The following is a 72089-nucleotide window of genomic DNA, read 5'->3' on the forward strand; positions in this document are numbered from 1 at the left end:
GACTGGAAATATGAATAATCATTTTCAATAAGAATGGCTGACACATAAAGATGTATAGGTCCTGGCAGAGGGACAAAGGAGAAAAGAAAGCAAGTAGGTGTGAAAGCAGGAAGGTGCTTGTCTCTGGACAAATCTCTGTTCCTTTTCAAGGATTAATGGAGAATAAATATAGCACATAATGATTGAAAAACATGAATATTCCAATGAAGATTAAACCAGATATATATATTGTGTGCCAGGACATGTGTCACACTTGTCTCAGTATAACCCTACTTATTATAAAGGAAGAAGCCATTGAGAGGTGAAGAACATTTGGGAGCTGTAATATTTAGTGGAAATGGTGAAGTTATAAGAACAATGAATTACTGAAATCATTGGAGGTTGGTTACACAATGATTTAACTTATTTCTCCTCACTCTCCCCCTTCAAAGAATAGTTGTTCTGGATCCAGAGGAAATCTTGGCTACTAAAAGCTGAAAGTGGATAGCTGCATGAAAGAAAGGGGGGAAAAAAGGCTCTGTGTGACAAGAAAAGTTTAATTTGTCTGGGGGGCATGCTGAAGGAGATAGGTGCACAGGTGGTTTTCTCTTCTGTCCTACCAGTGAATGGATGTGGAAGATGGCATGCGACATGCATTGCAGAGACCAACTGGTGGCTTTGGGAAAGGTGACTCGAGGCGGGCTTTGGTTTCCTTGATAATGACCTGCACATCATGACAAGACACATGCTCGGATGGAATGGACTCCACCTTTCTCCTAAAGGTAAGTGTGTGTTTTCTTCTAGGTTGGTGGATCTCCTCTGGTGGGGTTTAAACTAGACTCACTGGGGGAAGGGGAAGATGATGGAAGAGGAAGCTTTGGACTGACAAACCAAACAATACCCACAGCCTCTGGAGTACTGCGTCCAGTTTTGGGCTCCACAATTCAAAAAGGATGTGGAGAAGCTTGAGAGAGTCCAGAGGAGAGCCATGCGCATGATCAGAGGTCAGGAAAACAGATCTTACGATGACAGGCTGAGAGCCATGGGACTCTTTAGCCTGGAAAAGCATAGGCTCAGGGGTGATCTGGTGGCCACCTATAAATTTATCAAGGGTGACCACCAGGATCTGGGGGAACGTTTGTTCACCAGAGCGCCCCAAGGGATGACGAGGTCAAACGGTCACAAACTCCTGCAAGACCGTTTCAGGCTGGACAAAAGGAAGAATTTCTTTACTGTCCGAGCCCCCAAGGTCTGGAACAGTCTGCCAGCGGAGGTGGTTCAAGCACCTACACTGAACACCTTCAAGAGTAAATTGGATGCTTATCTTGCTGGGATCCTGTAACCCAGCTGACTTCCTGCCCTTTGGGCAGGGGGCTGGACTCGATGATCTCCCGAGGTCCCTTCCAGCCCTAATGTCTATGAAAATCTATGAAATCTATGAAATATGAAATCACAAGTGCAGCCCAGCCTAGACTGACGAGCGGAACATATACGCAGGTAAGCAACAGGGGCCAGGGCAATGCTGAGAGTAGGGGGCCAGTGCACACATCCTCAGGAGGCCTCAAATGCCTCTACACAAGCACTCGTAGTATGGGAAACAAGCAAGAGGAACTTACCCTCCTGCTAGCTGACACCAACCCAGACATAGTGGGGTTCACTGAAACATGGTGGGACCCAACGCATGACTGGGCAGTGAATATCAAGGGCTATAGGCTGTACAGGAGGGATAGGACAGGGAGGAAAGGTAGGGGTGTGGCACTCTACTTTAAGGAGGAATACACATCCTCATCAATTAGCGAAGAATCAGAGGAGGGGCACTCTGAAGTACTCTGGTTTACAATACAAGGCAGTTGAGGGGAAAGAGATTTAATGGTGGGGGTCTACTACAGACCACCCAACCAAGGGGAAGAGCTAGACCAGGAATTCTTAAGTCAGCTCACGGAGGTACTTAGGTCAAAGGGCATGATCATCATGGGTGACCTAAACTTTCCACACATCTGCTGGGAAGAACAGTCAGCCAGGTCTGACCATTCACATAGGTTCCTAGCCAGAATGCAGGACCTTCATCTAACCCAGGATGTGCACAGCCCCACCGGGGAGATGCCTTGTTGGATCTGGTGCTGGCCACTGGCGACAACCTGGTGAGGGGGCTGCAGGTGCTCAACCACCTGGGCGACAGGAATTCACCATCCAGCACAAGGTGGCAAAGGCCTACAGCAAGGCAGCAGCCCTAGATTTCAGGAGGGCAAACTTCAATGAGCTAAGGAGAATAGTTGGGGAAGCACTGAGGTCCCGGAGGGGAGGGGAGCCAGGTGTCTAAGAAGAGTGGTTGCTCCTTAAGGAGATGATCCTCCAAGCCCAAGGGGAGGTAATCCCAACATGGATCAAAGCTGGCAGGAGGGCACAAAATCCCCCATGGCTCACCAAAAGCATCCGGGTGTGTCTCCTAGCTACAACGGAGGCGTACACCCAATGGCAGAGAGGAGCCATCACCAGGGAGGATTATACTGTGGTTGTTCAGGGATGCAGGGGGGCAGTCAGGAAGGCCAAGGCACAGATGGAACTGGGACTAGCTTCCTGGATTAAGGACAACAAGAAGTCCTTTTTTAAATACATAGGGGGCAAAAAGAAGGTACTGGGTAATGTGGGGTCCCTGCAGAACACGCTAGGAAATTTGGTCGTCACACCAGACAACAAAGCTAACATGTTTAACAATTTCTTTGCCTCTATTTTCCTGACCAGGGACCGGAACAGCCACCCCACCTCTGGGCTCCCCTCAGACCCCAGAGGAGGCGCACCTAGGCTAAGCGTTAGTGAGGAACCAGTAAGGGAACTTCTGGAGGAACTCAACATATTCAAATCAGCTGGTCTGGACAATCTCCACCCTAGGGTACTGAGGGAATTAGCTGAGGTCATTGTGGGACCCCTGGCATGGCTGTATGAGCACTCGTGGTGCTCTGGTGTGGTGCCAGAGGACTCGAAGAGTGCCAATGTGGTTCCCATCTTCAAAAAGGGTAGGAAGGAGGACCCAGGAAACTATAGGTCAGTTAGTCTTATCTCAATTCTGGGCAAGTTTTTTGAGAGAATTATTCTGGCACATGTCCATGGGGCCAGCAGGGGAGATTATGCTTAAGGACCACCAACACGGGTTCATTAGTGGCAGGTCCTGTCAGACCAACCTGGTGGCCTTCTACAACCAAGTCACCAAATCCTTAGATGCAGGGGTAGCAGTGGACATAGTCTTCCTGAACTTTTGGAAGGCCTTCGACACTGTCTCTCAACCCGTTCTCATTAAGAAACTGGGGGACTGTGGTGTTGACACCTACACGGTCAAATGAGTTGCCAACTAGCTGGAGTCCCACACCCAGAGAGTGGTGATGGATGGGTCATTTTCGCCCTGGAGGGATGTGGGCAGTGGGGTTCTGCAGAGCTCGGTCCTCGGGCCCACACTGTTCAACATCTTCATCAGTGACTTGGACGAGGGGGTAAAAAGCACCCTGTTCAAATTTGCTGATGACACTAAGATGTGGGGGGGATGTGGGTACACTAGAAGGGAGGAATAGGCTGCAATCAGAGATAGACAGGTTACAGGGGTGGGTGGATGATAATAGGATGGGATTCAACACCGACAATGCAAGGTGATGCACCTGGGGGGGAACAACCAGCACCATACCTACAGGCTAGGGAACTCCCTCCTCGTCAGTACAGAGGCAGAAAAGGATCTTGGAGTCATCATTGATGCCAAGATGAACATGGGCCGGCAGTGTGGGGATGCAGTCAGGAAGGCCAACCGTACCTTGTCATGCATCCACAGATGCATCTCAAGCAGATCCAAAGAGGTGATCCTCCCCCTCTATGTGGCACTGGTCAGGCCACAGCTGGAGTACTGCATCCAGTTCTGGTTGTCGAACTTCAAGAAGGATATGGACAACATGGAGAGGGTCCAGAGGAGGGCCACTCACATGATCAAGGGATAGCAGGGCAGGCCCTATGAGGACAGGCTACAGGACCTGAACCTGTTCAGCCTCCACAAGAGAAGGCTGAGGGGGGATCTAGTGGCCTGTTACAAACTAATCAGAGGGGACCAGCACTACCCGGAATGACTAGGAATAATGGTCAGAAGCTGGCAGAGGTAGATTCAGGCTAGATATCAGGAGGCGCTACTTCACTGTCAGAGCAGCTAGGATCTGGGACCAACTTCCAAGTGAAGTGGTGCTGGCTTCTACCCTGGGGGTCTTTCAGAGGAGGCTAGAAGAACACCTTGCTGGGGTCATTTGACCCCAGTACTCTTTCCTGCCATGGCAGGGGGTCAGACTTGATTATCTGCTCAGGTCCCTTCTGACCCTACAAACTATGAAACTATGAATCTGTTAGACTGAGAAATTCCATGATGATGCTAGGAAACTGTGCCATGCCCTCAGGGTACATCCAGCCAGCAAGAGTTTGCTCTGAAGATGTAGTACTTGTCACAACATGCTTCCAGGCTATACTTCTGTGCTTAGATATATTCAGACATATCTTATTGAATTAAATGGAAGTAGTGTACAATCTGTGGATAAATATTATTTCTGGAATTCTGCAGGTTAAAAATATCTCACACATGACATTTTTCTCAGATCAGTTAAATTAACTTATTAAATTTAATTTGTATATCAGCTCCAGTCTTTAGTTCTTCATCAACTTCTAAATCAACCCTGGGCATGCATCCTGGCACACACAATGTATATATCCGGTTTAATCTACTTTAAAATAGGCATGCCTTACTATTTCTTTGTTGTCAAGTATATTGGCCTCAATTTTCCATTTTTCCATTCCTGTACTTGAGGCAGGAATGTAGGGTAAGTTTAACCATAGCTGTCATGGAATTTGTTTCAAGACTGCAATCACTTATAGAGGTTATCCAAAATCAGTCCAAGCCAACAAAACTCTTTCCTTAAACACATCAGTTGGCATTGCTGCTGTTGTTACTATAATTATAAAATTGTTTGGCAAGACACTAGGTATTAAAGATCATATTGCTGTTGGCAGTTTGAAGAAAACCAGTTATCCAATTAACAAAGGCTCACTCACCTTTTTGAAACAAGTGAAAAGGTTAAAGTACTTGAACATGGCCAGCAGTAGAGATTAGTCCAAAATACTTTTAAAGTGCTAGATCCTTCTATCTTCTTATAGGCATGGAAATACTGGCAACCAATATAAATAATACAGGAAATTTTGAGGGAAGAGAATAAGGAAAGGGCCCACAAAGTGGCAATAGTGGTTCAGGAATTCATCACAAGAGCTGTTCTTTCCCATTTTCAGTATCAGGTTGAACTATTGGGCATATCCACACATGCAAGCATGTGCACTTGCAGCAGCTCAAATAGCAGTGGCACAAATTTGTGCTGCAGCTTTGTGCCTCGGCACACGTGCCTTAACTTGCACTTTGGTGTGCAGCAAATTGTGCCACTTAGGGCAAACTGACCTTGCCCAGTTCTTCCTGGATCTTCAGCTAGGGAGAGCTAGAGGCTGGAGCCAGCACCTGTGGTGGTCCCAGCAATATAAAAACCTTCCCTGGTTAGCAGCTTCAGGCTATTTGCCCTCAGGAACTTCTAAAGCCCAGCCAGTTGGTGTCTGGGGACACTATCCCCTTGTGCCAGCTGGACTGCTGAAGCAGCCCTAACCTAGAGTGGTCCCTGTACCCACTACCCACTGCAGCAGTCTGGCAGTGGAGCTGCTGCCTGGCTGCGACCTCCTGCCACCTGTGTCAGCATCTGCCTTCTTGGACTTGATCTAGCCTTTTGGGGCCAAGAGGACACACACTGAAAATTCAAAATGGGCCATCCCAATTAGCACATCTTCTGGGTAATAGTTGCCCAGGTGGCAGAGCGGGGGCACTGGAAGATGTGATAGCAGTGTTGCCTGAAGGCATCTGTGAAGCCACAGCACACTGGCAGCTGGCTCAGAGGTGCAAGAGGCTCTGCTGCAGTGCCTATACCACAGCCTACATGGTCATGCAGTCCCTGTCCAGGTCTGGCAGGCACACAGACCAGGATTTCCCAGTATCAACATTAGAGTCCGTGCTGCAAATATGCAATGTGGGGGACATTTTTTCATTCCCAGCATGCCTCTTGTGGCATCTCAAACTGTTTTGAGATGCCACAATAGGCACATGCTCGTTCATCTGGACGCGCCCATTCTCTACTCATACTGACCCAATATTTGGCTGTCTGGCAGATATAAAATAAACGTGCATGGCAAGGCAAAATTAATTAGGCTACATTTCAGGACTGCATGAATAGTGCTTCCAATCTGGGAAGTTGCGTGCCTGAGGCAATGGGGGCAGTTTCATCATAGCACTGCCTGGCATGGTTAACTAGCCCTCTGTGTAATCGATGGTGAAATATAGTAAGCAATAAAAGTCCAAAATAATGTTACCACCAAATCCAGCAAGCTCTAAGATAGAGCTATAAGCAGGCACTCAAATCCCAGTTTTGACTTCAACTGACTACTTTAGATACTGTGTGGCATGGCATGTCTATGGACAGTTACCAAAGATCAGTAGGGATGAGAGAGAGAAAATTAGTAAACATGGCTGTAAGTGCTACAAATGTCTAGTATAAAGACAATTTTTTTCAAACTTTATTGTCTAAAATTTTATTCCCAAATCCATGTTTATTCATATAAGCAAGTGCCAGCCTGATATCCAAAGTTCCTGAACCTCAAATCTCAAAAAATGTACTTGGAACTACTATCTTCAAAAACTCACAGGAGAAAAGATGAAAATTCTTCTCTTAAGAACCCAATTCAGAGATCTGGATTTAAAAAAAAATGGTGTCAGTATGTCAAACTTTCAGTATAGGTCACTTGAAAGAAACCCCAACTGATTTCTTCCCTTTTCTCTCCTTAGACCTTCTCTCTCCTTTGAATTCATATTTTATCTTTTGGTTTACAATGCTAATAAGGAAATGTCTGATTCTTGAATCTATAAATCTATGACGCCATGAGATCTGCATCAGGGAAGCCAACTTATGGCTTTGGAGCTGATGTTATGAGATGGCCTTCAGCTTTTTGGACCACTACCCATACTTCTGAACAAGAGACATGCTCAGGTGGGATGGGCTACATCTCCCCCTCAAAGGTAAGTGTGTTCTCTTTCAGGTTGGCTGATTTCCTCTGGTGGGTTTTAAACTAGTTTCATCAGGGGAAGGGGAGGACAAGGATGGAGGGATCCAAGGAACACTAAACCATGAGATACCCACAAGATCAGCCCAGGTAAGTATCAAAGAACCTATTAGACAGGAGTATTGGGGTGATCTAGGGGTAGCCACCAGGAGAATTAAATGTATATATACAAATGTCAGGAGCATGGGAAACAAGCAAGAGGATCTAGGACTCTTGCTTGCTAGCAATAACTTTGACCTAGTGGGTCTAACGGAAACCTGGTGGGACTCTACTCATGACTGGGTATTAGGGAGAGAGTGCTATAGGTAGTACAGGAGAGATAGAGAAGGAAAAAAGGAGGGGTGTTGCTCTGTATGTCAAAGAACAGTACATATCTTCCCTAATCAAATTAGGAGCAGAGGATGGACTAGCAGAGACTCTGTTGGTTAGGATCCAAGGGGGTTGGAGGGAAAGGGACCTGGTGGTGGGGGTCTACTACATGCCTCCACACCAGAAGAACGAGCTAGTCGGGGAATTTTCCAGGCAGCTCTCAGAGGCTGTGCAGCCTAGAGCCATGGTAGTCATGGGGGACCTTAACTACCCAGACATATGCTGGGAAGAACAGTCAGCTAGCTCTAACCACTCACACAGGTTCTTAACCTGCATTCAGGACCTCCACCTAACACAGGAGGTGAGGAGTCCCACAAGGGGTAATGCCTTGCTCGGCTTGGTGTTGGCCACAGGGGATGACCTGGTGGGGGACCGGCAGATTCAAGGCAACTTAGGAGACAACGATCACCAAATGATAAAATTCACTATCCAGAGAAGGGCAGGTGGTATACCTAGCAGGACACAGGTGCTAAACTTTAAAAAGCCTGACTTTAATAGGTCCAGGGGATTGGTTAGCATGGTGCTAGGAACCAAGAGCCTAGATGCTTTGGGGGTCCAGGAGGGATGGTCATTCCTTAAGGAACCAAGAAAGATCTTGGAGTCACTGTTAACTCCAGGATGAACATGAGTCGTCAATGTGATGAAGTAGTTAGCAGAGTCAACCGCACCTTGTTATGCATCTGTAGGTGCTTCACAATCAGATCCAGGGAGGTGATTCTCCCTCTCTACTTGACACTGGTCAGGCTGCAGCTGGAGTACTGTGTCCAGTTCTGGATGCCACAGTTCAAGCAGGATGCAGACAACCTGGAGAGGGTTCAAAGAAGAGCCTCTCATCTGATTGGAGGCCTGCAGGGAAGGCCCTACAAGGAAAGGCTAAAGGATCTTAACTTTTTCATCCTCTCCAAGAGAAGGTTAAGAGGAGATCTTGTGGCAGCGTACAAATTCAAAAGGGGGAGCAACACAAAGTAGGCAATGATCTGTTCACCAGGGCACCCGCTGGAATAACAAGGAACAATGGCCATAAGCTATTGGAGAGTAGATTTAGCCTGGACATTAGGATTGCCAGGATCTGGACTGGGCTTCCAAGGGAGGCAGTACTCGCCCCATCCTTGGGGGTCTTCAAGAGGAGACTGGGCAGGCACTTGGCTGGGATCACATGATCCCAGGTTTGGCAACCCTTTTCTTGCCTGCCAGGGGCAGGGGGTCAGACTAGATGGCCCACTGAGGGCCCTTCCGACCCTGGAATCTATGAATCTATGAATCTGATGAAGTGAACATGGGTTTATGAAAGCTTGTGCTCTCTATATCTTACTTAGTCTATAAATTTGCCTATTTACCCTGCTTTCCAAGAGCCTGCTGGTCAGGACATTCACCTGGGTTTATCAAAGACTCCACCTGCCTGAGACAGAGCAGAAATTAGGAGATCTCTCTAAAGTATGACCTACTAAAGACATCCACACTAGCCCTAGGTACAGACATTCAGAAAATCTAGAGGTAGAATCAATATTTTTCTGTAAGTGGCATAGTTTAGATCAGTAGGAAACAGAACACACATTCGCCCTTTGGGAAAAGAGTGGGTGGAAATCTTAGACCAGGTTCCAACATTATTAAACCAGTCTATGTTTTCCACCTTCCAGCCAAATGTCCTAACTATTAAGCTATTATATAATATGGAAGGCACCTCCACCATCACCACCATCTATTGATTTCTTTCTAAAAATTGTTATATGAATGGTTCCATGCTTAGAAGTCAAAGTAGATATACATTCCCTCAGAACCTTGATTCATGTGCCTAAACCCTGGGGTGGAATGGGATTTCAACATTTTCTGTTGTCTAAAAGTTAATGGCTCCAAACTCAATATATGAATTTTGATTATTTTCTTTTAAATCTTCCCTTCTAAAGGCACTTAACTCTTCCCATATCATTTCTAGGAAGCCTAGATACTTCAATGAGTTTGAAATTCTGCTTTTTATGACTGGTCATCTAAAATCTAGGTGATGTGATGCTTCACTTGTTGTTTAGGATCTGGTTCTAGATCACTAACAGACCTAGAACATCCCCATATCATCCCCATTTCTCCTGGGAGAACCAAACCCAATGCAGAAATGCCAGCATAGCAAAATGGAAAAATGTCTTCATAAAGGTAATGGATTGTTGTTTTCAGGCTATTTTTCACAGCTTTTTTCCTCTGTCATTGGATTCATATGACATGGATATAAAGTTAAAATATATTCTTAATCTCTCATAACCTACATAAAATATTGCCCAAGGGACACTGTAGTGCCCTAGCATAATTCAATAAAGAAATGCACACTAAAATAAAGTCAAGTTGAATCTGCCCTTTTATTCACTTAAGTTGATGAAATAATTTAATTATGTTTTTTATACTGCAAGTCAAAAGACCATGAAGTTATAATTTTCAATGTTCAGTACATGATTTAGACGAACTATTTTGCAGTAGAATGTCGTGCATTTTAACACAGACTGATTAATCTATTTAACTATCACCAACTGCTGAATACAGTATAATATATGGCTTCCATTCATTAATGTCATAAAATGTATTGAGGTACTCATAAAAAACAAACCGGACACAGAATTTTCATATTTTGATTTAGGGCTTAGTGCTTTACTGAATATAAAATGAAGATTGACTGAATATTTTTTACTTTTTAAATATGGAGCAAACCAATAAAATATTGCATAATGTTAGGAAGCAAAGAGAAGAAAGCGGAAAGGAAAAATGAAAAAAAGAAAAGAAACAAGATTAAATGAAAAGAAACTCAAAAAAATCTTTTAAAAAAAGCAAAACAAAACAAAAACTAAAGGAACCAATTTAGAGGGGAAAAATCATACACAAACTTTAGATTTTTTTTTCAAATAATAAGAACAAATTATTCTGTTTCAATAGTCAAATATCTCCTTTTCACCAAACATGCTTATTCCATTATTGTTGATAAAACAAATAAGTCTCCTACAGTTTCTCCAGACCTACAGATCATGTGGTTCCTGGCTCTTCTTCAGGATGACAAGTGTAGATTCCCATGAATGACATTCTTGAACCTAGTATATGAAGTTTTAGAATAGCTGGATTATGTCTCACCTCAGATTTACAGAAAAGTCCATCATGGTTTGTGAAACATTAACAATGGCAGAAGAAGCAAGTGGAAATAGGAAAGGTCTTGAATACATTTGTGAAGGAGGAGAAAGTCTTCCAATAATGAAAAGGAGTGCCAGGAAAACTGAGGATCACTTTATGAAGATTACACAAAGAAGTTTCTTACACCATCCTGATAGCCCATGCCTCTCTTTGCTCACAAAATAATTCCTTGCTTGGCAATATTTTTTAAATACAAATCTGCACAAATATGTACAAATATGGACAAATATGTACCAACAATATGAATTGTAACAATTAGTACCCATTGATCTCACTGTTATAACTCTAATATTCCTGTATCTCCCATGTAACTGGGATCTACGTAGGGGGGCTGTAACAGGGATCCAGGGGCTCCTGTTACTTGGAGAGAAGCCACAGCAGGGATGTTCCCATTTGGGGGTAAGACAGCCAATTTTAGGCTAGCTGCAAGGGAACTGGAAACTAGAGTCCATAAGCTACAAGTGTCTATTAGGGGAACTATCTGTCTAGCAATAGAATGATAGGACAGTGCCCTTTTAAAACATCAAGAAAACTGCTACACTAGGCAGAGGAATAGTAATAAGCTGCCCTGGAGACTGAGAAGGAATACTTGTGGCTGACCAGAAGAGGAGGAGCCAGGGTATATAAGCCTAGGCCTCTGAGGCAGATGGGCAGTGCAGCCCCAAACTCACAAGGGAGATGAGCTCCTGCCAGCTCAGGCTGGAGTGGAGTGGGAATTGTAGGCATGCCAGGTACTCCCAAGACTAAGAGAGCCAGAGAATGGGAAGCTGGCTGGGCAGTGATATGATGAGCCAGAGGGGGAGACATTGAGTTTGAAGTGGCTGCTTGTATTTTTTTGCTTTAGTTTATACCAGAGGACTGTGTGTGACTGATAGGGGTAGACTAGAGGCCACAGGGGTACTGCAGGAGCACCCAGTATAGAGCCCTTCCAAGGTCAGCAACACTGGGGGGACTGAGCTGAACTGAGAGCAACATTGCCCTGGGTTGGGGATGCTAGTGGGGCTGAGACAAGGCACAAGAGAGGACTGAGGGGTCCAGAGACACACAGAGTGTTGAAACCAAGAGATCTGGGCCTGAAACAGTGGGCCAGGGCTGGAAGCCTACAGCCAGAGTAAAAGAGGGTTAAAACCAAGAGGGCTGAGGCCTCCACAGAAACTCCAAGGAGGTGATCCTCCCCCTCTATGCAACACTGAACAGGTGGCAGTTGGAGTACTGCACCCAGTTCTGGGCAGCGCACTTCAGGAGGGATGTGGACAACATGGAAAGGGTCCAGAGGAGGGCCACTCGCATGATCAGGGGTCAGCAGGGCAGGCCCTACAATGAGAGGCTATGTCAGCATCCATAAGAGAAGGCTGAGGGGGGGTCTGGTAGCCATTTACAAACTAGTCAGGGGGGACCAGCAGGCATTGGGGGAATCGCTGTTCCCCTGAGTGCTAACAGGAGTGACAAGAAACAATGGTCACAAGCTGGCAGGGTAGATTTAGGCTAGAAATCAGGAGGTACTACTTCACGGTCAGGGCGGCTAGGAAGAGAAGTGTGCTGGCTCCTACCCTGGGGGTCTTTAAAAGGAGGCTGGATGAACACCTTGCCAGGGTCGTTTGACCCCAGTACTCTTTCCAGCCGTGGCAGGGTGTCAGACTTAATGATTTGCTCAGGTCCCCTCTGACACTACTAACTATGAAACTATGACTGAACTGTGGACAGAGTAATGTCTGTGAGGCCTGGGGTGACTGTAGGAAGCAGGAAAAGGCATGAATTTAGACCATAAGGCAATTTGGATCAGCTGGGTCAGAAGCGCTAAGGCCTAGAAGGAGATTTGGAATCCAAAACTTAGATGGGCGAAGTTGTGCCCAAGAGATGGACCCTGGAGGTGACAGCGGGAGCTGGGCAGGATCAAGATGGCCACTAGGGAGCATCACTAGGGAGCCCTAAGCTGCCATCCAATTATAGGGGTTCACCCAGCTAGCAATGTCAGTAAGACCTGAGTGATTTTTTGAACAAGACATTTTTTAAAAAGTAAAAATGATGTAATTGGCAGCACTGAAACACTTAGCAAATGGGAATGCAAGACTGGAACAAAACTCTTGGTTCATCTCCTGCTGTCACAGGCCCCCAGGTTATATGATTCCCATTGCTTGTTTAAACATTTGTCTTAAATTTAAAAATGCTGAAAAGCTAGAAATGTCTAGCATCAACCTCTTTAATTGAAACATTTCAATTTTTCAGTTTGCAACAAGTAGATTTTCAAGATATATATTTTTAAATTCCTTAAAAAGCCCCAACATGTTTCCTACATGAAATCTGGGTTTATTTTGTGGAAACATGTTTGCACACCCAACAGGACTAACATTGTATCACACCCTTGAATGGTGTTTTGTGGCACTTTTGAAAGGCTGTCAAGGCACCCCAAGATACTACAGCATCCTGGTTGAGAATCACCGGTATAGACAGTTACGTGTGCATGCTTCATAGAAGCAGGGGGTAACAGAATTTTAGACTGTGCATAAGTGTTGGAAATACCACTTCTGTGGTTGGGTAAATGCTATTTTGGTGCATAAGGGGTATTAGATTTCTGCCCCAATGGCAGAATTGATCCTTTGTAATATTTGCTTAATGTTTATTTTTAACTTTAATACTTTGAGCAGAATACTTTTTGGGTAGTACACACATCAAGTTTCATTAGAAGTTGCTGTAAATATGTTAATTATGGCTATGCCTTATCTTTAAGAGAACATTACACATTTCACACACTACTATGCAAAGTCCAAGATTAATGATGTTAATCAGCCATTTAGCTGAGTGAAACTTTGAATATATCATCTTATATATTATAATAGAGAGATGGTGGGCTTGGAGTTTCAGAAATGAAATTGTAACAGTACCATTTCATCTTCTTATTCTCCTAGAGCTCCAATAATTGACAATACAGACATCAACTGCTTTGTTTTCTTGCAGCCTGCTATGCACACACCTTCTACAACATAAGTATATTTTCCCACTAAGAAATATTTCCCACAAGCATATTGCTGGTTATTTGAACAGTATTTTGCAATAATGTCATACTAATTAAAAGCTATTAAAGTATCACAGTTTTCAGATTAATTTGTGTGTGCCACAAGCACCATATTTAAAATTCAAAAACAAAACCTGTCAGCAATATTACAAAATATATACTTTTTTTCACTTAAAGGCATACATAAAGACCTTACCGCATTTAACATTTTGACAGGCAGAATACATTACAAGTTTGAAGACATTGAAATACAACACTAATTAGTCACAACTTAGTTTGAAAAAAAAGCATCACCCTGCAATGTTCAATGGAATGTGAAAGGTTTTAACTGGGAGCTAACATTTAGGAGGCATGCAAAGTTTGAAAAATTAGAATTTGTAATCAAAATACATAGGATCTGATAAAACACTAAAATAAAGACACTGTTTCTCTTATCACATTGCAAATGTCAAGAAGCCACTAGAGGGCAAAGTTTCCTTTGTAAAGAAATATAAATAAGACTATTAAATCTTTCTCCATAAAAAGAGAAAACAAATGATAAATGTGACATTCTAATGTAAAAAAAAAGACACATATAAAATTAACCAAAAACCTTAATCAAAACCTAATTGAGAAATAAAACCATTTAGTGTTAATTTTACAATGAAAGCCATTAGATGTATTTTCAGATGGAAATTGCTACTTGTTTTACTCGTTTACACAGCAGTTCTTTCTTGTATATATAGAATGTTTTCAGTCTTTGTAAGCTTGCTTTTAGGACCCAAGGAAAATAAGAATCAGTGTCACTATCCATCAAATGCATGCTGAAAAAGCATTATTAGCTAAGCGTGCATCACCCAAAAGTAGTGGTGGGCACCTCACAAAATACGAATTGTGACACAGACTCTACCCTAACATGCACAAAATTTAAACTAACATGATTCAACACTTTTTGCTTGTGAATAGGCAAGAAAGGGAGGAAGAGAAGCAAAGAACAAAAAACAACAATAGCAGTCAGCTCTTCCTTAACAGTGAATGACACAAATGCAAATCTATGTGGCACTGCACAGGCAAAGATCTAGCCACCTAGGACCTTTATATGGCCTTTCTTAAGCCCCTGCTGCATGTTACATATATATAGCTCAATTAACTAGTTAATCACACAATAAATTTGCATCGTCCACATGTGTAAAGTAAGACCAGCCATGAATGCAAAGTAATTATTGCACAGTTGACCGATTAACTGAATAATAAATTTAGACCAGCCACATATGCAAAGTAATTATAACACAGAAAAGGACTATCCAGGTATAGAAAGAGCCAACCAACTATAAAGTTAGTGCTTGAAATTGTGTAACCACTCTATAGCTGAGGGGGAGGGAGGGGTTCCAGCTTTAATTTGAATATGTAGCAGGGCCCTTACTGTAGTGTTGGAAAGTTTTGTCATCTTTTTATAAAAGGTATGTTTAATTTTTTTAAATCTTATATTTTCCATGTTATTTTTAAACATTTGCAGAGAGGTGTGTACACGCTATTATTCCAATTTAATAATAAGTGGGATCTGAGGTACACAGAGGTCTGAATATACAACAAGGACTCAGGGGATGAAGGAGGATCCAGGCAACTGTAGGCCAGTCAGTTTCACATCGCTCCTTAGCAAAGTCTTCAAAAAGATTATTAAGGCTCATGTATGTGAGAGCCCAGCAGGAAAAATTATGCTGAGGGGAAACCAGCATGGGTTCGTAGCAGGTAGATCATGCCTGACTAATCTAGTCTCTTTTTATGACCAGGTTACAAAACACAGGAGTAAGGGTTGATATCATTTACTTAGACTTCAGGAAGGCCTTCAGTATGGTATCCCACCCTATACTGGTGAACAAGTTAAAAGGCTGTGACTTGGATGATTACACAGTCTGGTGGGTGGCAAATTGGATAGAGGGTCATCCCCAGAGAGTGGTAGTGAATACGTCGGTATCAACCTAGAAGGGAATGGGTAGTGGGGTCCCACAGGGCTCGGCCTTGGACTGATACTCTTCAATGTCTTCATCAGTGCTTTGGACAAGGGAGTGAAGTGTACTCTGTCCAAGTTTGTGGATGATTCAAAACTGTGGGAAGAAGTGAACACACCGGATGGCAGGGAACAACTACAGGCAGACTTGGACAGGTTGGACAAATGGGCAGAAAACAATAGAATGCAATTTAACAAGGAGAAATGCAAAGTGCTGCACCTAGGGAGGAAAAATGTCCAGCACACCTACTGTCTAGGAAATGACCTGCTCGGTAGCACAGAAGTGGAAAGGGATCTTGGAGTCCTAGTGGCCTCCAAGATGAACATGAGTCGTCAGTGTGACAAAAGTCATCAGAAAAGCTAACTGCACTTTATCATGTATCAGAAGATGCATGACAAACAGAACCAAGGAGGTGATACTCCCCCTCTTTTGGGCGCTGGTCAGACTGCAGTTGGAATACTGCATGCAGTTTTGGGCACTACACTTCAAAAGAGATGTGAATAACCTGGAGAGGGTCCAGAGAAGGGCCACTTGTATGATTAAGGGCTTGCAAGCCAAGAAGGAGAGACTAGGGCACCTCTTCAGCCTCCGCAAGAGAAGGTTGAGAGGCGACCTTATGGCTGCCTACAAATTCATCATGGGGGCGCAGAAGGGAATTGGTGGGGCTCTAATTACCAAGGTGCCCCTGGGGGTCATAAGAAATAATGGCCATAAGCTAGCAGACAGCAGATTTAGACTGGACATTAGGAGGAACTTCTTTACAGTTAGAGTGGCCAAGGTCTGGAATGAGCTCCCAAGGGAGGTGGTGCTCTCTCCTACCCTGGGGGTCTTCAAGAGAAGGTTGGATGGGCATCTGGCTGGGGTCATCTGAACCCAGCACTCTTTCCTGTCTATGCATGAGATCAGACTCAATGATCTATTGAGGTCCCTTCTGACCCTACATCTATGAATCTACGCATCTATTTTGAGATATTTCAATATTAGGTGTTCTGGTGTCTAGTGGAATTCACACACCCATAGTTATTCATTTATTACACATAAGTATAATGGCCAGTCTGAAGCCCAGACAATATGGAAACAATTGGCATTGGCAATATGGGCCAATGTCATGCCTATCTTCAAGAAAGGGAGGAAAGTAGTTCTGGCAAACTACAGGCCCATCAGCCTGATCTCTATCCTGTGGAAGGTCTTGAAAAAGATTATCAAAGAGGCCATCCTTAACAGACTTGCTGAAGGCAATATCCTGAGGGATACCCAGCATGGGTTTGTTGCAGGTAGGTCTTGCTTGACCAAACTCATTTCCTTTCATGGCCAGGTGACTTATCACCTGGACAAGGGGGAAGAGATCAATGTTGTATATTGTGACTTTTAAAAAGCTTTCGATCTGGTACCCATGATCACCTCTTGGCTAAACTGGCTAACTGCAGCCTTGACCTCACCACAATCCACTGGCTGGGGAATTGGCCCTGCGGTAGGACCCAAAGGGTAGTGGTCGATGGGAGCCAATCGTCTTGGTGTGCTGTGACCAGTGGGGTCCCTCGAGACACTGTCCTAGGGCCTATAGTATTTAACATCTTCATCAATGATGTGAACATTGGTGTCAGAAGTGGACTGGCCAAGTTTGCCATTGACACCAAACTCTGGGGTAAAGCATCCACACCTGAGGACAGGAGGGTGATCCAGACGGATCTTGACAGACCATGAAATAGGCAGACAAGAACCTGATGGTGTTCAATATTGAAAAATGCAAGGTTATCCACCTTGGGAGGAAAAACCTGCACATGCTTATAGGCTCAGTAGTGCTACACTGGTTAGCACTACAGATGAAAGGGACTTGGGGGTCATGGTTGACCACAAGATGAACATGAGCCTTCAGTGTGATGCTGCGACTAGTAAAGCAAGCAAAGCGCTGGCTTGCATCCATAGATGCTTCTTAAGCAAATCCCAGGGCAACATTCTCCCATTGTACTCGGCCTTGGTGAGGCCACAGCTGGAGTACTGCATCCAGTTTTGGGCTTCACAATTCAAAAGGACTGTGGAGAAGCTTGAGAGGGTGCAAAGGAGAGCCACACACAAGATCAGAGGTCAGGAAAACAGACCTTATGATGAGAGGCTGAGAGCCATGGGGCTCTTCAGCCTGGAAAAGCACAGGCTCAGGGGTGATCTAGTGACCACCTATAAATTTATCAGGGGTGGTCATCAGGATCTGGGGGAACGTCTGTTCACCAGAGCACTCCAAGGGATGACAAAATAGAATAGTCATAAACCCCACCGCAACCAATTCAGGCTGGGCATAAGAAAGAACTTCTTCACTGTCCAAACCCCCAAGATTTGGAATAGACTGCCACTGGAGGCAGTTTAAGCATCCACTTTGAACGCCTTCAAGACACATTTGGATGCTTTATCTTGCTGGGATCCTGTGATCCCTGCTGACTTCCTGCCCCGGGGCAGGGGGCTGGACTCGATGATACTCCGGGGTCCCTTCCAACCCAAATGTCTATGTAATCTATGAGATCTATGAAATTACCCATGTGACAAAAAACAGTCTTTTAAACACACACACACACACACACAAGTCACAGAAAACAGAACTGTTCTGGTAAAAATGATGGTATAGCCAAAAAAACCCAGTGTCCTCTTTTGCTATATGGAAGTCCCTCAGTGAAAGCTAGTTTTTAGAAGCCAGGCCCTCAGAACTTCGATCTTGATAGCAAAAAAAGACCACAGAGTTGTTTTTTGGAATGAGAGAATCATTCAAACATCAAGGACTTCACAGATCACAAAAATGATGGACAACTATGGCTATGGCTTTAGAATTAGTAAGAGTGAGAGATGTGATATTGATATTTTTCTCTTGATTGAAGAACCTCCAAAATGTGATTAACAAAACACCAAATCTAATTTTCTTCTTACAACAGGCAATTGTAATGTCAAAACAGGTTGTGACAACCATTGAATGGAAGAGCAAGAATTTAGGAACTATAACCACAATGGCATGATGCTCAGTGCTTGATGCCTGACCTAGTTTTTGTAATCTATCTGTTCTATTACAAAGCCATATATAAGGAAGCACAGAGTCCTCAAGATGGCAAAAAACAAATGTGATGGACTAGCTGGTAGTGATTTGGCCCAGGGGTTTTGAAAGGGTAAAAGAAGATTGGAGGCCTTGGGTTTCCTTTTCTTCACCAATCAGGCCCTAGACACTCACCCTCCATGTCCTCTGATTGGCCCCTTGGGTCACCTGGAGGGGGATAAAGGGGGCAGTGCGGCTGACTCAGGGGAGACCAGCAAGGGACCATGAGTAAGGAGTTTCAAAGAGCTGGCAAGAACTGGGCCGACAGGTTGGGAACAGTTGCCCCAGAAGACCCTGAAGGAGTGGGACCTGCAGGCAGCAGTTGGACCCTCAGCAGCACGGCGTGCAGCTGGCAGGAGAGGCTCCCTGCTAGGCTCCAGGATCCCCGTAAGAGAGGCTGCAGCCAGCAGGAGAGGTTCTCCAGCTCCAGCAAGAAGCTGAGCAGTAACCTGAGAGGTTCCCAGATCTGCTTCCAGCTTCTCCAGCAAGAGGCCAAGAAGCTCAACATAAGGCAGGGGCTGCTGGAAGGTCAAAGCCCCCCTAGCAGCTTGGAGCAATACTAGCACTGGTGACTGTGCGGTAGAGTTTCTGTCTACCATGTGGGAGCTCTGGCTTCAAATCCTGGCTGGGTTGAATTGGAGGAAGTGAAGTAATAGGGTGAAATTATTTTTGCAGTGCAAGGGGGCCATTGTGTTTTCCCTCTTTCTGCCCCCTTCCAGGTACCTAGGCCATATATTTCTTGTTATTTGATGTTTCATATTTGGTACATTTTATATTTTGCCAACCGGTATTGTTTGTTGTGCTATTTGTGTTTTATATTTTGTTAAACCTGTCTTTTGTCAACTGGATGAATATGTGTATGAATGTGAATGCCTAACCTTTATTGAATCCTGTCCCTCAGGGCATTGTAGTGTCCCCTATACCCCCTGGTTTATACATGTTATGTTCCCAATACTGTTTTTCTCATTAAAAGGTATATGGTTAAGTCCCCATTGGTGATCTGGCTCTGCTCTATAGGGGAAGGAGGGTCCCTACATCTTCCACAGAGCTTATGCACCTGCTCTGATCCCTTTAGCTGGAGAGGAGGTACATCTTGGTGTACTTCCTGGGTTACACAAACAAAAAATAAGATCACATCTGCATTAAATTGAGATTAAAGTCAGTTGTCCAAGATTAGAAGGCATACAAAGCAACAATGTCAGTAGCAGCCACAATCTTTGCATTGTCAAACTCAAAAAAAAAATCTGAGAGAGATCAACTAAAGAGAGAAATCAGAGAAAACTGCCAAAATGAAAGTGAAAGAATAGTGTGAGAAACTAAGAAACAGATTTGAGGGACCATCCGAATCAGTGTAAGGTGACAGATAGGCTGACCCTTATGAAAACTGGGCAGTGACAGCTAGACATCAACAGAGCAAAAATTAGATAAACCAAGAGACATAAAATTTAATTGAGGAGAAAAGAAAACAGAAAGCAATGTCAAAAGCTAAGACCAATGAAAACCTGGAAAAAGTAAAGGAAGAGTTCAAGAAAGCAAACAAAGCAGTGGAAATGTAAAAAAGGATGCATAGAGGGCACATATACATGAGACATTTACAGTGGAGTTGCCTAATTAACTTTGCAGTAAAGTCTCAGAGTTAACTGCAGCCCTATTAAACACAAGTACTATCTTGTGGCAGTGTTATTTAGTGTGCTGCAATGTATGTGTAGATGCTGACAGGACTGGCTTGGGCACAAGCTGGAACTCTCATGTCCCAGCCTCTCTGCAGCACACTGAGCTGGGTCAGAGCAGCCCTGGGCTGGTAAGCTGATCCCCAGGGCCCCCTGCCAGCTGGGGCTGCTCTGACCTGACTGTGGTCCTGGGCATGTGTGAACACTGTGCTTGGGAGCAATTAACTCTGGCAGGACCTATGCCAGAGTTTATTCAGTAAATTTAATTGCATGTATATAGATATGCCCTGAGATTACCATTTTGACCTGAATCCAAGACAACTTTGAATTTAAAATGCCACCCAAATAATTAATTCTGGACAAGAAAAATTATAAATTATAATTCCTTCCCTGCAAGAAGTGGGGATATCTGAGGCAGGGGGGCAAGTGGATGGGGGGACAGCAGGGAGGAAGGCGGCTTGGAGAACAGGAAGACTGATTCCCTCCATTTACCCCCAAGTGGTGCCTGTACTCCACCACTTATCCCCCACCTTCCCCTCCCCACTTACCTCCCTGCCTCTGCTGCATTCCTCACTGATCCAGACACAGGGGGAGGCCCAGAAGCACTCCTGCCCTGTGCTGAAGAGAGGCTCCCAGGGAGGAACAGGTTCCTCCTTCCCTGCCTGGCTCCCTTCCCTGCAACTCTGTCACTGTCCAGGAGCAGTCTGGAAGGAGCAGTTTGGGCATTGCCACAACTACTTCCTGAGGCATGGGGCAGGAGAAGCATTGGAGTTTCCCTGTGCATGCAGCAGCTGAGAGTCAGCTGTGGGAAGTGGTACTGGGGAGCTGTTGTCCAGGGAGTCCAGCTGGCTGAAGACCACAGTAGTGATCTGCCTTCCCTGCCTGGCTTCTTGCTATGAGGGAGACAAGTATTGGCTAGAAAATGGTATTTAGAGGTTTGCTTTTGGGACTTGGCTTGTAGGTAAAGTAGTTATGTATTAAAATAATGGTCCAGGGCAATGGCAAGGGTTAATTGATTTCTAAAAAGCCTGTGTTGTGACAAAGTTTCTTTAAGGCCCACTGTGTCTGATGCAGGCAAGCAGTGAGCAGACACACAGACTGGGAACTGAAGCCATGTACTGCACTGTTCCCATAATAAGATAAGGTGACACCGGGTCACAATGCCCAACTGCAGAGCCCTTGGGCTTTCTGGTTTTGGAAGAACAGACCAAATTAGGAGATGACCTAGAAAGAACCAAATTAGGATGTGGGCATGTGATAGGTTTGTAAAACAAAGGGATATGCTGACTGGACAGAACATGGACAGTATGATGACCAGAAAGAGACCAATCAACCACATCTAAGATGAAAAATCATCAGAAGGAGAAAATGCATACAAAAGGAGGGATTTCAGAGAAGAAAAGGGTCTCTGAAGTGAAACCTCAGGCCACCATGGATATAGGGCATACCACCAGCCCATCTTACCCATCCCACTGAGGGGGAGAGAGGGATGGGCCTCGGCCTCTGACCTTCAGGCTGATGACATCTGACATTCAAGAGAGAGCCCTGGAGTGAAGCTTGCATACTAGTCAGACATACCTTGACTCTGATGACAGCTCTAGAACTGGTAGATATAGAATTGCTTGCATTATTATTATCTGCTATCACTGTGTATCAATACGATTTGCCTATTATTGAATGAAAAGGTCATGGTCTCTCTGAGAGTTTAGGTCCACCCAGACAAGGTATCTTGGTCACAAATCCAGTGCCAACAACAAGGACGGCAGATGCTGGAAGCAGGAATCTGCAAGCTGCTGATACTATTTCTGGCCCAGCTAGGCTCCCTGCACAGCTGCCCCTCACAGTTCCTAGCTGGATTTTTCTGATTATAAGTTGAAGCTTTTTTCCACCATTCTGGATGGGGAAAAACCTCATCTTGGAATGGAGTAAATATGGTATATTAAAGGTTTTCTGATGGAAGCCAATGCCACTGCTATCATAGGCAATCACAGAATCATTTTCCTCCTGGCCATATAGATACCTCAAACCAGGAAACAAGTCAAGCAAGGAAACATGGGAAAATGCTTACTAGTGAGATACAACAGAAATACAGATAAACAAAGATTTTACAGAAGTTCTTGACCTTAGCCCCACCTTAGTGCTAAATATTCATGGCTGTGTAAATTTGAATAACTTGAAATTACCACCAACCCAATCGAGGTGTCAGAAAGGTAGGTTACAATCAAGCAAATGAAATACAAAGTTATAGGGAATAACTGGCTGGCTCTCTCTAAACCTCTCTCTGGACAACTCCAGACCAGGAAAAATCAGAATCCCCTGCAAAAAAAGTGATATTACTAAGTAGAAACTGGAAAAGAATCACAATGCTCTCTGTCATAAAAAAGGCTTTCTGCAATGCAGTATTACAGTAAATGAAAGAGGCAATGGACCTAAACTTAAAGAACAAGCTGGATCCAGGCCTAGAAGTTCTTGGAATATCTGTATAAGTACCCCTACTTACACAGTTAATTTCAGTTGCATAAATTCTACAAAGTTACTTAAAAGCAGTGTTGGATTTAGGTCTAAATGACTGGAAATCTATGGCAGAGTAGTTTTGTGAATGCCCACATAAAACCTCTGATTACATCCCTGAACTAAAGAATATTCTACTGTAAATTGAGAGAATAAGAAACAAGAATTAGACATGCAAGTGGGGTCAAGGAAAAGTTCTTCAGCAGGTAGGATATTCCAGTTCATATTTCAAGATGGAAAGGAAAAGAGTCAGTTGTGAAACAAAATGTCAGAAGATGAGTAAAAAGAGTATAGGGATTTGGAGTGCATCCAGTGTTTGGCAGCTGAAAAAAGCAGTCAGACAAAAGTGTTAACATAAAACTTTGAATTTCAGAGTTGTTTTAATGAAATCTGAAACAAGCATTTAATGGACCAGCATTTCAATTCAGTCAGTGATCTAATTGGAAACCAGACTGGTTATAAGTTACAAAGAAGGCCTTTTCAATTATTCTGCATTTTGGAGCTGTATTCATTTCTGTGTATTGACATGGTGAAAAAATAAGTCTCCTGCTGAATGTTAACTAAATAATGTTTATTGAATTGTCATTTTGCATTGGACATGAAAAAGAATAAAATCACAATGAAAAAAAGAACAGAATAAAAGTATTATAATGGCTGCAGGGTGTAGGAGGAGAATCTTGCCCCTTACATTTTCAATTTTGTCTTTAAAAGAACCTGACCAGTACTGTAACTAGGATAGGGTAACTGGGGAAGCAACCCCAGGCACTGACTTTGGAGGAACAGGGCAGGTACAGAAAAATAAGAACTACTGTCTCAGCTGCACAATCATACCAATGGCACAGCCGCTTCTATAGGCAGCCCCCATATGCCATTGTCCCATGTGCCTGGCTCCCTTATTACACCTCTAAACCTAAAAATTGGTCTAATTTGAAATGCCAGTTACAGATATCTCAGAAACATTATAGAAAATACCATAAAGGAATTTATTTCTATGCACCTAATCTGACACTGTGCTCTTTTTTGGTCATCATTTGCATTTATGCATCCAGAGGATATCTATTCCTAGATGCATAGAACTCCACACGTGGACAACTGTGTGCTAGTATGCAATCATACAGACTCAGTGGGCGCATCTACACATGTCATTATAGTGCCTTTGTTACTGTGTCATCATTTAGTACTTAATTTTGGAAGTACTAAATGATGGTGCGGTCCCAACCCAAGCCCATGTCACCACAGCAACATGCTATAATGATGGAACCATTTGCTAAGGCAACATAGCTGCAGCATCACAGTTTGTGCCCGTTAATGCTACGTCGCCTTAGTGCATTGCTATGGCAACATAACACTACGTGTAGGTCCACTCAGTATGTGCATTGCAGCCATCATACATATGCACACCCCTTGTGGACATGTAGCAGCTTTATACATTAAAAGAAATAGCTGCCCAAAACCTACAACTACCAGACTCAGAGATAAGTAAGTATATTTTTTCTCATAGGTCAGGTACTCAACTGGGAAGCTGAAGATCTCAACTCTTAGGCTCCTTTCATCCTCTCACCCCACAACCACAACACAATAACCACCACACCAAAGCTCTTTCCTACAGCTCTCCTGTAAGCTGAGTCACTAATATAATCATTGGGAAAAATGATGGAGGGCGGTGTAAGGGAACCACTCCACTGGAAGAAAGGAGCTCTGCTAGAACACAAAGTTCCAGGCCAGCAATCACTTTCCTACACTCCCTGGCTTCCTTCCTCTCTGCTGGCCCCTGATGTCTCCAACTCATGGGTGCCCAAGGACCAGCTTCAAAAGGAACATTGGAGCAGAGCCAGAAACGCAAAGGGGATTAAGATCCAGATGCCTTGGGGAGTAACTAGGCATTCAACTATTCGGAGGAGTGTGTGTCTCCTATACTCCTGTGAGTGTATATGTAGTTGCCTGCATGCACAGAACTATGCATCCAGAAATAGAATCCCTCTGAGTTCATAAAGCACTGCAGATTACCAGTAAAGAATACAATGTCTCCTATACACTACCAAATTTGGATACTTGGACAACAAGGAAAGGAATAGAATACCACCCATTGGTTTCCATCAGAGTAAGTCATACCTGAGCAATGTTATATCCTTCTATAACAAAGCAACTTTATATCCTTCTATGATGGGAGCATGCTTCACTGGCAGCATGTACACATGCATTTACTCTGACCTACATTTACTTTAGTGTAAACTAAGTGAGAGTATGGTTTTCTGGGCAGACATCTACACACATGGGGATTAGGGAGCATAGTTGCACCTGGTTCCCTGAAGACCTGCAATGGTCCCCTGCCACCACCAGGGGAGCTCCAGGCTCCGTCTGGGTGCTAGCTCAGGGGCTGGCAGGGAGCACGGGGCCAGGAGATAGCTATCTCCTGACCCCAGGGCTGGGCCACAATTTTTTGGGCTTTAGTTTTGGGGCCCCCTGACATGAAGAAGCTGGCATTGGTGGCAGGGGGAGTGGGGCGGCGAGCAGGAGAAGAAGCCAGTAGCAGCAGTGGCAGTGTGGCCAGCCCCCTGTGGCTACAGGTTTCACAGGATAGGATGGGCCAGCCCTGCCTGGCCCTGGAGGGCTGCCTGCTGCTGGGGTGTGGAGAATGTTCCCTTGCCCTAGCAGCAGGGAGCTCCTGGCCCTCGCTCCCCAATCAGGGGCTCAGGGCTTGAAAAGAGCTGCAAGGGAGGGCCAGGTCCCAGACCCCTGTCCTCATCTGCCTGTCCCTAATGGCCACAGATCATAGCCGTTCAATCATCCTCTTTATAACTACCCTTAATAATTTAAAGAAATGCCCCGCTCAGGCTGCACTCTCCAAACTAAATAATCCCAGATCTTCTAGCCTTTTCTTGTATGCCATGTTTCCCAGACCTCTAATCATTTTTGTTGCTGTCTCCTGAAATCATTCTAATTTCTGTATATGTTTCTTCAAGTACATGACCGCAAACTTAACATAGGACTCAAGGTAAGCCTTATCAATGCTGAATAGAGTGAAAGAAATACATCCCTTGATTTGAAAACAGCAAGATTCCAATATGCCAGTGGCTTTTTTTTTTTTTTTGCAACAAGAACATACTCTTGAACCATATTCAGCTTGCAGTCCATTATAACTCACAGGTGCTTTTCTGCAGTTCTGCAGCCTACCAAGTCATTCTTCATTTTTTATTTGTACATATAATTGTTCTGTGCTATATAAAGGACATTATACTTGTCCTTATTTAATTTCATTGGATTACAGTAATTTCAGACCATTTATTAAGTGTTTCAAGGTTGTTATGAATCCCATCTCCTAAATCATTAATGAAAATATGGAACAGAAACAGACACAAGACAGGACCCTGGGGAACCCCACACCATACCTCATCCCAATTAGACACTGAGCTGTTGATGACAACTCTTTGGGATGCTTAACTTTGCATTAGCATAGTTTACTGTGAAGTAAGCATCTGCATCTACATGTACACATGCTTATTTTGCAGTAAGCCTCCCTAATCCTGAGTAAATTTGTTACCTGCAAATACAAGTAGCACATTTACTCAGGATTAGTAATGGCACAGTAGCACTCATGTAGACACCTGACTGGGAGCTATCTCCTGTCTCCTGGTAGACAGTTGACCAGGAGCAGATTTTGCTCCCAGCCAGGTGTCTACATAAGTGCTACTGTGCCATTACTAATCTCAAATATTACTAATCCATGACTATTCTCTGTGGCCATGAGGGACAGGACAAGACATAACAGTCCTAAATTGCAAAAAGGAAAATGTAGGTTGATTATTAGGAGGAAATGTCTAAGTATAATGTTATGACACTGTGGTTATGTTGGAATATTTTTGGTTTAAATGTGTTCACATAATAATGTTAGATGCCTCAGTTTCCATAACTAGCTTAAACATGAGAAAAGAAAGGGTTAACTGTGTTTGAAAGAAGAACCTACCAGAATGCTCTATTAAAGAAGAATGGGCTATCAAGTAACCACATACACAATTTACAGATGTTGACCCACTAAGCCTATGCACCTGAAGAGACTCCCTGCTATTTCTGGAGCCAGGGAGGATTCAGAACCCATGGTATAGGTGATATTTTTTATTAGACCAAATAGATATTTGCAAAAAAAAAAAAAATCTTTAGTTGCAAGCTTTTGGGTGCACACACCCTTCTTCAGGCATAGGAGAATGCAAAGATTGTAAAATTTCTCCTAGGTGGAAATGAAAACTCACATTTCACAGGGGAGCAGAAGGTGTTGTTGTAAGATCTCCTAGTTGGAAAAGTTCAATTAGGCTCAGTTAAAAGTTAGAGCAGTCTATTTACCTCTAAGTTGTCTGATGGCAAGCGGGATGTTGAACTGTGTTTCCTTCTGGTATTGATAATTCCTATATTTCAGGGGGATGGAGTGATGGAATGCATTCCTGGGCAAGGAATTTCTCTTGTCTTGACTTGCTTTGTACAGGCAAATTTTAGTTCAAAAACAAAGGCAGGAGCAAAGGTGTCAGCTTTCAGGTTTCCAAGTGCTGAATTTAGCTTCCTTCTTGTAAAATTATGAAGTTTTCATTTTAAAAATGGCTAAATTTGATATGGGAGGCCTTTGAGAGAAGGACAGTGGACTTACATTTGAAAGAAGGTTCTGAAAAGGGCAACAATTAGACAGGGGGAGAAAAAAAAGGCAGGATGCAGGGATCCTAAGAACCTGAAAGAGAAGAGCTGGGACAGTTTCTCCTGAAAGAAACCTTCACTGAGTCAGTCTGGGGTTTGGAGACCTGAAGATTCTTCCTGTTGTACTGTGGCTAACCAGTACGTGTTGTTTTTGTTTTCCGAGGAGCATCTTGGTGCATCTTGGTCTTTGGGTGCATTGCTTCCCCTTGCGCAAGTAAAATCCCTCTCCTGAAATTAAGCCAAAAGGTAGCTCTCAGAGTGGGCCATGTATATTTGTGTGGGGTGGGAGAATCAAAAGGCTACGTCTCAAAGTCCGAAAAACCAGGGTCTCACCCTCTCTAGAAGCTTTGCCTGGGCTGGCTTCAGGAGATGCTCTAGGAGACTGTAAGGCTAGGAGTCCCAAGCAAGTGCCCCTCTGGGAATCCACGACTAAGTATAGTTAAGCACTGGAATAGTTTACCTAGGCAGGGTGTGGAATCTTCTTCCTTGGAAGTTTCTAAGAGCAAGTTAGACAAATATTGGACTGCAATGGTTTATCAGGATGAACCCTGGGCTACTAGTCATATAGCAATCAAAATACGGTTAAGTTATAGATATTTACATTAGGATATGTCCAGTAGATAGTATATCATACTGTTACAAATTATAACCCTTCATTTGTCAAGCATTTTTTGCAATGTCCTAGTTATAGTATAATTTTTAGCATTGTCAAAACAGCAGTGGGGAGTCTAAGAAAGAAGTGACAAGAATATTTTAATCTATATATCATGTTTGTAAACTCATATTGGCTATGAGATCGACCTTATGTTTTCCAAGAACATTATCAACTTTTTCTTTACAGTGCTAATAGCTCTATTAAATTAGCATTTTCGATCCCCCCCCCCCAGGTTTTTTTCTAGTCCTAGGGTATCGTTCTTTTTCTAGGTTACATTAGAAGCCTTAATCATCTCATTCAGTATCATCGGACCCAAGCAGACTTCTTTTTCCAAGATAACAGTTTTAATTATGTGCAAAGTATATGAAGGAGTAAGTCCATTGATTGAAGTATTACATTCTCCAAACAACAGGCAATACACTGAAATGGGGTGGGGAGTTACAAAAATTCACTGTGTTTTAAATCAGAATTAGTTCTGCTTCCAATTGGATAGACCTATAGATTTTAAATACACACATTTTCAAAAGTTTCTGGTTTCAGATGAAAATGACAGGCTTTATAACTAGTTTTTCTTAAGACTAGTCTGGCACTCGATGACTGCCTTGCTTTCCACCCTTCGCTACACATTTTCCCAAAGTCGAAGCGTCATCAGTCCCCATGATTGCTCAAACCTGCTTTTTGCAAATCATCTGTCAGAGGCATACCTAGCCAGTATTGAACCTCTCCCCCAATTCTGCACCCTACATATTCACTGCTCTGACTCTGGCAGCATGGTGGGCAGAGAAGCAGTAGTGATATGTGGTGCAACTGCATCTGGAGGTTCACTGCTGTTGGAAATGTTACCTGACATGGATAGCAAGTGGACAAAAACACTGACTGAACCTTTGCTGCCCTGCTTTTGCTTCTCCGCCCTCCCCATTGCCAGACCTAGTACAGGCTGTAGAGAGGAGGCAGGGTACAGGGAATAGGAGGGTGAGGCGTCACCTAGCTCCATTCCCCTGTTAGGCACTACCTGAGGCTTGCAGCTGGCTTTGCCCTCCATTTTTAGACTACCAGATTTTGTGCTCTGATAAGGGAAGGATGAATTCCATCATGGAAAGGCTATTGTGGGTCCTGAGAGACATGTTTACCTTGGGCAGCGGTAAAACCCAGGTCTACAAATTATTTTTTTTAAATCTTGATCCACAATGTTAAATACCGAAGCAAGGACTGGATGAGTTAGGAAGCACATAGATATTACCAGAGCATAAACAACTGGGGACAGGATCAGGTTCTGCCAACCTCAGTGCCGTTGTATAGTATTTGTATAATTTCACTAAAGTCAATACAATTATTCATCAAAGAAGGTTTTCAGCCACTGAAAAAAAGCTATGAAAAGACAAACTGAAAGGAACTTCCATGGAATTAGCAACAGGTAAACTGACTAAGGAAGAGGCAAATGCTCCCATCACAAGATAGATCTCTTATTGTCTTGCTAAAGTTTAAAGAATGATCATACTCCCTAATTGTCTGCAGTTTAGATTCAACTTTGTCTCATCCCTCCTAAAGTGAAGCTCAATTTGTACTGTTATTTTGTGCAGTAGGAGACACACAATGAACTTTATTTTGGATGCTGTTGGGTTCAATTGCTTCAGATGCTACTGATGCTACCAGAAGAGAGCCAGATGCACTTAGTGCAGCTTTGTTGGGTACTTCAATAGGCTTCTAGATCTTCAATCATCAGTATGAAAACAGGTGGTGTTGGGGGAGAGGGTTACTACCAAAGTTTACTTTAAACAACTTTAAATTATAAATGAGCTTTTCAATTTGAGAACAAAGTAGTATTTTTTTTTACATTTTAATGCCAAGCATCATATTTCTAGCAGTTTGAGGCATTTAGTGTTGTTTTCATTCATCCCGCTCCCAGCTGGCAATCCAACACAGCTTCCTAGTGTGCAGTTGACAATGACTGGCACAAAGCTGATGGCTGCAGGCAAGGAGATTGGAAGAAGCATAAATATTTTGCCTCAACTTGAATCTATATTTGCTGGTAAGATTGCATTTTCCCTGTGGGTTATTCTAAGTTGGCTTTCCACAGTATGTATTAGTTTATATTGGACACTCAGAAACTTGAGTTCAAAATAAAGTTATCTATCTTCTCCAAGTTATACAATATAAACATTGATTCTTTTAATTATTCATTTTTTCTTGCTGAACTGTGACAAATTCAAGGGATATTCCATCTTCAGCTTTATGCTTTGTAATCAAGTTTACACTTCAAAGCAGCAGGGGATTATATTCTACATAAGTTTCCATACTTCTATATGCCTGGAGTCAACATATAAACAATTTCACTTTATATGTAAAATGAAAATTCTAAGGCTATATTAAAAATATTATAACAGCTGTACCGCCATCACATATAATTTGCTGCTTCGGTAGATGAAAGGTAAAATGGGATAACGAGAGTTTGAGCTAAACAAAATAAATGAATAAAAAGTATCCCTTAGTGTACTGTAAAGTCATGGTATTTCACATTATACATCTGAATGAATTTAGCAACTTAAGTATCACCAAAGTGAGACATCGAACAGACCTGTTTTGTCATTTAGGAAAGAATTAAATTTTCCTTTGTGGATCTAAAGGCCAGCTATCTAGCTGTAAAAGTGGCACTTTCAGCACTTACATGCATTTCACAATTAACCCTAAACCCTGGACACATCAGTGTGTGCATGAAGCTGACCATGTGCAGTAGCCTGTGCACTGGTTGGACATGGGTGCACTCCTATTCTTGATGCACAAGAGCACCTAAATCACATAGCACTAGCCAGCTAGAAACCACAACTAATAGATGTTACACAAAGGAGAAGGAATAGGGCCCTCCTATATAGCTGAGTAGTTAAAAGTACTGAGAAGTCAAAACACCCAGTGAGGAAGCAGAAGACCCAGGTTCTAGGTCCTCTTTACCCAAAAGGGTTTTAACCTCTATTGCTTCAACTTTTTAACATTATGCTCTAATCACCACACAATAGCATAGGTGTTAGCCAACCCCCTCTTCATGGCTACTTCTGTTTGCTTGAACAGCCAAGAGGGAATTTTGTGGGAATAGAAGGAAAAAAGCAAGCTAGAGGGTGTATAGTTCAGTGAGATGGCTGCTGTTGTCTAAGCAGAGAAATATACCCTGGAAAGAAATGTGTCAGAAACCATCCATTGTATCCCATGATTATGGAATGCAAGGAGCAGGAGCTCATCTTCAAAAGGAGTGCTAAAGATATGTCTGGATAATGCCTGATTTGTAGTGTGGTAATTAAAGCACTATATTCAGAAGTCAGAGAGGTATGAGCTCATACCCCTTCTCAGCACAAGGGATGAAGAACCTGTATTTCCTGCTTGCTGGCAAATAGCCTAACTACTCAGCCTAACTACTATGCCCATAGGAAGTAAAAACATGAAAGGGTCCTGCATCTCTGCTTTCTTCCTAACATGCTCAGCTGATTGCCTGGCCAATCCATAGCCTACATGCTCAGTCTATGCATGCACACTTATGCATCCAAAGAGAGGGCTCCAAATGGCCAGAGACACAAAAGGAAATAGAATCCTGTCAGTAGTCCATCACCACATCAGTGAAGGCTTTGTCTTCACTGCACATTCTCATTGTTTATTAATCTAGTTGTAAGTGTCCCAAGTGACATCACTTTAATTTACCTTGGAAGATAGTTCCACATCTTAGTAAATGTCTCAGTGGGAGATTTTTGTCTTTGATATTCTCTTTAAATTCTCTTTCTTCACATTGTTCAAGTCACAGTTGCTTGAAGTATACTAGATAATTCTTCTTCCCATTGTGTTTAGAAGCTTTGTATAGGTAAATAGAATGTTTCAATATTTCTCAATAGTGTTTAAAAGAGTTAATGCATTTTGGTCTATTTTGGATCTCTGATGTATCAGTCCAGCTCCAAAGTCATGGAAGAGCTCCCCACAGGCCTTGCAGATGTTATGCAGCATGCAGGCTGCGACAATGATCCAGGGGATGTTAGCCTCAGCAACTTCAAGGCAGGTGATAAGGCTGCAGCTGATGGCCATCTTTAAAAGCCATCCCTGTGTACTGTTCCCTGGCTGCCTGCTTTTCTGGTTTAGAGAAGTGTGTAGTGTGAGCACGCTGGAGCTCTGTTGCAGAGCCTCTGCCCATCACGCCATGGCTGCTCCACCCCCAGGCCCTGGGAGCAATGTCCAGTGTCCCAAGCCATTGCCACCCTGATCACTATGCTGGCCCACTGTAGTGACTGCTGCCTAGCCCAGGTCAGTCTCAGCTCTGGCGCCTCCCCCACTGCACAGTGTGACTACCTGGTCAGGCTCACCATGCCATCCAAGGCCTCCTGCCATCTTGCCGCTGCTGCCACTACCCAGATCCTGTGCTCATGTGACCCTGCACTGAATAGCTAGACCCCCACCAGGCACACTTTACAGGTGCCTGGGCCAGACCTGTTTACTGGTGGAGTGCACCTTCAGCCACCTGAAGATATCTGGTGAACCCTTATCACCTGCCTTGAGGTTGCTGCGGTGGTAGTGACAGCCCCACTGCACACCCCTAGCACCATGCTTACTGCAGATAGTTCTCAGAAAAGCACTTTATTCCTATCCACAAACACAGACCTACCTTCACCCTCCTTCCCCTGTACCAGACCCTGTCCTCCCCTCCCCAAAGAACCCCTCCACCTTCTACACCACTCAATAAAGCACCCTCTTCCCTGTGCAGACTCCATAAAGTGCATGTTGTGTGTGCCATCCTGGGGTGGGGTGCAGTGGGATTGGGGTGCTGTGGGGTCAGGGCACCTAGGGGGCAGAGCCCAGGGACAGGAACCCAGTACCCCTCTGGCCGCTAGCCCCCAGGTGTGCACACCATGGTGAGCCCAGTGAGTGAGGGGCTCACATGGTGGTAATGGCTGGCACTGCTCTGGCAACATGCCTGGCTCCCATTCCTATAGCCAGTGGGCTGAGCCAGCAGGGCCTGTGCACATGGCTGCCCCCACTAGAGGCATCTAGGGCTGCATGGAGCTGAGCTGAGTGCCAGGGCTGAGCCCAGGTGTGTGTGTGGGGCGGGGAGGCCCTGGGATAGGAGCCAGGGCATGGGCACCTCATGAGGGGGGCCTGATGCTGGGTGGTGGGCAGCTGCCAGGGGGAAGGCAGGACTAGGGCTGGGGGCAGGGAAGCAGGCAGCAAGAGGTGACTACCAGGGGCAGGACAGTACCCAGCACCTGGAAGTCCTCCTCCATGGCCTCCACTGCCCTGGCCACCAGGGAAGCCTGCTGCTTCTGGGCCTCCATGTGCCTCTCTTCCGGGGCCAGGAGTGTAGCATGAACAATTTTAACATAGATTGTGATAATAGTAAAGTAGTAAATATTGTATCACTCACATTATTTCACATAAGCAGCCAAGCATTCATTTTGGCATCTTTATAGTTAGTTTGCATGCAGCACTATTATTAAATATGTGGAGACCACAGTTATGTCCTATAGTAGATGCATACACTAGTAGTATTATTTGCTCTTGTGGATCACTTATCTATATTATTCTCTTACTCTGCTTCAATTATATTAAATTTATACAATATAAAACAACTTAGGAACAATTTTGTCATGCCCCAGTAGATTTTAATTAATCACTTTCTTACAAGCACTGAAACCCCATACAGTAGATAGAAAGATAATGAGATTTAAACTATGGATCAAATGGGGAAAAAAGACACATCTAGTAAGCTATTAATTTAATACAGGGATAATAATTTTTTAATTAAAGATAATATCCAAAGATACTTTGGGGATCTTATATACTTATATATACTTATATATCTTAACTGCAAAAATGCCCAACCCACATCTTCCTATAGTATAAATCTTTATACTATAATTCATTGACTTCCCTTCATAACATGCACCCATGACAGGACTGATCCCTTAGTTTGTAAATGAGAACTTATGCTTAAATAGCTTTATCGGTTTCCTAAAACATCTCTGTAAGCAAGCCACTTAGCCAGCTGACTTTTGCAGGAGAATCTACTGTTTGAGGAGCACCTCAACTAGTGCTCCAAAGCAAAATTCAGTCTTTAAATAAGCAACAAACCAGAATCCCTCTGTCCTCTCGCAGTCAGGATGAGAGGAGACCCTTTCTGCTCTGGCCTCAACACAGTAGCTTGACTCCTGTTGTTCCTTTCACAGCTTGCTTCCACTTCCACTTCTCCCTTTCTTGTCTGGGAGCTTTTAAAGTTCCCAGTGGGTCATTCCCTCATTACCTAAATACCCGAAAGCTGGGTTTTTCTAACAGGGCTGACTATTCCTCCTCAATGGGACAGACCATCCTATTGCACTCTCTCCATATAGCCATTATAATTAAACATAATACTACTATAGTTCTGTTCGATTGCTTTCCATAATAATCAGTCTTTAATTAAGGTCCTTGAATCTTCACTATAACAATATGTTTTCTAAACTTAGTCATGGTTTTTCTATGAACTCTTTCCAAGTTAACAACATCCTTCTTAGCATGTTGGCATAAAAACAGAATACAGTGGGTGCATCTATGTGTGCAAATGCTCCTGGGTGAGTTTACTCCAGAGTAATTTATTCTGGAGTAAACCTCCTCTGGGCAGGGATCAACAAGTGCACACATTCAGGAACAGATTTGCTCCTAGCAGCAATCTGCTCCTGCCCTGCACAGGATATAACTGAAGCAGAGCAAGAGAATAATATAGATAAGTGATCCACAAGAGCAAATAATACCACTAGTGTATGCATCTAGTATAGGACATAATTGTTGTCTCCTCATATTTAATAATAGTGCTGCATGCAAACTAACTATAAAGATGCCAAAATGAATGCTTGGCTGCTTATGTGAAATAATGTGAGTGATACAATTTTTGAATATTTAATATGTACCCATCCAAGCCATCCTTGACTGTAAATGGGTCTTGATAGCTCAGATTAAGTGACAGATCTACATACTTGCACATACACTGCCCCTGAGGAGACAACCCAAGTCTTCCTGTTCATTTTTATCAAAACTTGTGGCAGAGATGATATCTTTTATTAGACCAACTAGATATTTGTGGGGGGAAAAAAATTTTTTTTTTTAATTTTTTTCTTAATTTTTTTTCAAATATCTAGTTGTTCTAAAAAATATTATCACCTCTGCCACGAGTTCTAATTCCTGTTGCCTCTAGACCAATATGGCTACAACCTACATACCTGTTTCATTTTTATAGCCTTATTTAGGCCCCAACACAGATTTTCCTTGGACAGGATGCTTTAGCTGAATGAATGCCATAACTTTCTACTTTGCTGCAAAGAATACAAAGTCACATTTTCTGGAGTATAAATGACTTTGTAAGCTCTGAGCACTTTCATTAAATGTCATAGTAAAGATATTTTCTTTGCATGAAGTCAAATAGGGCTCAAACACTCTACTTGAAAGAATTTTGCACATTCAAGATGGGTAACAATATTAGGAAGGTACTGAACATCACACAGGATCCAGAACTAGACTACAGGCATCCATTTTTCCCTCCTCCACATACTGTTCCAGCAAAAAACTATCCTAGCTGCATAAATTATTTTCACATTTTATGAAAAGTCACATCTCCTTGTTTCAGCCTTTCTAAGAGTCTCATAGCTTTCTCCCTGTCTAGGCTCTTACATACTTTTCAACCACAATGATTTTCTTTTTTTTTATGGTCAAGTCATAAACACCTGAAAATTGGAGTTGAGACTGGAACTGCTGACAGACCCTTACCTGTAGCATTTGGAATGATGGTGCCATAATACAGTATGTGAGAATTACTCTTAAAAATTTATTGCTGTTGATGAATCTATAAATTTCTGAATTAAGACTACAGTTCTCTTGGCCTACATTTGAAATCAAATTCCTTACTGAAAGTTTTCCTTGGAGAATCAGCAGCTAGCCTACACCAGTACATGTAAAGAGAATGTATATAAAATAAGGACAACTTGTTTCAGCTCTGTGGTTAGTTTTACTTGACATATTAAAAGATAACTTCTATTTAAACTTAAAAAGTTACTTTTCCCAAAATAAAAATAAAACCTAGGCAAAATAACTAGAGAATATAAATTGTATGCTTCTTTCAGTAGTGCTTTTTCCTAAATAAAGTGTATTAATGTCTCATTTCTTCTACAGTTGAGATCGTATATTTAAAATTCTTGCACCCCAAAATCAAGATGATCATGATATATAAATAGGATGACCATACATCCTGGTTTAGCTAGGACAGCCCCAGATTTCAGAGGTTGATCCCAGCTGGCTTGTGAGAATTGAAATGAGCTCCAGGAAATGCTGAGGTATAGGGCAGACTCTTGTGGAAAGGCAAATATCATGGAGTGGCACAGCATGCCAAGCAGACACGACTGCTGCCCACCTGACCGGCGCACCACGCTGCCCTGCCTCCACCTCTGCCTACAGCATCACCGCTGACTTGGTTGGGGGGTGAAAGCAGAAAAGGGGAGTGTCCCAGATTTCCTGTTCTCCCATATGGTCACCCTATATATGAAATCTGAAGTACTGTGGACAGTCCACTGTAAACAGGCAAGGGCTCTATATTGGGTATTACATATTAGCAATGGCACTATACACTGTGGCATAGAGTATACTTTCACAATACCAGTGAAACATTTAAGCAGTGAAGTATCTTGTCTGATCATCAGAAAATACCCTGGGCTAAAACAAGGTTGTTTTCCCCTGTGATATGACCCTGTTCAAGTATATACAGATACTTATGTATTGAAATACAATTTTACAAAACAAATGGCAACTGCATTTCAAGTGCAGAGGACCTGATTTGTGTGACAATATTAAAAATTAACTTCATATATATATTTACTGTGGAAAAGCCTTAAAAAGTCATTAAAACTAGCCCAATTCATGTACAGTAATGTAAACCATCCAAAATATTTAAAAGTTTTAACTTTTAAAAGCCTCAGGTGACCTTGTATACAAAGGCTACCTTTTGCCCAACAGCTTATCTAAAATCTGTCCCAACTATGAAGCTGGTCCAATAAAAGATATTGCCCCCTCAAATCCCTGCCTCTCTCAATAAAAGTGAATATATGTGAATATGGTTCACCATGGGCAGCCCATGCAAAACAGATTTTTCAAAGGTTCTTCGAAGAGCAAATGTTTTAATATGATCTAAAAGGCACCATGTTCAACAGTAAGGCTAAAATAATGTTTTAACTCTATATAACCCAAATAAGTGTTGAGTGGAAATGCATTTGGCCAGCATTTCTTGCTATATCTGAAACATCAGCCAATTTTATTTTCTTTAAATTTATTGTGAAATTCATTCTCCAGTTCTCACAATGTTTTTGTCATCTTAAAATATACTCTTGTGCAAAAGTGTTTGATTTTGTATTTTCTAGTTTGACAGCAGCTGACAGCTGTTTGAAATTAAGTAGATGAAGAGAGACTTTATTCATAGTTTTTTAACATAGAGGGCATAAGTATCTTATTAGCACTCTTCAGTTTTAGTAACAGATTTACTACAACTATTATTTTCAAGGTACACAATTCTTAATTGCTCATGGATTGCTTACCATTCTTTAGAGTGATGATATCATAGTTGGTGATTAATTTATATTTTTAATTTAAGTAAGCTTTAAAATAAATAGCAATTGACTGATGAACAGCAAAAGGACATGTATACTCTAAACACTAATAACAATTGTGTCATAAGGGTCTTTCAGTTTTCAAAAGGTTAATGTTACAGGCTTTTCAGCAGCTCAGGTTTCCAGGTATTCAATTATTTGGGTAGAACAGATAATTATGTTAGATACATCCATGCACATTGCTGAAGGCAAGCATAATCTCAGCAAACGGTGCCCAGAAGCAATTATATCCTAATTATATAGCCTCATAGAATCATAGAAAAATGGGGCTAGAAGACATCTCAGAAGGCCATCTAAGTCAAAGTTCCTGCTCAAGGCAGACATGTCCCTGTCTAAACCATTCCAGGCAAATGTTCATCTAACTGCATGTAAAACCTTCCAATAAAAGCTTATCGTCCACTGCAACCCATGATGGTTCTTTTATTCTGTGCTTCAGGCTTGCTGGTCAGTTCCTATTTTACGTTTGTACATTTGATCGTTGCACTTGTCCTTACTGAATCAAAGAATCTCAGGTAAGTAGAGCTGGAAGGGACCTCTGGAGGTCATCTAGTCCAGTGTTTCTCAACCAGTGGGACATGTCCCTGTGGTGGGATGTGAAGGTCATGTAGGTGGGACTTCAACTCATTTGAAAATTTCCTTTACCCCTTTTCTGAGGCAGGATCATCCCTATCCAATCCATCCTATACAAATCTTTGTCTAAACTGTTACTAAAACTAGAGTCAACTATTTTGCACAACCATAATTCATAGGACCTTAATTTGCCACAAATAAAGCAGGGGGAAAATGGCAGTCCATGTCCTGCCGCTGGAAGAATTGTTAAAACACGCTTGTGAGATCCCAGGAAGAAGACCATGGCCTCAGTCAGAAAGGGAGGTGAAACCCCCCACAGTTTGTACATAGCTGACCATGGGGTAAAATTTCTGTCAGACTCCAAAAATGGCAATCAGTCTGACCCTGAACAGAGGGACAAAACCCTCTAATCATCAACCTTTGGGTTTAAGTCCAAGCAAGAGCACTGGTACACCCCTCTCAAAATCACCAGCATTGGCTGCCATGAACATCCAATGCTTCTGAGGAAGGCTGGAAAAAACCCCCAAGCATCCTGGTGTGTAGCAATAGAAGGGGAAAAAGATAATTTCTGCCCTTTGTGTCAACCAGCAAAGCCCATAACCATGAGAAATGCTATGTATAAGCACAGCTAGTTCTAGATCAACCATAACCAATGCTTATCCAACCTCCTCCTGAACAGATTCAAATGATGGAGATTCCATAGCTTCCCTAGACAGCCTATTCCACCGCCTTGCTCTTTTAATAGGGAAGATGCTTTTCCTGATACCCAGTCTAAGCCTTCTTTGTAACAATTTCAATCCATTAGTATGCATCTTGCTTTGTGCAGCAAGACAGAAAAGGTGTTCTCCCTCTTCAGGTAGTTGAAGACTGTTACTACATCTCTTCTTAAGTACCTTTTCTTCAAGATGAATGTATTTATTTCCTTCAACCTCTGCTTACATGGCTTCCCTTTTAAACCCTTTATCATTGTTGTTGTCCACTTTTGGACCCTGTAATTTCTCCATGCCCTTTTTAAAATGTGGAGCCCAAAACAGCACATAATACTCTAGATGAGGCCTAAACATTGCCAAGTAAAAAGATATTATCACCTTCCATCTCTTGCACCTAATGCTCCTATTGATTCAGCCCAAAACAACATTCACTTTTTTTGCCTCTGCATCACACTGCAGACTCATACTGAGTCTTGTGATCTATTGAGACTCCCTTATCCTTCTCCATATTTTTGCTCTACAGCCAGTTTTAAAACATTTTGTACTGTGTTATTGATTATACATCCCAAAGTGCAGCACCTTGCATTTGTCAGCATTGAACTTCATCCTGTTAGCTCCAGCCGTTTCCAGTCTGTCAATATCCTTCTGAATTGCTCTCCTGTTCCCCAGCATATTCACACTCTTTCCTGATTTTGTATTGTCTGCAAATATGCTCAAGCAGTTCTTGATTCCAGCATGCAACTCAGTAATTAACATGTTTAACAGCACAGGTCCCAGAAGAAACTCCTGTGGGACTCCATTCAAAACCTCCTGCTATACTAACATGTCTCCGTGTAGAAATACCATTTCCTTACAGCTATCAAGCCAGTTGTCTATCTACCTTATTGTAGTTTTGTCTAGCCCACATTTCTCCAGTTTCTCTATGAGACGGTCAACTGGGACTTTGTCAAAAGCTTTGCTGAAGTTCAGATACACTCCATCTAAAACTTTCCCTTTATCCATCCAACTAGTTACCTTGTTAAAGGAGGAGATCAAGTTTGTTTGGCACAATTTGTTCTTAGTAAATCCATCATGGCTGCTCATGATCAGCCTTTCTTTCTTCAGATGCTTCAAATGGAGTTCTTTATTATATGCTCTAGTAACCCTGCCTGGCTCCCACCACTTCATGAATATTATTGCCAAGGGCTCCAAGATTTCCTCTGCCAGTTCCTTTAATACCCTTGGATGAAGATTTTCGGGGCCTGCTGACTTGAATTCATTCATACCCATCAGACCTTCTACGTTCCTTTTCTTATCTCATCCTTCACTTGTCCCCTTTCTTACTCATGTAATCCTTGTTAGGTGTTTGGTTGTGGCTTGATTTATTTTTTGCAAAAATGGAGGACGAGTAGCTGTTGACTAGCTCCACCTTGTTTGCTTCTTCTGTTAGGAGTTTACCCTAGCTATTTAGAAGCAGAACCATAGCTTCCTTTGTTTTTCTTTTCTGGTGAACATATTTATAGACTTCTTCTTGTCTTTAATTTCCCTTGCCAAGTGAAGCTCATTTTTAACCTTGCATTCCTGATTTTTTTTTCTGCAAGCCCTTGCTATTTCCTGGTATGCTTCCTTGGTAACCTGCCCATCTTTCCACTGCCTGTATGTGACACAACCTAGAAGCTCCTGGTCTGTCCACATTGGTCTCTTGTCATTCTTTTTGTGTTTCCACTGTATTGGAACAGCCTCTTGTTGGGCTTCCAACAGAGTGCCTTTTAGAAACTTCCAGCCCTCCTGTGTATCTTTATCCTTCAGTCTGTTCTCCTATTGCAGCATGCTTACTATCTCCTTTACTTGATTGAAATCCACCAGTTTAAAATAAAAGGTGCATCTACATGTGCACTTTAATGTGCAGTAGCCTATTTTACTATACATTAATGTGTCACATAAAAAATGCAGTAAAGTTGCACATTAAGCATCCCTTAAAAACCTAATGATGGATATTTATATCCGAAAGATTGCTAAGAAGAATTGTCCTGACTATTTGAGTGGGTCTAATAAAAGATATCAGCTTTACCCAAAGAACATTGTCTTCTTAAAAAGCATACACATTTTTGTTACTGCATATTAAGGCAGCCTAATGCACATTTCTTTAGCACCTCACACTAGAGGTACTAAATTTAATGTGCATTACAAAAAGCACCTTAAAGCACATGTAGATGCACCCATAGGGCAAGTCCACATGAGCACATACATGCCTCTTGCCCGACCTCAAACCCCTTTGAATAATCCCCCCAGGATATCCAGGGGTCTAAAAAAAGTGAAGTATAAAAAAGTGGGGCCCCGACCATGCCCTGGGGCAACTGGAGGCTGGGTCCTCCATAGAGACACTCTGGCTGCCAGAGCATCTCTATGGTTGCCCCTCACCCTGGTGCTGAAACATGCAGATGGCCAGGCCATGTGTTTCTGCACCAGGGCTCCGGTACTGGTGAGTAAGGGGTTGGGGGTCTGGAGGAGGAGGGAAGGGACTGTGGGGGGATCCCCGATGGCCTCACCCACACCCCCAGCCAGCCCCCCCAAATCCCCCAACCCCTGCAAGGGCTGTTCCCTCCCCTGCCAGCACCCCCGAGACCTCCAACCCCTGCCCTGTCTGGCCCCATCCCCCACCAGGTCCCCCATCCCCGTCCCCCCACCCCATTCTTTAAAAGCAAACAAATAACACCAGGGCACTTATCAGCAGTTGAAGCAGCATGTGGCTGCCTGGGGCCCCACCTGCACAGAGCAGGGCAGGGTGACAGCCCCAGCAGCCCCAGCCTGAGCCTTCCTGTCCCTGCACTGTCCTGTGTTGCCTGGGGGGCTCTGCCAGGAGGCCCTGGAGCCCCCTACCCCTGCTTCTCAGGTAAGGAGAGGCTTTTATTTTTCTTTTTTTTCCTGTTCTTTTTCTGTTTTTTTTTTTTAAGTTATGGTGCCTGGAGTTGTGGGGTAGCCTTGGGTCCTGGGGGTGCAAATTGGGGGGTGAGGCTTGGTGGGGAAGCCATTGGGGGAGTCTGGGGGAGTGGGTAGGTGGAGCTGGGTGGCAGCCATTGCAGGGGCTGCAGCAGCTGGTGGGGGATAGGGCCAGGTGAGGCAGTAATTGGGGGGCTGGGGTGGGGCATGTGGGCCTTGCAGAGGGGGTGGTAACTCCTGCAGGGGCCATTTGTCCCCCATTGGGGGGCCACACCCCTTATGTGGGGGATGTACCCCTGTTGGGGGTCCATATCCCTTGTGAAAGTGCCAACCGCCCTGTTGGCAATCTGAATCCCATTTGGGGGGATGAACCCCCTTTTGGGGGGCCAAATCATTTGTGTGGAGGGGGAAACCCCTGTTGGGGGGGTGTAGCCCTTGTGTGGGGGCTAAACCCTCTGGGGGGGTGAATCCCTTGTGTGGGGGCTGAACCCCTTGTGTAGGGGCTGAATCCCCTGTTGGGGGGCTGTAGCCCTTGTGTGGGGGACCAACCCCTTGTGTGGGGGCATCGCCCTGTGGGAGGGCAGCAAAATATGTATTCATGAAACCTTTATTTAGAGTTCACTTTATTATTATGATAAGAGACTTGCTTTAACACTGTAGATACATCAATGAAACATTGTCCAACTGATCGCTGTCTCTGTCTCACTTTTACTCTCTCTATTTATAGTGGTCGTTTGTTTTACTTGTGGAGGAACATGGATTTGGGGGTATTTTAGAGAGTGATTTTGGGATTTTTTTTATCAGGGATTTTTCAGTTTTCCACCAGGAGACACCAGAATTCCTGCTTGGGAGGCCAGTGGCAGGACCCTGCCTGCTCAGAACTGGCACCTTGGACCCAGCTGGCTGTGGCTGACTTCCTGGCCAAATGGGGCCAGGAGGACATGCTTTGATAATTCAAAGCTGGCCACCACACCTGGAACATCTTCTAGGTGATAGCTGCCCAAATGGCCAGGCAGGGGTCACAAATAGCAGTAGTGCTGCACAAAGGCCAACCCTGCAACCACAACCAACTGGCAGCTGGCGCAGAGGGGCAGATGCCTCTACTGGCTCTGCAGTCCCCATCTGAGTCTGGCAGGTGCACAGCAGGTCACAGCCAGGCAGCAGCCCCCACTGCCAGACTGCTGCAGTGGGTAGAGGGTGCAGGGAACTCTCAGGGATGCTTCAGCAGTCCAGCTGACACAAGGGGTAGTGCCCCCAGATACCAATTGGCTGATTCCCAGAAGATCCTGAGAGCTAGTAGCCCTGAGCTACTTGCCAGGGTGCCCCCTGTTGCAGCTTTTTATAGTGCTGGGGACCGCACACGTGCTGGCCCCGGGCTCTAGCTCCCCCTGGCTGAAGATCCGGGAGGATCCAGTCAGGGTTACTCTGCCCCTAGTGGCACAATTTGCTCCACAACAAAGTGCATGTTCAAGCATGTGCACTGAGGCAAAAAGACCCGGCTCAAATTTGCACCACTTCTATTTGAGCTGCTGCAAGCACACATGCACCCATAGTGTCTTAGTTGTGCTGACCTCTGGTTTTTCCCATCTCAGGGTCATAGGTTCTATCATATCATGATCACCTCTTCACAAGTTTCCCATCATTTTCACACTTTGTTCAATTTTTTTTTCCTATTAGTCAGGGCAAGATACAAGATAGATGAAACCCCAGTTGTAACCTCACATTTCTGGAACAGAAAGTTGTCCTACCCACAAGTTAGGAACTTGCTTAAAATTTTATGTTTGGCTGTATTGTTCTTCCAGCAGGTGTCCAAAAAGCTGAAGTCAAAATTTTTGGACAATTTTGTCACATTCTTGAATACTGCCTCATCCACCTCTTCTTCCTGACTTGATGGTCTATAACAAATCCCCATCACTTTATTTGTACTGTATTCTTCACTCTTGTCCTGTATTCTTCATTCTTGTCTTCATCTAAATACATTCTGATTTGCTAACTACTTACTACTAAACCAGGGAACAAGTGTGTATATTTTTGACATACAAGGTGATACCACCATGTTTTCTGCCATCCCAGGGCTTTTGAAACAAAGTGTAGTTCTCAATGTTGACATTCCAGTCATAATAACTATCCCACCCAATTTCTGTGATATCAATCAGATCATAGGTCTCTTCACAGATTTTGACTTCCAGGTCATTTTTTTTTTTGGTCACATGTGTCCACATGTGCATTGCATACATACAATGGATGCATTTTGTATTGTGATCTACTTGAGTCTGCTTTGCATGTCTTGTTGTTTTTCTTTTCTGGTGAACATAATAATAGACTTCTTCTGGTCTTTAATTTCCCTTGCCAAGTGAAGCTCATTTTTTAACCTTGCATTCCTGAGTTTATTTCTGCAAGTCCTTGCTATTTCCTGGTATGCTCCCTTAATCACAACCTCTGGCTCTTTCCTAGAGTTGAGCTTGTTCTTCCAGTCCATTCTCCTCTGGCTTGTTTGCTCCATTGCTGGATGATCAATTTGATACTATGTCCTAAAATACTGTGTTTAAAACTCGGGTAAAGCATGATTTTGTAGCACTGGAGTACTGTAGCCATGATGATCCATGAAACATATGAGAGGCAAGGATTTTTGGGGATCTTTTTGCCAGACCCACTGTACAGCTGGGAGAGATGTTAGACAATCTTATTGCATGTTATCATTATTATAGCAAAATCAAAATATTATTAGATTAACATCACTTAACTTGACAATAAGACATGCTTCTAGAATCATCTCAAAATTATTTCTAGATCTAGTACACAGATAGGAAAGGTAGAATACAACTCTGGAAATGTTAATTGAGTGGTTATTAAGCCTGTGAGAAAAATAATGCTACTCATATTCATTAGGACTTCAAGACTTATGATGGCAAGACTTTAATTACATTTTCTTCTTCATTATCATAGACAATAAAGTTTATGAGCATCCTCTATATATGCAAAATGAAACATGAAAATGAATATCAACTGAAGCCAGTTTAATTGATAGTTAACGTTGAGCTAGCATTCAGTGGTGACTCAGCTTTGCAAATAAAGTAACTTTGCAAGATCCTTGTAAAAACTTTTTAGTTTATATATATTGCATATGCTGAGATCCTTTTTTCCTGTTTTAAAAGAAAATATAAAATGATATTTTTATTCTTACTTTTTTATACCAAATTATTCAATAAACAGAATGTTTTTCTTATTCTAAATGACCATATATTATACTATTTTAATAGGCCTTATTTTAACATATTTGATGTTACAAAAATTAAAAGAAATATAGGATGATGCAGAAGTAACATAGGAAGGTTTTTGCTGTGAATCCTGGTTCTGATATAATACTAAAAGTTTACTTGGACCAAAACAAAAAGCTGATATTCACCTCTAAATAGAGGAAAATATGTAGTTTCCTAAAGAAAGTCACTTTATAGGATTTATTATATCAGTGCAAGACATTGTAGCTATCTAGAGCTAAAATGCATTCATAGCATCTGACAAAACAAGATGTCACTAAGAAAAGATCATGTCTCTGAGTCAGTCTACAGTATGCCATTCAGCCCTGCCTTCTCCAGCTAAAATGCCAGTAACGTCAAATGTCTGCCACCCCGACTTTTTCTTCCTGTTTACAGAGGATACCATTCAGCCCTGCCTTCTACAGCTAAAATGCCAGTAAAGTCAAGTGTCTGCCCCCCCTACTTTTTTTCCTGATTACAGAGGAAACCATTATTTAGCCTGAACAATTAGATATGATCATAGAAACTAGGACTTAAAAATAGAGCCCAGCAAATCTGTGACCACATAGTATTGGTAGGAGGTTAGACAATGGGTTTTTATAGGATGGTTTGGATAGGGATGATCATGCCTCAGGCAGAAGGCTGATTAGATGTCCTATGGATGTCTCTTCCAGCCCCACTTCTCTATGATTCTATAAAGTCATCTAGCTCATCCCTTTGGGGGAAAAAATTAAGGTTTTCCTTGTTATAATTTCCTGAGATACAAAATGCATTTGTCTTCAAAGTATCCTCCAAGTTTCTTTCATTTTCTTAAGCTTAAAAACTCGAGGAAATCTTTGTGCATAACCATGCATTGTGAGCCCATTACATTACCTTGAAAAAAGGGGTGGGGTGCAAGAGCAGTGACTGGCACTGTAGGGATCATTGCAACCCTACTCCCAGCCACTCCACAGCCCCCACCCGAGGTGGAAGACCATGCCACTGGAACAACAGCTTGGGACTTCTTTTTAAGTCATCAAAACAGGTAAGAACCATCTCTGGCTCTCAGCACTCCTTACCTACTCCTCTGTGCCCCCATTCTCTCTATCACCTCCCTACTGACACCTCTTGTGCAGGAAAAAGAGACCTACTCACTGTCATTTCCACTGTCCCATTGGCTTCTATGCCATTTGTCATCAAAGTATCTTCAATGTTTTTTTCATTTTCTTAAGCTTAAAAACTCCAGCAAATCTTTGTGCATAACCATGTATTATGAGCCCATTACATTGCCGCCCACCCCACCCCTTAGAACATCTTAGAACAGATATTACTAATTATTTGTGCCTTTTCCTCACCTAGGGTTTCTTATTCCTAGTCACCCTATTAACACCTCATCCATTGTTTGCACTAAGTGCAAACAAGTTTATGATCTTTAACCTCTCCTCAACTGATAGTTATATATCACTTACCATTCTCCCCTCTCCTTACTGACTGGCTTTCATAGCAAAGTGATCCATTATCTGGGTATCCACTGGTGAGAATAGAGAGGATTTCTATACCCAAACCAAGGAATGAATGTATTTATATTACATACACCCATGGGCAGATCCAGAGAGGCTGAAATGGTGTGGTCACACAGTGTAGCTGGATGGATCTGGTTCCCTGCAGATACAGCAACAGCAGCCAGGGACTTTTTTAAATCCCCCAATTCAAGTAAATACCTCCACACCACCACCACTTTTGGCACCTCCCCCCAACCCCACCTCCATCCCTCCATCCTCAGCAGCCTGGAAATAAGTGTAGAGAAGGAGAACCCCCTTGGCACCACCACTGTTTCTTGGAGAACTGAGCTTCAGGGGCAGCCACCCTCACAGCCCTGGCTGAAGTGAGCCAATGGGACAATGTCAATGACAGTAAGTAGGTCTCCTTTTTCTGCCCAAGAGGTGTCAGTAGGAAGGTGGATAGAGAGAACGGGGGCACAGAGGGGAAGGTAAGGGGTGCTGAGAACCAGAGGTGATTCTTACCTGTTTTGACAACTTAAAAAAAAGTCCCACATTGTTGTTCCAGTGGCATGGTCTTCCACCTCAGGTGGGGGCTATGGAGTGGCTGGGAGTAGGGTTGCAATGATCCTTACAGTGCCAGTCACTGCTCTTGCACCCCACCCCTTTTTTTCAATATCCTAGATCCACCTATACATCAACCTCTTTCTTGTTTTTAAGCTGAATAGTGTTGTTCTGCAGTAATTCAGAATAAAACAATGTTCACTGAACAGAACTGAGATTAATCAGATATTCTAATAAGGTTAACAGAAGACTGTGGTGCTGGTGCCATAGTGAAGGCTTTGGTTTCTATGACCATAGTCCGCACTTCAGAGGGAGAGGCAATGATTTGTTGGGAAGGGATGGCCTCCACCTCATTTCAATGCAGAAGAAGCTCTGTTAGGCCAGAATGGCTGGCCTGCTTGACTGGCCTTTAAACTAAGTTTGCTGGGGGATGTGCAGAAAACCACTGGTGCAAGTCCACTAAGCATCAACCACAAAATCAGAAGTTCAGGCTGCACAAGGGAACGCTCTCCTACCCCAGCCCAGGGATGGGTCTCTTCTAGGAGTGCAGGAAAGTCTATGGCCTCCAATGGCAGACTCACTTGACTATACACAAATGCCAGGAGGCTGGGAAACAAACAGGAGGAACTGGCTCTTCTGAAAAGTAAAGATGACTATGATTTCATAGGGATAATGGAGACCTGGTGGGACTCCATCTAAGACTGGACAACAGGTATAGATGGCTATACCTTGTACAGGAGAGATTGTGTTGCAAGAAAGGGCAGGGGTATAGCTCTCTCTTTTTTTTTTTTAGGAGCAATACACTTCCCTACAGGTGGAGATTGGCAACCAAGGAAGGTGACTTGAGACCCTCTGGGTGAGTATATGAGGGAAACATGGTGAACAGGATATAATGGTAGGAGTCTACTACAGGCCTCCTAATCAGGAGAAAGAGCTTGACCACAAATTCACTAGGGAACCGGCAGAGGCTGCACGCTCTTAGTACATGGTTGTCATGAGCAACTTCAACTATCCTGGCACCTCATAGGAAGAGCACTCAGCCAAATCCAATCAGTCTCAATGCTTCTGCACATGCATTAGTGAGCTCTATTTGTCTCAAGATGTCTATGGGCTGGCAAGAGGCAAGGCACTGCTGAACCTGGTACTGGCCAAAGCGGATGATCTAGTGAGTGACCTGAAAATCAAAGGGAAGCTGGGAGATACTAACCATGTGTTGATCACTCTCTCTATCCACCACAAAGATGGCAAGTCAGTCATCAATCTGGAAGTCCTCAACTTTAGGAAAGTCAACTTTCACAAGCTCAGGAGGCTAGTTGTCAAGGCCCTGAGAGGCCATGATCTGACAGGGAGGGGAGCCCATGACAAGTGGTCGCTCCTCAATGATGCATTCCTTGAAGCATAAGGGAAGTCCACTCCACCCCATAGAAAAAGTAGCAAAAGGGCTGTGCAACCCCCTTGGCTCAACAGAGAACTCATGGATGCCCTGTGTCTAAAAAGAGAAGCTTATAAATGATGGAAGATACCACCAAGGAGGAATATTTAGGACTTGTCCGCACCTGTAGGGGCCAAACTAGGAAAGCCAGGGCTGAAACTGAGCTCAAACTGGCTACACGAATCAAAGACAATAAAAAGTCCTTCTTCAGATACATGGAAAGTAAAAAAAAAACACAAAACAAAAAAACCCAAGTGAGACACTGGACCCTTGCTAAGCCAAATAGGGCAGCTGATAACCAACACCCAGGAAAAAGCCAGTCTCCTCAATGATAACTTTGTATCAGTCTTCTACTAGCCCAAGGGGTTCACCCCCTAGACAAGATGCAGGATCACCAGGAAAAGGGCAAACATATATCCATCATTGGCATGGATCTTGTAAGGGAGTATCTTGAGAGGCTGGACCCCCACAAATGAGTTGGTCCAGATAGATTGCACCCAAGAGTGCTAAAGGAACTGGCTGAAATCATAGCAAAACCAATGACAAGGATATTCGAGAACTTGTGGTGCTCAGTAGAAGATTGGAAGAGGGCCAACATGCTGTCTATCTTCAAGAAAGGGAGGAAGGAAGATCTGGGAAACTACAGGCCAATCAGTTTGACCTCAATCCCTGGAAAAATTTTGCAAAAAATCATCATGGAAACTTACCAACAGGCTAAAAGAAGGCAATACTCTGAGAGACAGCCAACACAGCTTCATCACAGGTAAGTCTTGCCTGACCAATCTCATTTCCTTCTATGACCAGGTGATGCATCACCTGTACAACGGAAAAGAGGTTGGTATATATTTGGACTTCAAGAAAGCTTCTATGTATTTATAAATGATCTGGACTCTGGTGTCAGAAGTGGATTGGCTAAGATCACTGGTGATACCAAACTATGGATAAGTGTGATCACCCTAGAGAGTAGGCTGGTGATCCAGGCCAACCTCAACAGGCTTGCAAGGTGGGAAAATCAAAACCTGATTGTATTCAATACAGAAAAATGCAAGGTGCTCCACCTTGGAGGAAAAAACCCACATCATTCCTATAGACTCAGCAGTGCTACGCTTGCTAGCACCATGACTAAAAGAGGCTTGGGGGTCATGATTGACCACAAGATGAACATGAGCCATCAATGCAACGCTGCTGCCAGCAAAGCAAACAAAACTGTGGCTCGCATCCACCAATGCATCTCAAGCAAGACCCAGGAAGTCATCCTCCCACTTTACTTGGCCTTGATGAAGCCACAGCTGGAATACTGTATCCAATTCTGGACTCCTCAATTCATAAAGCATGTGGAGAAGCTTGACAGGGTGCAGAGGAAAGCCACACACATGATTAGAAAGCAGGCCTTATGAGGAGAGGCTAAGAGCCATGGGACTCTTCTGCCTGAAAAAGCGTAGGCTCAGCGGTGACTTGGTGGTAGCCTATAAGTACATAAGGAGTGTGCATCAGGAAATGGGAGAACGTCTGTTCACCAGGGCACCCTAAGGGAAGACAAGGTCCAACAGTCACAAACTCCTGGAAGATTGTTTTAGGTTGGGCATAAGCAAAAAACTTCTTTACTGCCTGAGTCTCCACGGCCTAGAATAGACTTCCCCTAGAAGTAGTGCAAGCACCTCCTCTGGACGCTTGCAAGAAACACCTGGATGCCTATCTTGCTTGGATCACTTGACCCCAGCTGACTTCCTTCCCTTTGGGCAGGGGGCTGGACAAAATGATCTTGCAAGGTCCCTTCCAACCCTAATGTCTATGAAATCTATTACATTTATGACCATATCTCTCTGCAGACCTTTATTTTTGGGAAGAGGTTTCTGCAAAAATTAATTTGTTAAGCCCCTGCAGTATCCATCTTATTGTTTCTTATCAGATTTACCTACCCATGGTGCCTATCCAATACTTGTTAATATTTAGGCATTTGGGAAATTGTGACTTGTAATGAGCTCACATCATGGCCTTGGGCCCAGCTAGTCTCAGTCAAGCAACCAGGCAATACATTCTCTAAGGCTGCTGGAAATTTTGACCACAATTTGTTCAGATCCATCCTCTGGACCTAACCAGTCCCAACTGAATGATCCCCTGATATTGTAGGAAACAGTCCTCATCCACTCCAGTCTTTGAAAGCAAACTAAAGACAATATTAATGTCTGGACACCCCTGCAGTTCCCTGACTTGTTTTATCTGAAACTCTGGCTTAGACCTCCAGCTTGCCTTGACACCAGCTCTGAGTTCCAACTTACTTTGACTCTTGCCTGACGTTTTGCTGGAGCCAGGGCAAGCCCTGGCTCCAGCTTAGATTCCTGGTATACCTTGAACTCCAGATTGAATTTGTGGCTTACCTTGACTTTGGTTTAAGCTCCTGACTTACCTGGAACTCTGAGTTCAACTCCAGGCTTACTGCAACCCTGTTAACCCAATTTTTGCATTTTGTCAAATTAACCAGATGACCTTCCTGACCACCAATGCCTTGACCCTAACATGACTGCTGTTTTTTATGCTAATTCTATCTGAATACCTTATTTCTTCAAGAAATAAGGTTTACCAATCTGTTACAAGGAGTACTACAGTCTGTTTACAGGTTGGGAACAAAATCAAACCTGTCACTGGTAGTTAAGCTCTATTGTAGCCTACTCCATCAATTTCTTTGGCTTCCCAATCAGACTGAAATTAAGCCAGATCTCTTCAAAGAGAATATCCAATTTTATTTCCATTTTTAGACTATGAATTCATCTAAGTTATCTGTCTTGTAAAAAGATCCTCCCTTCAGCTGTACTTCCACTGCCTTCAATTGCTGTCACCACAAAGGTTGCGGAAAGAGGACAAAGCCAAATTAAAACCAGAGGTGAAAGAAATGGTATTTCCTCTTCTTTACCGCTTATCTCACAGTGTGTGGAGGAAAACCAGTGACTCTTACCTTGTGGATCTCCCCGCCCCGCTTAATTTTTTTTTCAATACTTGTGTCTCATCCTATATCTTCACTATAAAATAAATAGTGCAGGATTGTCTTTTTGCCATGTATGTCTATGATGGCTATACCAGAATTCCTGAACCCTGACAGAGGCCGGTATGTCTTTCCACAATGCAAAAAAATAAAATAAAAACCTCAAGAATATCATGTAACTCATTGAATGCATTTTACAAGCCATTAATATTGTATTCAGTAATTAAAATTAATGATGTAACAATGTTAATTCATGCCTGTAGATCATTATAGACATAGATTATAACCCTAATTATTAGTGTGATTTCTAATGAGGGAATTCTCCCATCTTCAGTAATTCTTTATATCAAATGACATTTCAATGTTAAAACTTGCAGGTTGTATTTTTGGAGTTGTTCAATAAATCAAGTCATGTTAACATAAATAATCAATTTAGTATTGGAATAGGAGTTTGGGAAACCTGGCTTCTAATCACTCCTTGTTAAAAAGGTTTGTGGAATATAATATAACTTTATTGAAGTTATTTTAATGGAAGCTATTTAAAAAACTTACGTTACTTAATAGTACCGTAGAATTATATAACTGCTACAGCATTATTTGGGCTGACTTAAAAAGTCTATAGAAAATTACTATTAAATTTTATAGGTCTTCTTCATAGGGCTGACTAACAAACTGATTTATGATAAACCCAGGCAAGTTATTTAGGTCCAAATCTACAAATGAAGTAAGGCATATGAACACCTAACTTCTCAGCACCTAACGCATAGTATAACAAGACAACAATGACAGACAATAACAATTTGCATCAGCAATTTATCAGCAGTCCCCTCTGATGCCTGACATATGACAAGTTCCTCTTCTATGAAGCTTAGCAAAGTCAAGTGTCCCCGATTCGCGCTGAGGGGTACCAGTCTTCCTGGTATTCAGTTCTTGGGCTCCTTGAGATCCGTGGGCTTACTGAATCTAGGTCAGCAGCTAATCTTTAAATGAGTATCTTCTCTCACTGTGCTGTGTCTTCCCTCTGTTGATTTCTGGATGTGCTAGCCAATTTATAACTTCTGAGCTATGCTGTTGATTCACAGCCACTCACACTCTTACACAAACTTTCCTTATGACTGACCAATAGCAGTACATACCTTTGCATTTTTCTGATAAGGTTAATTTTAACTGCATCACTACATACAAGGCCTTACTACTTTCAAGGCCTCACTACATACAGGCCTCACTAATCTTTTACTTTAATTAAACTCTTAGTGGCAACATACAGCTCACGATACATGAACAAATGACAAGAAACACCTGGTCTAATCCTCACACAGCATTCAGCAAGCACCTTCATCACACAGACAACTCTCAGCTGTCACAGCCCCTGTTCACCAAGGTTTAAATAAAGTATACCCATCACCATTTTGAAGCATGGGAACACTGATACATAACATGCTGAAGTCTGCTAGAGTGCAGTAATTGCCACACTTCAGCAGACTCAATTAATCAAGTCTGCATCAAAGCATTGTAATTATAGCATGTTGAAGCAGCCTTGCTGCTCATGTATAGGAACCCATAGAGAGATGTCATGGCAATGTCCCTGTAGCAGGGCATTAGGGTGCCTGCTACTGGAAAAGCAGCAGTATGGGCTCAGGTGCTGGTTGCTAGGGGCAACCAGGAGGAGCTAAAGGCCCACACCTGGTGAGTCAGCTGACCAGAAGGAGTAGGGCTGACCACTATAAGATCTAGGCTGGAGACTGTGAGTGGTCTCTCTCTCACTCTCTCTCTCTCCTTGCTGGCGATAGGAAAAAAGGAGTACTGTCTGAATGTAGGAAAGAGAAAAAGGCCTGGATGTATAAGCCTCTAGTTACACGGGTGAGAGATGTGGCATGGTTTGGAGAACATTTAACCAGGAGGTTTAATTTTGTGTTATAGCCCAGGGGCTTGTGTTATTGTTTGTTGTTGTTGTTACACCGGAGGACTGGGTGAGAGTATTAGGGGTTGGAGGAGGCCTCATAGGGGCTCCACGGTAGCATGGGGACCCCAGTGTCAGAGAGGGCACAACATTCAGGGGTGTATTGCCCCCAGCCTCAGTGCGGGCGGTGGAAGAAGCCCCAGAGTGGGCAGTTGCGAGAAGCCCCAAAAAGGGGACAAGCCAGAGAGCGCCGGTGGGGACTCAGGCCGTGAGACAAGCCAGAGAGTCCATGGGGCATGGAATTGACCAAACAATGTCCAGTACATCTGCGAGGCTTGGGGCATGGTACAGGGGTGGTTGGACCCACGCATAGCCCATAAGGCTGAGGTGCACCGAGTCACCCAAGATAGAACTAAGACTGGGATACATCGGGCACTGTGACAGAGAGGACTAAGGGCAACCTCCCTTAAACATTGTTAACATCAAAGATGTGGCGGGCGAGATGGTGAGGGTGCTTTAACACCGACTTGGCACAGTAGGGGGCGATAGGGGAGATCACGGCCACCCCTAGGACCGTGCACTGTCACAGTCCCCCATCAGTACCAGGTTTTATAATACTTTACTAAGTGTTTTGAAAAAATCCTCATCCAACTCCTTTTGGTTTGGTGATCTCTAGCAAACACTCACTGTCACACACCCTTGTTCTACCCACTGTACTTTGATCCCAAAACTTCCTGCTTCAAAGCATACATCAAAGCAAGTATGTGTCTTTTCCACAATAGGTAATATTGGCTCCTTTTTTGCCCTGCCTATCCTTCCTGAACAAGTTATATCCAACCATGATAATATTCCAGTCATGCAAACTATTCCACTATCTCATTTATCCTAATTAAACCACATTACTGTAACTGTATGAAGACTTCCACTTTTTCCTGCTCATTCCCCATGCTTCTTCCATTAGTATATAAACATCCTAGATGACTAGCCAATTGTCCAGAACACTGTTAAAACTCCCAATATTATCTCTTCTTCTTACGTTTTATCTGTGTTACCTAGGTCTATGTTTGATGTTGAGGAAGTCTTCCCAAAACATAGCCTTAAACTTTTCCATAACTTATTTATGGCATTTATAAAAGGAAGGTAGTATTTATAAATCTTCATGTAGGACCCTGAGGTTTAATAAAGAAATGCACTATATTGATATTGACAGAAAGGTAAATAAGAAAGTGTACAAACAGAGGGTGGGTCTACATGAGATGCTTTACTGTGTGCGAAAGAGTAAAGAGCGACATGGTGAAAAGAGCCAGAGAATGCCGCTTCAGGAGTGATTACCATATAAGGATAGAAGTTCCAGGAAAAACAAAAAAAAAGAAAAGATGGGAGTCTCGGAGGAAAAAAAAAAAAAAGGAAGAGTGTCTGGAGGAGAAAGTTAGGGAGAGGGAAGATCCTCAGGAGGTAGGAGACTTGCTTCAGGATTTTTCTCAACGCTGGAGAGAGCGGAGCTCAGAAAGGGAGGGGCAGATCGCTGAAGAAGCATCGGAGACACAGCCACGCTGAAAAGTAAACAAACAAACAAACAAAAAAGGGAAGAGTGGCACACACAAGATAAAAGGTACACACTCATGATAACAGCAATAAAGAGAAAGAATACAACAGGGCTTGAAGAGAAATTTCTGTCCCAAAGAAAAGAAATAAATGGATGAACCAGAGTTAAAGGGACTTCATTTACTAACACCAAGTTCAGCCCGACCAAACTGATAATAGTTCAGTAAGAATAATATATAGATAGAATTACAAAGTTGATATAACTGGTACTAAAAAAACCAAAAGGATAAATGGACCACTTCTGTTTAAGGATAAAAGAAAGTTTGTATAGTGTTATAAAAAATAAAAATAAAGACAAAGTTAATCTGCATCTGATACTGAATATATATATATATATATATATATATATATATATATATCAGCAAGTGTTCGTGAATAGTCAAGTGAAGTTTTCCTCTATAATACCAAGACTCCTAATAGAGGCACCCCCAAAAATAAAATAAATAAATATATATAACAACTCTCCTGACGAGTGACACCGTAAAGGAGAACCTATTACAATAACATCCAAGACGTGGCAGATAGAGTTGCTTTTAGTGCCTATGTCCATTTACACACCTTAAAGGTGGAACAGAATCTGGCCCTGCATGCTTAATTTTGAAGTCTACAGGTTAATTGACGGAATCACTTCTGAATAGGAACTTCAAAAATCAATGTTAATTTACATTGATTGCTCTTGAACTGTCTGTCCTGAACCTGTCTGTTTAAAGGTTTACTGCATCCACTGTTTATTCATCTGAAACACTTTGTGACAATCATAAAAGCTTAGTTGCAATGTGTATCTATATTTTTAAATGACAGGTTATTCTTGTACTGCCACTTTCTTCTACTTATTCCTTAAACTTCTTCTATTGATGAGCTGTATTTTGTGATTGAATATTTAAAATTGCTAAGTATTTTGTGAGTATGTGCACAGATAACTTGTACAAATCTCTTGCTATACCACAAACATGAATTTCATGGCAGTTTTCTAGGCCTGGCATGCCTTCAAAATATCTTCTGCTAAAGGCTGATGACAATACAGCTAAATGAATGTACCTGATTTTAGTGGTTTAATTATGCTTTTTTCATAACCTGTCACTGCACTTGTCATTTGGTTTTTACATGTCTTAATGATCACTTTCTTAGAGAAGCATTTCTGTCACCCTCTGTAACTCAAAGTGCTTCTGTTGCAGGGAATCCCAGACTCTATCTCTGCTCTTCCACCCACCCTGGTTAATTTCTGTGCAACCTCAGAGTCACTAGTCTTTTGACTGAACAACTGTTCAGACAATACATTTTCTATATTGATCAGTCTGTTGTAGTTTGCCCCATAAAGATACTTGAGCTAGCTTTATTTTAATTCCTTCTGGTACAAGTTTAGCTTAGTCAAGACGGAGCTCAGATTGGGGTTATTTATCTAGTCAAGATTCTAGAGGGTATAAATCTCCAATTACAGAATAGATATCCCAATACTCAGGAGAGGCTTCAATACAGCATGAAGTGTGAATATTCCAAAATTATGAGAATAATGCAAATTGCAATTATGATAATAGTTCAAAGTGCAATAGTTAAAAAACTGATGTTCACAAAAAAGAATAGAATTCAAAATCTGACAGATATAGCCCTGATCTGGCATAACCACCAACCATTTCCTTTTCCTTTATTTACTGAATTATATATTTTTTCATAATTGTAACATGAAATAAATCCTAACAAAGAGTTATTCATATAAAAGTGTTAATGATGATTAATGATCTAATATAATGTAATACTACTTAATAAACAAGGTTTTGATTATAGACTGAAAACCTCAGGGTGGATTCCAATAGGATATGCAGCTCTATTGCAGAAACTAGGTCAGGCTGGGTTTATTTTCATCAAAAACTTTCTTTAAAAAATGCCTTGGGCCAGATTTTCCTTTACCAGTACTAAGCACCAGCATATTATATAAATATATTTTTTACCTTTAGTGGAAAGAAACCAGAGGTTAATAGAATGAAAGAATCATAGAAAATTAGGGCTGGAAGGGGCCTTGGGAGGTCATCTAGTCCAACACCCTGCTCCAAGCAGGACGATCCCCAACTAGATCATTCAAGCCAGGGCTTTGTTAAACCAGGCCTTAAAAACCTGCAAGGATGGAGATTCCACAACTTCTCCATGTAACCTGTTCCAGCGCTTCACCAATCTCTTCCAATATTCTAATGAATGTTCCCTGAAAGGTTTTATTTTAAACTTCACTGAAACTTTTGGAGCTGAATTGAACTAGATTTCTTGTGGACCTGGAAAGTGTCAATTAGCTGGGTTTTACATCCTTGCAAAAACAAAAGGAGTAAAAAGGAGGAATCCTTTCCCTTCCCACTGAGGAATGATGTTTAACATTTAACACTAACCTGTTGCTTCTTGACCTTAGTTTATAGTCTAACAAGCCTGCTTTGTTTTTTACAAGTCATCTAAGCATCCTAAAAAACCCACATTTGCTATAGCAAAATAACATTCAATACATTCAGCTATAGCAATCACAACTTGTTGGTTGTTCTTTATAAATGTTTCCTTTCAAGCCTTGTGCTCTGTTTGATTGTGTATAATGAAACATATGTATGACTTCCTTTGCTTTGCTGACCAAACCAGTTGTTAGAGAAGGTTCATATTGTGGTCATGCAGACACAGGCTTCTGGGGTTTTCTGCCATAGCCACACTTCAGCAGTTTAGGCCTAGGCCTCTTGAAAATGAACAAGTCTGGCAGCAGCACATAATCAACATTTCAGAATACACCTAGCAAACTGAGGCCCTCAGATGACTGAAGGGAAGGAAAAGATTGGCACTATTCCATCACTTTGGTCAGTGGCCTTCTCCTAGCTCTTCCTTGGCCACATCTACATAAGACACTGACTGCACAGTAGCCTGATACTACTGTGCAGTAGCATTGCATGGCATAAACCATGACTTAATTAGCAGAAGTTTTATTAGCAGAAGTGTTGCAAAAAAGGCATTCATTGGTGCTACTGCACTGTAACTCAGGTTACTGTGTAGTCAAATAGAATTTGTTTTTACATGTACTAAATGACTGCACAATAACTGGAACCTCATGTGATCATTGGGTCCAGCCCCCTTACTCTGAGCAGAAACACTGCTGGGGTCAAATAACCCCAGCAAGGTATGCATCAAGTCATCTTTTGAAGATCACCAGGGTAGGTACCTGCACCACGCTGGCTGGGAATCTATTCCAGAGTCTGGTCACCTGAATCATGAAAAAAATTTTCCTTATATCCAGTCTGAAACTTTCTTCTAGGAGTTTATGACCATTGTTCCTGGTTTTCCCCAGGGACACTTTGATGAATAGTTGTTTGCCTAGCCCCTGTTGCTTACCCGTGACATATTAGTAAGCTGCCACCAAATTCCCCCAAAGTCTTCCTTTTCCAGGCTGAACAGTTGCATACCTGTCAGTCTTTCCTTGTATGGTCTGCTCTTTGGGCCTCTAATCATATGAATGGCTCTTCTCTGGACTCTCTCAAGCTTCTCCACATCCTTCTTGAAGTGTGGGGCCCAGAATGGGATGTAGTACTCCAGCTGTGGCCTCACCAGTGCTAAGTAGAGCAGGAGAATAACTTCTCACTTTTGCTTGAGATGCATCATTTGATTCATGCCAGAGTATTGTTTGTTTTGCTTACTGTAGCATCATACTGCTCGCTTATATTTGTTTTATGGTCAGTTATGACCCCCAGGTCCCTTTTGGACATGGTGCTAGTTAGCATAGAACCACCAAGCCTGTAAGTTGTTGTGGATTTTTCCTCCCCAGATGGTGTACTTTACATTACTCAGTGTTGAACTGCATCTGGTTCTTGTCTGCCCATCTAACTAATCTGTCTAGGTCTGCCTGGATCATCAGCTCACCCTGATGCGTGACCACACTTCCCCACAACTTAGTGGGGAAGTGTGGTCACGCCCCACACTTAGCCATTGGTGAACTTTGCCAGTATGCTTCTCACCCCCACATCCAGATCATTGATGAAGATGTTGAAAAACACTGGTCCAAGTATTGAACCTGGGGGACCCCACTGACTACCTTCCACCAGGTTGGCACAGATCTGTCTATTAGTACTCTCTGGGCCCAACCACACAGCCAGTTTCCCACCTACCTGACCATTAAATTGTTGAGCTCATAGGAACTTAGTTTTATCTTGAGAGCCTCATGGGCTCCCAAATCAAAGGCCTTCCTAAAGTCCAAGTAAATGACATTGACCTCATCTCCCTTATCCAGGTGGTGACTAACCCGGTTGTAGAAGGAGAAGAGGTTAGTCAGATGTGACCTACCCATGAAAAAATCATTCTGGCTGTCATTCAGAATTTTGCTTTCTACTAGCTTATCACATATGGACTCCTTGAGAAATTTTTCAAGGACTTTTCCTAGGATTGAGGTCAGGCTGATCAATATATAGTTCTCTGAGTCCTCTCTCCACCCCTTCTTGAAGATAGGCACAACGTTGTTCCTCTTCCAGTCTTCTGGGACCTCTCCTGAGTGCCATGAATTCTCAAAGAGGTTCACCTGCAATGAACCTCTGAAATGACTTCAGCTAGTTCATTCAGCACTCTCACATGGAGTTCATCCGGTCCTGTTGACATATAGCTATCCAGAATCTCTAGCTGTTCTTTCACCAGCTCTACATTGACTGTTGGTAACTGATCATCCCTACTGTGACTATTCTGTGTCATATTTGCATTCAGCAGGCTATCACTCTTAGACTGGTGGAATACAGATGCACAGTACTCATTCAGGAGTTTACTTTCCTCCTTGGTGTCGGTGATCAGACGTCCAGATGCATTGAGCAGTGGTCCCACGTTTCCACTGGTTTTCCTCCTGTTACCTGCGTACCTATAGAAGGACTTCTTATTATCTGTGATTTCAGTTGCTAACCTGAATTTGGTCACCACCTTTGCTTTTGTAATCTGCCCCCTACAGGTGTGGGCCAATCTTTTGTAGATCTTGGGGCCTATTCCTAGCTTTCATTATTGGTAAGCCTCATTTTTCTTTTTCAGAAGATCTGCAACTTCCCTATTGAGCCAAGATTGCCTCCCAGCCCTTGTGCCACCTTTTCTGCATACAGGTATGGACAACTTCTGTGCGCTGAGGATCGTGTCCTTGAGGAACAACAGCTCTTCATCCACACTCTTTCCCTGCAATCCATGATCCTGTAGGGCATTAATCACTAAAGTCCTTAGCTTATTGAAGTCGGATTTTTTAAAGTCAAGAATCTGTACTTTATGCCAGATTTCCCAGTCCTACAATGGACTGTCACCTAGGTTACCCTCTATCATCAGATCAATCACCAGGTCACCCCCCTTGGCCAAAACTAAATCTAGGAGCACTTTTTCTCTGGTCAGCAGGTATACGTCCTAAGACAGGTAGAGCTCGTTGATACAAGTCAGGAATCTATGTGACCAGTCAGATCTTACCAAGTGTTCTTCCCAGGAGATGTCTGGCTAGTTAAAGTCACCCATGATGATCATATCCCATGCTCTCAGAGCCTCTTCCAGTTTTCTGGAGAATTCCAGATCTAGCTCCTCATCTTGACTCAGAGGTCTGTAATATATTCCCACAGTTAGGTTCCTTTTGCTACATCCCCCCAGTATCTTGACTCAGAGGGTCTCAAGTCACCTTTCCTTAATACCAATTTCAGCTTCCAAGGAGGTGTACTGCTCCTTTACATATAGAGCTGCACCTTCACTCTTTTCCACTATGCAGTCCCTCCTATGCAGGGTGTAGCCCTCTATAGTTATAGTCCAATTGTGGGTAAAGTCCCACCAGGTCTATTCACTTGATTTCATAATACTATGATATCATAATCTCCGCTGGAAAACAGGAGAGCCAGTTCCTCCTGTTTGTTCCCCATGCTCCTGGCATTTGTGGACAGGCACTTGAGGCCTCTGCTGGAGATCCTTGGTTTCCTGTCACATTGAGGGAGCTCCATTCCCTCAGCTCCTGCTGTAGTGTCCTTCCTGTCCTCTCCTGTTGTAATGGTTCTTTGTTTGTTGGCCCCTGGCCTTGCTCCACTCACTCATTGTCCCCCTGTTCCCGCTTGTTCTCAGTTTGCAGCCCTGTCCAGGAGGTCCACCATCCTGGCCAAGAAAAGAGCCTTCCCCTTCGCTATGAGGTGGATACCGTCCCTTCACAAAAAGCCTCTGTCTCTGAAGTGCATGCTATAGTTAAGGAAGCCAAAACCCTCTCAGTAGCACCATTGGTGAAGCCTTCAGTTCACCTCTTCAATACATCTGTCTCTCCTAGGCATACGGCTCACAGCTGGGAGGATGGAGGAGAAAACTACCTGTGCCCCCAACCTCTTACTCGCAGTCCCCAAAGCCCTGTACTCACTCACAACCCAGCCAGGATTGCTCTCAGCCACATCATTTGTGCCCACATGGATGAGGAGCATGGGGTAGTAATCAGAGGGATGGATGAGTTTAGGAATTGTCTCTGCCACATCTCAGATTCAGGTCCCTGGGAAGCAGCAGACATCATGGGCCATGGGGTCAGATCACTCCCTTTCTCTCTCTCAGGATAGAGTCACCCACCCTGCATCTCTTCTTAGAGGTGGCAGGTAGCTGCCTCCCCTCATCCAGAGCTGGTGATTCTGCTGACGTCTCTACTGGTGATGTGAGAGGTACGTACCTGTTGCTCAGTTCCAAGGGAGGAGTGACCCTGGTATACTGTGTGTCTTAGGACCTGCGATGACTGTCTTCCAAACATCCCCTGGATGGGACTTCCTGCTCCCCTGTCTCCATGTTCGTCCTGGCACACGGCAGTTTGACATGGTTTGGGCCATCTTTTTTTCCAGGGGGGTGTTTCCTACCAGGAAACCCCAGTAGCAAGTTTTGTCCCAGCATGGCTAATTAGCAGCAGCATGCAACACATGCAACACATGTGGTTTGTGACACCACACAGAGGTTTGCAGTGCAACAAACCACACGTGCCTGCATGGCTGGATCCAGCCATGGAGTTTATGGTTACGGAAACAATTGAGTTTATGGTTGTAGAACAACTGAGCAGGAATATTGGATGCCTAAATTCCACATAAGTCCCATTTTAGGCCCCTAAATCTTTTTTAGGATCTATCCATTAACAAAAACTAGACCCCAGCCTTGCAAACAAACTCATTCACATACTTAACTTTACCACCCTAAATAACTCAAAACTCTTACTTGTGACTGATTCATAGGCTTTCTATTTGTATGGGTGGCAGAGGCAAACTAAGCTCCAGTCAGTAAATTCTCCAGTCTCTGGCTTTGCTCTTAAGCTCCAGAGAAGTGCTGCAGGGATTTTCTACAGTGTTTCTTTCTCCTGTGCTCCAGTTCCTTGGAAACCATGTTCTACTGTTTCAACTATTATACTCAGCGGGCACATCTACGTATGGCCTATGGAAGTACTAAATGACAGTGCAGTAACAGCCCATACTGTGCTGTGCCAGCCATGCATGGTTATTTCTAGCTGCTACATTGTTGTAGCAGTGGACTATAATGAGAGGGCATGTTGCTACAGTGACATAGCAGCAGTGTCCTGGTTTTTGCCTGTTGATGCTATGTTGCTGTAGTGAATCGCTACAGTGACATAGTATCATGTGTAGACGCACCCACTATTGCTTTTTTCTATTCAGCCTGAAGGAAGGGAGGCTACCAGATCAAACTTTAGCAAGGTTCTTGATTTCCTCTATAAGAAACATGTTTGCTGGCAACTAATAACTCCACTGAATTTAATGGCGGAGAAGCCAACTATCACCATTCAGTACAGCATTATTACATGCCAAGTAAAATAATTAAGGGACTCAAACCCAGTCCCTTTTATTTGTTTATTTAAAATACAATTTTAGGGCACATTATGTTGAGAGAGATTCTTGGTGGTTATTCCAAAAACTTAGGTAGTGGCATCTGCTCATAGTTCTCAGACTCCTATATAATCCTATTTTTTCAGAAGTGTAAACTGAATATTTGGGATTCAAAAAGGGAAACTGTGATGCCTTGATAAGTCTGATGATGGAGTATTGTATTTCAGCCTCTTCATAAGTTTCTCAGATATGCTTGGCATGCTTCAGTACTGTGGGTAATGGCCTTATATCGATAGACAAGATTAATGAGCTAGAGGAAGATTAAAGTCAGGCTCAGTAAGAAACACATATCTGCAGCTTAAGTTATCTGGTAGCTCCACTGAGGATAGAAATATTACATAGTTTTCTTTCTTGGAGGCTGGATTAGAGTCAAATAATTCACACAGTACCTTCTGTGGAACAATACTAATATACTGCCAACAAAATCTTAGGTATGCAGTACTTCTCTGCTAACTGAATTATACTGTATGTGTTTTTTTTCCAAACAACTTTCTATAGGGCACATGGCAGATGCCTAAAAGCTTGTCCAACAGCTTTCCCAACTACACAGTAGGTCCAACAAAAGATATCACAAAATATGTCATTATTCTTATTCATATTTGAGCAGCAACTTGAACAAATAGGGAAAACTCACTTGTTGCTCACAGTGTTTATTCAGACCTCCAACCAATTCAGATTTGCCCATGTGTATGCCTTTGTGGTGCTGTAGGCTGCTCAAAAAATTCTAGGAAAAGGTTATGGATTATAGCCCCCTAGATTTAAAATCTTTGTTACCTATGTAGTAATGCACATACTTCTGGTTTCAACCTCTGCCTATCTTTATAGGCGCACCAAGCTCACCTTTGCCACAAAGAGCCTGAACAACTTTAGGAGCACTACTAGTAAAAAAAGTACAGTGTTCCTGCTTGTCCAGCTGCCTTTGAACCAAAACATCAGTTTTTTGTACACACCACACACTGGGAATCCTGCTCTTTACAGTAAAGAAGCTTTGCTGACAAAAAGATGCCTGCTCTGGTAATATAAAATGTACTGTGGGAATATAACATGTAGTTGGTATGGAACATCTAAACAGGAATCACAGATATAATACATAAGTAGTCAAGCAACATATATTGAGTGCATTGGATAGCCCTCTCCCACCACACTTCAGACTCATTTTACTCAGCAGAAGTACTGTTATGCACACAATTTCACAACTATTTGAAGAATCCTATCTTCCTGAGTTTTGCAGGTCATTACAAACCCATATAAAAAATTTTCAGTGTACCTTCATATGTCCCAAATGTTATAGATGTGCACAGATGGCTACCATAGAGGCAGAGAACTTGAAAATTAATTTCAACCAGCAAAGCTATACAGTATTATGAAATCAAGTGAATAAGGGACAAAGAATGAATAACTGACTGAAATGAGGTTAAGTTTAAAAGCATATCTTAGTTCTTAACAATCTTTTGTCTCTTAATTTCTAATTTTTAAATAGCTGCAAATGACTCATTTATTGCTGAGTGAGCCATTAATCTATCCAGACTTAGAAGGCCCATTGGGTTAGCATTATTAATGCATACTGGAGTGATGGGCCTACTATTTACCTTTGACTTGCCATCTGGTAACCATTTATAGCTAGCTCAACTGGGAAAAGCCTTTAGCATAGACTTAAAATAATGCCTCCATAGCATTAGCAAGCTCCCTTAACTACTCTGCCATAGCAATGAAGGGCTCTCGTACATGTGATGGAATTGCCCCTTTTAGTAGTTTAATTGCCCTTTTTAATTATTTAATTGCATAACAGTGTACATGCTCAGCAGCATATTACAATTAAATTTCATAAAAGTGTACACTTTCAGCAGTGTATTTCGATTTATATGACTTTTTTTACACAGCAAACTAAAACATATCCCATGTATTTTAGTTTGCCATGCAACAAATTACAGTGATATTCATCATGTGTACAAGGGCCCACAGAGTTTTAAAAAATGAGAGTTTGGAGTAGGGTAGGGGAGAAGAGAGGGAGTGATTGATGCAGTATAAATGTTACTAAGACCTCTTCTTTTGACAACTATGAAAAGTAAATATATTCCAAATCTTGCTGTTCCAAACTGATATACATTGTTCATTACTTGTATGTGGACTTTCGTTACTTTTTGTATATGGATTCAAGGAGAAAAAAAACTCATAAGTGCATTTTGCTCCTGTATATTATCATTCTGTCATTTTAACATACTTTCTAAGAATGATTTTTTCAAAGTTCATAAAATGGCATTATAATAATGCCCAAGCCCAATAAAGCAGAGGTATTTATGCAAACAGGCATTAGTAGGAAAAAAAAGTTCTATCTATATGTTGAACTGGATTCCCAATTTTTTCTCTCGTTACAACACGCAAAGAAAGCACATCAAATAGGAAATTTCTGCACAAAAAAAAGCTATTTTCCCTGAAGATATTGTTAGAATGTATAATAGCCTAGGCTAGCAGCACTTCTTATTAAGATTGTCTGGTGCTTCCCATTAAAAAATCTCTGTTTTCAGGTGTTTCTAACTTGCCTAACATTAACTACTTGGGATGACATTTTCCCTACTAATGCCGACTTTTAGAAAAGTTCAGCAGAAGTGGGTCAGCTATTTCAAAGAGTGATGAGAAAGGAAATGTGTTTTACATGTGTTAAAATAAAAACTGGTGACACTTCTTTGAAAAGCTCCAGCACCTATATGCTTTAGGCAAAGACTTGCGATTTTTAGTAGAATGTGACTTTTACCAGGTATGTGCTTTTTCCTATCCCTATGAAAATCTAAATTCAGCTAAGGTAAGTCTCTGGGGGAAATAAAAGTCATTGTTCCTACACATCTGTAGAAACTTCTTAGGTTTTTAGCAGGTACATTCCACAATGATTCTGTCTACACTATGCTTACTCTAATGCAAGGCTAAATAGGACTTTCTCTACAAGTTGGGGATGGTCCTGCTTTTATCAGGAGGTTGGACTAGATGACCTCCTGAGGTCCCTTCCAACCCTAATTTTCTATGATTCTATGATTCTTTGACCTTTCCATGGCACAATGTCTGATAACATCTAGTTGTGAAAACTCAGCCCAGCACTAAGGCTGAACCACTACAAACTGCTGCAGGAAGCTGGATCCAAAACCCAATTTCCAGGGGTACAATTAAATTAAAAATGAGGGAGGCTAAAGGGATGGAAAACAAGCTACTGATTGAGTTTCATAAAGAAAACCACACAAAGCCTCAACTATAAGTTGAATCTATGGGGAGCTGTGGGAGTGGTGTTGTGCCTGATGACACACTTAAAAAAGAAGTGGATGAGAACTTCACTATAAATTATTAATACTTAAGTGTTTCAAAAACTACCTCATTTAAACAGAGGGATCCTAGAACTTCAGAGTGGAGATCCAGTTAACAACAAGAATCTAAGAAAAATCATTATTTTTTAATACTTGACTTAAGGAATAATGTGCATACTGCAACTAGAAGACAAAAAAACATATCTGTATTCCTTTACTCGCATTTTTTCCAGACAAGTAATCCTTATCTTGTATCTAACTACATAGTAGTAAGTAAAGAGATGAAACCTATTTGTTTAAGAATTCAAAATGAACTAGGATGTGTAGTGCTAGAAACATTTAATATTTCAAAGTTGATATAAAAATTGCCAAGAATCAGTACAATGCCTTCATTTTATTTCCACTGACATGATTTCATTAAGCTGTTCTTGGTTGTTTATCATGAGGTTGGTTTGAATGGTTACCATTATTGAAAGTTCAGATAACATAGCTAAACATTAATGAAAGGGAGATGTAGGAGTGTGAAATATATAGTGTTGCATGAAAAATTGTAGTACTGTTCCAGCCTGAAATCATTTAGGCCCATATGCCACATCCAGACATGCAGGCACTTGCAGTTTGTGGCACCACAAACCTCTTCTGGGTATGCAATTTGTGGTACTGCAAACATTAAAATGTGCCCCACGCTGCAAATTTGCAGTATGGGGGCAAATTTTGCTACCAGGAAATCCTGGTACCAAAATAAAACAGCAAGAAAAAAGCAGCATGGAGCATGTGACAGGAGCATGCAACAGCAGACATACAGGTTTGGTCCTCCAGGGAGATACCTGGCTGCTGTCCAGAGTATCTCCACTCCTTTAGTTGCGCCCCAGCTTCTCCAGCATGCCAGGAGCTAGGAGCAGTGGGGAAAAGGCAGTTTGCCCAAAGTGCGGCAATTTGCCCCACACCAAAATGCAGATGCAGTGGCATGCACTGCAGCAAAAAGTAGCGGTGCAAATTTGTGCCGCTACTGTTTCTGCTGCTGGAAGCACATGCCCCTGAACGTGAGGATGCACTCATGTTGGGCTTCATAATAAACCAATAAATTAAGCACTTTTGAACAACAAAACTTGTATCTTTTTTAAGTGATTTGTGTGTATGCAGTGATGTATTGATATATTTGCTGTCTTACTGAAATGTAGTAATACAGTATGTAGGAGTTGTTCACACCACTGTTATAAGCCATTGCAGACTTGACATTTTCATTTAAAGGAAGTTTTCCACTTTTGCTGCTTTGTTAAGTATTATTTTAGTACAGTAAGAATCTAGCTTTATACTGTCAAGTAAAGAAATAAATAATCTGACTCTACAAGCTTGACTGCTTAAGAGCATAAATAGTGCCATACTGCATCCAATCCATGATCCATCTAGCCCAGTATCCTGTCTCCAACAGCAACAGGATACCTTTAGAATAGTGTATCATATGTATCAGGTCTCATGAGCTGGATCCACTCTGTGGGGCTTCTCATGGGCCAGATACAGCCATGGGGCTTCCCACAGGCCAGACAACCTGTGAGATGTGGCAGTGGTGTTAATCCCAGCAGCTTCCAGAGTGGCTGTTTCAGTGTGAATCTGGAATCCAGAAAATTAACACAACTGTTGCTTGCCCCCACTTTTCCCCTGCTGGCAACAATAGTTCCCAGGGGCAACCAAAATCCAGTTTTCCATGGAAGATGACAATGTATGTGGCAGGAGAGGCAGGGGAAGGGGAGTGGCAAGCAGCATTAACTATGTGGGGTCTGGAGCTGCACCAAAATATTGGGGATGAACACTGCCACAGGAGCTCTACATGGGTCAAATCCAGCCTGCAGAGGTAGTTGAGAAGTGTGTAGGCTGGATGATCCACCTCCGTGGGTTAGATGGATGTATTTGACACCCCTCCTTAAAGAAGGAGAGCATATGAACAGCGATCTCCCCCTAGGTAGTCATCCATCCTCTGTCATACCCTCCTTGCTCATTATTACTTGGTAGATTATTCATGTAAAATCAAAGATTTCTAAAATGACAACTCATTTTTAGTGCTTCTGTTTTTGAGTATTCAGCATGAACTCTTGGCCCCCATTTTCAAAGACACACACAGATCTTACTGAAGGAGATTCAGTTGCTCAACATGTATGAAATTTGAGTCTAGAAGTGTGTTAAACTACCCACTCAAACTCAGCTGTTACTTCTGAAAACAGTAGCCTTACATTTGGCGGCTTTTGATTCAGGCTTTTGATACAGACATTTTTTTTTCTTGTGATATGTATTTGTGAGGGCAACGTAGCCATATTCAATTCTCTATACATTTTTATTGTTCCAGTTTCTAGTAACTGTCCTCTAAGCAGTTAAGAGTCTTAGAGAGGTCAGTGTTTACGAGACACTAGTTTTGGTGCACTTACTCTGCTTTACCATAAAGCGGTTGCAGTCTGTACATCACAAATAAACAAATTAAAGTGCAAATAAAAGATTGCATTCTGGAGGCAGCATATAACCTACTGAGTAGTTTCTGGTGTTAATGTAAGAAAACTCTAAAAGTGAGTACAATATTTAAAAGGAAGAGAAGACCTTGTACTGGCAACATTATTGATCCATATCAAGAAAGTACATATCCCTCTTGAGACATTAAGTACTGGAAGGATTTTCTCATGTCTTCCTTTCTCTTCTCCAGTCTTCTCTTTCTGCAAATGTAGTCAGCGGAAATGTAATATACACACATATCATAACACTAAAAATTCTTCAGAATGCCATGGTTAGCAGCAGCAAAAATTGTTCTGTCTGTATATCACTTCTGACTCAGGACAAGGGAACATTTTAGACAGACATGTGGGGTAATAAGAGATCCTGGTTTTCTCAGTTTAAAAATTGTAAATTCACTGATTTTTTTTACATTCTAATTCTCTGATTAAAACCCCTAAAATCCATGTTTTTCTTATATTAAAATGAAATACCACTATATAGGTATGAATTGAACACAATGTTTTCTTGATATATTTATAATTTTAAAGCAATTTGGAAGCCTACAAGTGCCTCAAACTTTATAATAAATTCTAAATACCTAGATAATTTGGCATTTGATTTTGGATTTTTATCATTTTGGAATTTATTTTTTTTTAAATCAGACCTCCCCCTGCTCCCTTCACCCACCAGGGTGTGGGTCCAGCTGTGGCTGTTCACACCCCCTAACCCTGCTTTGTGGGGCTGAGCAACCCTGATATGCCAGTGCCCTGCCCCTGCCATTGCCCTTCACTCCCAATCCACAACCCCCGTGGTGGCCCTCAGTCCCAACCCACAGGCCCATGGGCCCTGCTGGTACATCTTATTCCTGACTTATAGTTTCCCCTGGCTCTGCTGGTGCCCCTCACTCCCAGCCTACAACATCCAGAGCCCTACCAGTGTTCCTCATTCCTAACCCACAGGACCCTGGCCCTGCCAGCACCCCTCACTCCTCACTCACAGCCTGTCATCCCTGCAGCTCTACTGGTGCCCCTCACTCCCAACCCACAACACCCCATCCCCCAGGTGCCTCTTACTCACAGCCCACAGCTATGATCCTGCCAGTGCCCCACACTCCCCAGCCCACAGCACCCACATATCCTCAGGTGCCCCTCACTCATGACCTGCAGCCCCCTGCTCTCAACACTGCTGGAAAGCATCCCCAGCTGTCAGGACTAAGTGGCCACAGGCTCAGGTCCACAGCCCCCTGCCCCCCCGATCCCTCAGCAGCACCCAAGCCCTAGCTACTGCCTGTGGAAGGCAACAGCACCTGCACCTGCAGTGGGAGCAGAGCGCGAAGCTTGGTTCCCCCTCCTCCACAGGCAGCACAGCTGGAGCAGAGCCCATGATGGGGGGCAGATGCGGGCTGCCAGCTGTCGGCTTAGGGTTTCCTGCCCTGATGCCCTCTCCTGGAGGCCTCTGTGGCCCAGTGGATGGGACCAAGCACAGGAGGGCAGAGTAGGGCAGGGAGGTTTGGTGCCACTGCAGGAAGTCCCATGGTGCCATGATGAGGAGCCACCCAGCAGCAGCTACCCATGCAGCGGCAGCAGGAGTCTCAACTTCATGCTGCCACACCTGCTGCTGCCAGGCAGGCAGGGGGCACCTTGCCATGGTGGTGCAAGGCTCATGGTGATGGCACCGAGCCTCCCCACCCCACTTTGCCCTACCATACTAAATCCCACCTGCTGTACCATGGAGACCCCTGGGGAAGGGTAGTAGGGCAGATAGCCCCAAGCCTGCACAGGCAGTCCACATCTGCCCTCATCCAGTACACAGATCTGGAGGGGCATGTGGTTTCCCATGTAACTCTGGGAGTGTGTGCAGTGGCAGGGACGCCGCCTCCACCAGCCCCTGGACAAGCTGCCCATGGCTCTGTCCCACCCCCTGCCTAGTATCTGCGCCATGTGTTCCTGCCCCAGCCCCAAGCCCCATGCCGCAAACACTGCCCTGGTTGAACAGTGCCCCCAGCCAGCTCCCTCCCTCCCTCACTGTGAGGAACTCAATTGTCCTCCCCACAACAACCTACCTGCGAGGAGCTGTGGGAGCTGCTGTCCATGGTATCTGGCTGCAATGTGCATGTGTGTATGCACACATGCACAGGGCACCCCCATCTGATCACCATCTTCCCACTCCCCCCCCAACCCCTTGCAGGCTGCAACTCTGCCAGCCTGCAAAAGGAAATCAGCCGTTTCTACTGTTTTTTCTCCTTCAAAAAGAAAAAAGTTCACATTTTTCTCCTTTAAAAGAGAAAATCTGCATTTTTCCATGGCAAACAGAAAACCTGGATTCCTAGTGATGAGTCATGCACAGTGGAGAGGTGCAACCTGCCCATGGGACTCTAGCCAAACAAAAAAGCTTGGCTGTGTTCAGTAAAATGTGAACCCCCTCCGCCGAACTCCCCTCCCCTCCCTTTTTTTAAATGAATCTGGAAATTTTATTTAATTATGTTTTATCAATTTGATTTTTCCGCTCCCTTTTTCCTTGCATCATCATTGGTGCATTTGGAAAGAGGATATAAGATGTTGTTATTCTGATGGCTAATTTTTTTAATACCCCTTTTGCACAGATATGAATAACTACCCAAGCAACACACTGTGAAATACGGACCCCTTTTTATATCTAACTTGGAGCCAGACCATTCCTCTGGGCAGAAATGAGGACAGAAGAATGGAGTATACAGAAGCTCCTTGAGATGGTGGCTTGCACTTCTCTAGCTACAGAATGAGGAAGCTCTTTGGACTCCAGAAGCATGTAAAATCACAGGAAGGCCAGGGTCACCTGAGTTAAGGCCCTAAAGGCCCTTGTGTTTATACACTACCTCCAGCTCCCATAGGACTCCCCAGCCTCCTAAGCATGGGGGTGTATATGTCATACGTCCAGTAATATTGCACAATACATCAAAACTCAAAACAAACAAACAAAAATCATTATAAAGTGTTACTCAGTTTTGAAGAGCTTCATTTGTCTTCAACCACCAGCAAGTCAAGGCTCATACCTTGCTAAACTTAGTAAGAAGCATCCTAACCAATCTCAGGCAAACCATTGTAATTGAGGATCAAGGTAATTTAAAATTAGAATAGTTTGGGCATGTCTGCATGTGCAT

The sequence above is a fragment of the Crocodylus siamensis genome, chromosome 1 (genome assembly GCF_052110815.1).
Source record: "Crocodylus siamensis isolate JL-2025a chromosome 1, ASM5211081v1, whole genome shotgun sequence".
NCBI lineage: Eukaryota > Metazoa > Chordata > Crocodylia > Crocodylidae > Crocodylus > Crocodylus siamensis.